This window comes from Pecten maximus, chromosome 18, assembly GCF_902652985.1.
Source record: "Pecten maximus chromosome 18, xPecMax1.1, whole genome shotgun sequence".
In the NCBI taxonomy this organism is placed as follows: Eukaryota; Metazoa; Mollusca; class Bivalvia; order Pectinida; family Pectinidae; genus Pecten; species Pecten maximus.
In genome coordinates, this window is record NC_047032.1 from 11,056,585 (window position 1) to 11,128,673 (window position 72,089).

Sequence of the window (72,089 nt, forward strand, 5' to 3'; positions counted from 1 at the left end):
AATTTCAGAATGTCTTACTTCATTCAAATATTCCTCGCAGGAATTTCTCAAGACCAGGTCATGAATGTCACCGTTACTATTTTTAGAATTTCTACGAAATTAGTTTATATGCAGCTTTCTGTGAAATGTATTGAACGGATTTTCATTAAATCTTTTAGAAATCAAGAAGAGTTTTTTTTTGTTTTTTTGTTTTGTATGAGTTCTCTAGACTAGTTGAATGTCAAGGTCATGAAAGTCACCGTTGCTATTTTTAGAACTTTCTTTATAAAATAATGAATTTTCATCTAATTGTTTCTTGTGTGAAATTAACAAGACTTAATGCTGTATTGTTTTGCATAATGTTCTTGAAATGGGGTTGAATGTCAATGTCGTAGAGGTCACTTTTACTATTTATGGAACTATCATATAAAATTAGCTTTCCGTCAGATTTTTTTGGAAGAATGTGAAAGGATATCAATCCATTTCATGTTAAAAAGTTAGTGATAAACAAGACCAGTTATCATATGGAAAATAGAATTATTTACCGAAATAATCATTATCAGTAAAAAGATGAAAACAATTATTACCGAATTAGATACTCTTTCAGCATATTAGGAGCTGAACGATTGGTTCGCGCGTTGTCAGTATGTGACTGGGTGGGGTGTCCTGCTGGGTGTCTTCGGCCGTATGCTTCAGTGAGGTAGCACTATAAATCGGCAAAAGATCCGGCCTATCACAAGGAGACTTAACACGAACATACCGCAGCCTCCCAAAACACACATACGCACTCACCACACTCATACATGTCGCACGCACGGGAGGCCGTCCTTAAATGACCTTAGATGTTAATAGGACGTTAAACAAAATAAACCAAACTTTCAGCATATTAGGAGCTGAACGATTGGTTCGCGCGTTGTCAGTATGAAAACAAACATACCACAGCCTCCCAAAACACACATACGCAATCGCCACACATATTACACGCACGGGAAGCCGTCCTTAAATGAACTTAGCTGTTGATAGGACATTACACAAATTTAAAAAAAAATCAAATTGATGTTTCGCTTAAAAAGATAAATATAGTGTCAATATAATCAATTCTATCACCTTGTTGAAAAAAATCTATAAAATGGACTTACTCTGCATTCCTTCCCTTTCTTCAGGAAAATTTAGAGTAAAGTTTTTTCTTACCAAGACAAAATTTCAAATAAATCCCTGACAACATACGTTTTCAGGACAAGAGGCCTCCCGTGCGTGCGATACGCATGCGTGTGGTGAGTAAGTATTGTTTTTGGGAGGCTGCGGTATATAAGTGGTGGAGATCCAAGGGTTATACAATGTACAATATGCATTTTTTATTTACATAGGCATATTTGCAATTTGTAATTACACACCCACTATCAAATCTCGTGTAGGTACATGTATAAGAGATATATAAAAACATCAGGTTCATCGAGCAGACAAATGAGCATAGTTTCCACCTTTCCTCTATAATTTCCCTGGAGGGAACTTATCATTCTCTAATCATAGAATAATACATAGACTGAAAGGTGCCAAATACAATACCATTTCAATAAAAGCAAGATATGCATTTAGTTTTACAAATCGTAAAGACGTTCTTACAATGTCTTTTGCACTTGATTACTTAACACGGTTTTTATTGTCGAAGTAACATACAACAAAAATCAACTGCCATATGAAAAACGTAATGCGTGCGAATTAAAAGGGTTGAGAAATATCTGATTTCAAAAATGACTAACTAAGAAGAGCAATCAGATCCAAATATTGAATTTTCGTCTGTTTTAAAGAATTCTAAATTGCATAAGCAAAATCTGTAACAAACTGACTGAAAAATATCAACGAGTGATGTCATACTTCTAAGATTAAGCCAGAAACACGATATTGTATCGCGACAACCCTATTTGGTTGGGTTTGGTTTCATTTCTTTAAAGTCCTATCAACAGCGAAGGTCATTTAAGGGCGGTCTGCATGTGTGTGGTGAGTGCGTATGTGTGTTTTTGGAGGCTGTGGTATGTTCATGTAAAGTCTCCTTGTGATAGTCATAAACTTTTGCCGATTTATAGCGCTACCTCACTGAAGCATCCTGCCGAAGACACCAGCAAGTCACCCCCCACCCGGTCACATACTGACAAAAAGCGAACCAGTCGGCCCACTCCTAATATGCTGAGCGCTAAGCAGGAGAAGCAACTACCAGTTCTGAAGACTCTGGTATGTATCGGCCAGGGGACAGAACCCAGAGCCTTCCTCACAGGGGCGAACGCTCAACATAATTCCAAAAGTGAGGCATTGTCAATTGAGACATTAGGAAAAAGAAAATAAGTTGTTCAGAAAGAAATGCCAAATTCTGAAAAATATGGCACATGTTTTAGATATGTAAACATTGCCAGTTAACCCTACATGTACATATTACCTCCAATAAAGTATATATATTTGCAATCTATACAACATTTGCAATCTTAATACAGCTTTGAAGGATACGTAAACTTATTTTTTAGGTCACCTGAGACAAAGTCTCAAGTGACCTATTCTAATCCCCTTTTGTCCGTCGTCGTGCGTCGTCCGTCGTGCGTCGTGCGTCCGTAAACAATTTACATTTTCGACTTCTTCTCCAAAACCCCTAAACCAAATTCAATGAAATTTGGCAGGAAGCTTCTATGGCTAAAGGTCAACCAAAATTGTATATTATATGGTCCCCACCCCCCAGGGGCCTGAGGGACGGGGCTAAAAAGGGTCAAATTGACTAAAACTTCAAAAATCTTCTTCTCTACTCTCAGATATGGTGGAATCAAACACTCTTCATAGTTGGAAGGGTCTTAATGTGCTTTACCAAAATTGTAAATTTCATGACCCAGGGGTCTCACGTTTGCCACTGGGGAGGGGGTAAACTTTACTATAGTTTATATAGGGAAATCACATTTTTGACTTTTATTTGTTTTATTTCTATTGGAATTCATTCTAATTTGGTTAACATTATAGGCATGGGATGACAGTTTGATGGCATACACATGTTGGCACTGACTGTCCCCCAGGGGCTGATGGGCGGGGCTAAAAAGGGCCAAATTGACTGAAATTTCAAAAATCTTCTTCTCAAGACCGAAATAAGTTGGAATCAAATACTCTTTAAAGTTAGAATGGTCTTAAGATGCTTTACTAAAATTATGAATTTCATGACCCCGGGGTCTCAAGTTTGCCCCTGGGGAGGGGGTAAGCTTTACTATAGTTTATATAGGGAAATCACATTTTTGACTTTTATTTGTTTTATTTCTATTGGAATTCATTCTAATTTGGTAAACATTGTCAGCATGGGATGACAGTTTGATGGCATGCACATGTTGGCCCTGACTGTCCCCCAGGGGCTGATGGGCGGGGCTAGAAAGGGCCAAATTGACTGAAATTTCAAAAATCTTCTTCTCAAGACCGAAATAAGTTGGAATCAAATACTCTTTAAAGTTAGAATGGTCTTAAGATGCTTTACTAAAATTATGAATTTCATGACCCCGGGGTCTCAAGTTTGCCCCTGGGGAGGGGGTAAGCTTTACTATAGTTTATATAGGGAAATCACATTTTTGACTTTTATTTGTTTTATTTCTATTGGAATTCATTCTAATTTGGTAAACATTGTCAGCATGGGATGACAGTTTGATGGCATGCACATGTTTATCCTGACTGACCCCCAGGGGCTGATAGGCTGGGCTAAAAAGGGCCAAATTGACTGAAATTTCAAAAATCTTCTTCTCAAGACCGAAATAAGTTGGAATCAAATACTCTTTATAGTTGGAAGGGTCTTAAGATGCTTTACTAACATTGTTAATTTCATGACCCCGAGGTCTCAAGTTTGCCCCTGGGGAGGGGGTAAACTTTACTATAGTTTATATCGGGACATTACATTTTTGACTTTTATTTGTTTTATTTCTATTGGAATTCATTCTAATTTGGTTAACATTATCAGCTTGGGATGGCAGTTTGAGGGTATGCACATGTTGGCCCTGATTGACCCGGAGGGGCTGATGGGCGGGGCTAAAAATGGTCAAATTGGCTGAAATTTCAAAAATCTTCTTCTCAAGACCGAAATGAGGTAGAATCAAATACTCTTCCTAGTTGAAAGGGTCTTAAGGTGCTCTTCTAAAATTTATTAATTTAATGACCCGGGGGTCATACATTTTGCCCCTGGGGAGGGGTTTAATTTTACTATAGTTTATATTGGGAAATTACATTTTTGACTGATTTGTTTGATTTCTATTGGAATTCATTCTAACTTGGTTAAAATTTTCAGCATGGGTTGAAAGTTTGATAATATGCATATGTTGGCCCTGACTGACCCCTGAGGGCTGATGGGTTGGGCCAAAAAGGGTAAATTAAATTAACTGAAATATTTCGAATCTCAGGTGACCGTTAAGGCCCATGGGCCTCTTGTTCTATGTTTTTAGAGCTGTGAGTACCATGGTAACAACTTAAAAATAGCTCAAAAATTGCAAAATATTATATTTGACCCAAAATGACAAAATTCTCTTCACAATTTTTTTTTCTGAAACCTATTTGACATTAAATATCTCTATCCGAAATCTGGTTTTGACATATGTTGTACATTAAGTTTTTTCCCGCTATTTTACCTTTATTATGAGCCTCCATTTTTCACTGTAGGCAAAACTAAATTTCCTGTGTAAACACACTTTCGGAAAATCCGGAAATTTGAGATCCGGAACCAATTTGTTTAGTTTAGTTTTAACAAATGTGAAGCCTTTGTGTTGGGTTTGGTTTGGTTTTATTTGTTTAACGTCCTATTAACAGCTAAGGTCAGTTAAGGACGGCCTCTCGTGTTTGCGATATGTATGCGTGTGTTGAGTGCGTGTGTGTGTTTTGGGAGGCTGCGGTATGTACCAATTATCGTGTACTTTTTTTCTTTTTTTTTTTATGCATATCATAATACAGGAGTTATTTGCTAAAAAAATCGCCCATGGTAAGGCTGTCCTACTGTGGTGTGCTACCAAAAGATAAGATCCCAAATTTAGTCGCCTCATACGATCTAACAATTGGGGAAGCAGGTACAATTTTTAACGCCCTACCTGCAGGACGAGACAAACCGAGATTCCGTATGAGCTAATTAGCGTGTTCAAAATATCGTGTTGTCGCCTTGTCGCGCTTTTAAATCGCAACAAGACGACAAGTTACCTTAAAATATTAGTTTAGGTATGATTTGCTTAGTCTTGATTCAATTATCGCGTGTGGCATACTTTTACACCTGAAATGGAAATGTGAGGACGGGTTAACAATATTTCGTTCAAAATGAAGAGTCTGGTATTTTCCTCGTTAATATTTATAAAATGACCATTTTAAGAGACCAGATTCGGTCTGTAGTAAACACAATCGATCCTGCTGCCCATCGTTCACCTGGCGCAAAGCTTCATGAACTCACGCAACTGACATGCATTATTAATCACAGAACTTTCGTTTACCATACACGTGAACACAGAATGCGTTTTCCAAACAAAAAGATAACAAATGCTTGAATGCGAGATACACAGACAAAAATGGATGTTTTAGGTCATAGATTTTCACATAGAAAACCCAATGAAAGTCGGATCGTTCTTTAACCGACAGGCCCTGGGGATGCCGCATTCACTTATTTTGAGCATGATGAATCGAACTCGCCACCATCTGCATATACTTTTGTTGTTAAAGGCAATGTTATATAAGTGACTTCCGGTACAGTGCGCCAACACAATAATACGGTCTTGGATATCAATGTGAAGCTAATAACACCGAGGAACGTTATCGTTTTGTAATATTATTATGAATATTATTTTTAATAATGCAACAACAAGAGGTGTGGTTTACTTGAAATTTGTTTATTCAGTTCATATAACGCATTGATCTAGACAAAAGGTTTAGCTCAATACACTTGAGTAAATATATTCCAACGAGATTGAGAAATGGAAAAATTGATTGCGGAGTAGTAATAAGCCATGGCGGCATAGTAAAGAGTTTAATTTAGCAAACAGAGATTGTTAATGGCCACACTGAACTCTTCGTTATTATCCAATTATTGTGGCCATACCGAAAAAAAAGATAATTCTAACGGAATTATTAAGCATTGTCCTATAATTTTCACAGGTTGCAGACAAATTGAATAACCAGCGTTTTTAGGTCACATCATTTTCGCGCTATCACCAGGAGACAAACACGAACACACGCCTGCAACTCGGACACAGGGGACGCCGTCCTTAAATGGCCATGGTTGTTGATAGGACGTTAAACAATATCAAACGAGCTCAAACTATTTATTCTGCGATTTTTTCCCTGTACTAGAAAGTTCAAAAGGGACCCGTCTTGACCTACTGCCGTAAAGTACACGATAAAAACTGTCTTCAACTTGCACTGGTGTAAACACTGCTAAAAACAAAAGATAAAACAAAGTCTAAAATAAATCGGTAGTGTGTCTAGTGTTGCCAGTATTATAGGTTCAGAGTAACACATACCCCATACCTTGACAGGTAAGAGATTAAACGCTATTTCTAGAGATTTTTCATTCAATCAATACTTTATGTAGATAATCTTGTATATATACATACAGAATACGTGTGGAGCCGTTATAGACTGGCAGTGGGACTAATCCGTGACCCGCAGTGTTCAATACTTACTATGGTACTGACGTCATTCCGTATGCACACCGGTATAGATATACCACCCTTCATTGGCTTTAATCAAGTGGGTATGAAGTTTATATAAAGATATTCTGTTTGGATTAATAATTTAATACGAATTATGGGCCAGGAACCAAAGTTACGGTGTTTACATTTGAAGTTATAGTGTATTTTAATATCATTTATCATATCCATACGACTTTGTCACTCTCACGACTTTGTTTTTCTAAACTACAACACTTGTGAGGTAATTCATTCAAAACGGTTGGCTACCAACATTACATGTACATAAATGGTATATTTCATTTGCGTGTGTATCTTGAAATCTCGTGTATGTTTTGTTATAAGTATCTCATATGTGCTCTAAGTACCAAAAATTCGTAGACAACAGCGAAAACTGTTGCACATCTTCCATTCGGAAATTATTCGTTTTTTCTGTTTTAGTAAATGTTGACGTAAATTCAAACAAGGCGTTTCACAAATGGTTTCCGATAGATTTTGGTTGGTTGATTTCATTTCAACACATTTTTAATTTTTCCGAATGTTCGATTCTCTTTATCTGTTATTGTCACATAGCAGTTGAAAATTGTTTATTACATTTAAAACGTTGGGACATACTAATTCTTATTTCTTATAAGTGATTGATAATCACCATTAGCTGGTTTGGTTTAGTTAATTAAACGTCCTGCTCACAGCCAGGGTCATTTAAGGACGTGTCAGGTTTTGGAGGTGGAGGAAAGCCGGAGCACCCGGAGAAAAACCACCGACCTACGGCCAGTACCTGGCAACTGCCCCACGTAGGTTTCGAACTCGCAACCCAGAGGTGGAGGGCTAGTGATAAAGTGTCGGGACACCTTAACCAATCGGCCAGCGCGGCCCCTTCCGATAGACGGTGACATTAACCACCTGATCAACACGGTAACCTTAGAAATATGGCCCGATTCCTGCAAAATGGGTTTTGGTAAAACATTATTAATGTGTTATGAATATACTGAAGCCATCAGTTACCTGAAAAAATGCTTAAACGTAAGAATTCAATTGCATCGATTGAAAATTCAATATACACCACACTTCTATTCAAATTACTACATGGTGCGCGAGCGCATGTTGAATCCAGTAGACTTTTATTGTTCTTGTGTTAGGAAGCATCAGATGTCGAGGGCCGTTTGGAAGGTAAAAGATAAATAAATAAAATAAACATGTCGAGGATGAACAAATATTCATGTTTCACCAGAGCAAGCGCAATAGCAATACATTGTTTATTACACCAAATAAAATAACACAGAATTTCAATGAAGGCTTTTCTCATTTCTAGATAGGAACAACTGGTTCGACCGTAAAATGTGGCCGGGTGGGCTATCCTACTGGGTGTCTTCGGCAGTATGCTTCAGTGAGGTTAAGCTATAAAGTTGACGCCATTTTCGCGCTATCACAAGGAGGACAAAGACATTATAATGGAGGAAGTAGATCAATTTTGGTCTATCCAGTGTTCTCTAAATAGATATGGAAGAAAATCCACCATTCTTCGAGTCCACTGTAGTCGCCTCTTACAATGAGCACGCATTGGGATGCAATGGGTCTTATTCTTGGGCACACCAATTCCCCTGAACAGACAACTACTTTCCATCCTACAAAGAGGCGAAGGTGGGGGGCTCCACAATTAGTGGTCTCTTAGGACATGCAGTGAGATACATCAGACAACCTCTTTTCCCGCTCCTAAACGTGATCCTTTACGGGATCTAACGTCCTCGTAACTAAGGTAATATACTGTATGTTAATGAGACGCCAGCATACGAAAATCAGACCATAGATATGGAGCAGATAAGAAGGTAAGGAACGAGCGAGAAACCACACTGAAAATCCGTACATGGACACCCCTTAACGATTCAAACCAAAGCGTACGTCTAAGACCATCTTTAAAGCTGATCGTTAAGCAAACAGCAGCATGTACCAATTTTATAGATTTTGGATTGGCTCGGCCAGGGAACAACGCAAAGCCTTCCTCACAGGTGTTAAGGTTCAACTAATCAAAATCCAAATAAAAGTGAGGTAGATTGAGGGGGTAATTGGAAACTGTCTGTTCAGTAGGAACAAGAATGATATTTCAAATGTAGCTACATATCTCATTAGTGGCAGCAAGTTCAGATCTTAGCCCTACCTGTTACAATGGGGTCGCGAGAGTGGTATGTTCTCTCCATTAATTAGACATCTTTCTATTTAAATAATGTCATGATCTTGCCAGGTAAATAAATCGCTTTATTTAAATATATCGTGAATAAAAATATAAATTATGTTCGTGAACTATAGATGATATCCTAAGAGAGTAATGAAGTCTGTCACGGTAATAAATGAGTTTATGTATAGAAGCTATAGCTAGCTAGAACTTTTCCCCTGAAAAACTCCCCGTGTACATATCCCATGGTGTGGTATTGCCTGCCCACCCGAGTACGAATAACAATTACACCGTATACTGTACCTAGGGTGTGTGTGTGTGTGTCAATCCAAGCCGTAAATACACCTGCCTTAACACAAAGATCTCATTTACAGGCAGCGAGGGCTACCGTTGTATGTGCTGGGAGAAATCTCGATTACACCCGATACCAGTACGTATCGTTTTCTTATATAGAGGATAATATATACCTACCTTATCCATTTAACCTCGGTGGTAACACAAGACAGGTGGGGATTTAATATCCGGTCGACAGGTAAGATATTTTACACCTGTTTAAAGTTTTATTATACCTTGTCAGTTTCATTGATATGCAATACAGTGTGGAGGCCGAGTAGATTTAAAGTATGTCTGCTATAATTAATACTGTCATTGTTACATATGTAACAAGAGCTGGTCTTCGGTAACTAGGTAGCCGAGCGTTGGGTAACAGCATCCGTCTAGAGTTGCTAGACCGGGACTCGAACCCAGGATTTCCGCACTCTTAGACGGACGCTCTAATTTGAGCTAGCTGACCACCGGTGTTCAATCAAGTCCAGTTCCTTTGTACCTTTTCTTTTCCATATACATGTACACACGTACAGTAATGGATCATTCTGACTGTAGGTAGGGCCAAACACGACAACCTGACATTGATAATGATCGACATGGTACAATTGGAATATATTCATGTAGTCAACGTGAGAAAAGTGCAGTGATCAATCTTGGGTCTAACCAAAGCATATGTCGTTCCGCTCGGCCAAGTGAATTGAAAACCGTAGAATTTTTCAATATGTATATATCAACATTCTAAAATATACTTTTGAAATATATATGATGATGTATAGCATGATATCATTTCAAACAAAATTGTGATGGCTTCGCCTTTGAATAGCTTGAAAGCGTTGAATAACATTTATTCAGCAGCATTCGTGGTATACAATGTTAAGGCACTTAACGGTACAAATGAAACTACATAATGTATAAGATGAATAGTGTCGAAGAGATGGGCCCGCGAGTATATGTAATTGGTGTGATACAAGGGTAATGTATTTCTGTATATCGATACTGATGGCTATACATGTACAGATGTTCTTATTCACACTGAATTGCGGATGTGTTTTCATGGTCCTGATTCGGGGTATGAAAGAATACTAAAAGCTAAATGTGCTGCATTAATTGCAACATTTGAGATATTTCTATAAGATTCATTTTCCCCACCAATGCTTCACTTGGCAAACCTTGCTTTCTGGTTAAAGCAAAGACTGTTAGGTGTCCGCCCAAGGAAGAAGGGTTGTTACGGTTCTGTCGTCTACGTCAACGTCAACCCAAAGGAAGAAATTACCAAACCCCTAGACATCTCGGTCAGGGAACTAATCTCTGACGGGCCCAGAAAAATTATCAATCTGATAGTTGCTGCTTTTTATTTGACGTTCAAAATTAAAATGGCATTAGTTTATGTGTAGATGATAATCTCAGTTTAATGTGATCTGGGGGGGGGGGGGGGGGGGGGGGGGGGTCATAATATTCTCAGTATGAAGTGACCTAGAGGGGTGTCGTATAATATGACCCGGAGGGGTGTCATAATATTCTCAGTATAATGCGCCCCGAAGGGGTGTCATAACATTCTCAGTCTAATATGATCCGTAGGGGTGTCATAATATTCTCAGTATGAAGGGATCTAGATGGATGTCACGTCACTGTGTCCATGTGTGGCAGTTCAGTATGATGGTACTATAAAAACGACCTTGGTCTAAACCATCAATGGTCATCGTCTTCATATCCCATTGGCTGTTGAGTGGTCCCTGGACAAAGCATCATCTACGGTTATACCAGAGGACTGTGGTCAATGTTGAGATTGTGATGAAGCAGATTTGATATTTACAACACTACGATTCTAATCAGTTTTGTGAGACAATTTTTAACTTTACGTCTATGAAATACTTATTCGATACAATTTCTGTGTCACCCACGTCTTATTATTAAGGATTTTGGTGAAGATTTAATTGATAACATTGTGATATATATATATATGTAAGTCTAAATAGACAGCTGATGGAAAAATATGTTGAATATCAAATTGACAGTACATATATTATGGTCAGACTAAATTGACAGAAGTGTGTTAAATATGAAATTGACATAACATAATTATATTGTATAATCAAACTAAATTGACAAAAATATGGTAAATATCAAATTGACAGTACATATATTGTGGTCAGACTAAATTAACAGAAGTGTATTAAATATGAAATTGACAGAACATAATTATATTGTATAATCAAACTAAATTGACAAAAATATGGTAAATATCAAATTGACAGTACATATATTGTGGTCAGACTAAATTAACAGAAGTGTATTAAATATGAAATTGACAGAACATAATTATATTGTATAATCAAACTAAATTGACAAAAAATTGGTAAATATCAAATTGACAGTACATATATTGTACATTGTATAATCAAACTAAATTGACAAATATGTGATTAACACTCCGACCATTTAAGTTGTGCTATTATTCCGTTATGTTTCCATCGATCAATTAAAAAACATAACCTGTCATTGATAGCATTGTGATATATAAAGGTAAGTCTAAATTGACAGAACTAATAGAAAGAAATATGTTAAATATTGAATCGATACTACATACATGTATATTGTGGTCAGACTAAATTGACAACTGACATATTAAAGGACGAATATCAAATTGATAGTTTATGTATTGTATTCAGACTAAAATGACAGAGTTGACAGAAATGTGGTTAATATCATATAATTGTACATATCTTGTAGTCAGACTATTTTGACCGGATTATGTTTTTGAATTGACCGATGGCAAAATGGCGGGATTATAGTACAGCTTAAATGGTCGGAGTGTTATACGGTTACAGAGGAGATGTCGGATAAAAAATAACGAGACGTATTAACCAAAACCGAATTGGTCGTGGAACAATATGTTTATTGACAGGGTGACAGCTTTTGGTTCTTGTGAATCTTCTGCGTTAATATTACACAGAGCTTGTCAGAATTCCATTGTCATAAAGTGTCGTTACTGTAGAGGATATCTCGCGGGTAGAAAGAATGACATCCACAAATATTTGTCTAGCTCTTGTTCAAACATAACTTGCCCGTCTATTTCTGCCATGTATTCGGAAGAAGCTTTATATCTAGGCGTCAATCGGGTAGATACATCTATATTATAATAGATAGCAGTCTTGGTTAGCTTGTTTTAACGCAGTGTTAATTACCATGGTAACGAGGCTTAATTACCATGGTAACGAGGCTCCACTGACAATGGCGGCTCATAACTTCAATTAAAAGAACTCGGTTTAATCACTTTTTAATATTCTCAGTATGAAGTGACCTAGAGGGGTGTCGTATAATATGACCCGGAGGGGTGTCATAATATTCTCAGTATAATGTGGCAGTTCAGTATGATGGTACTATAAAAACGACCTTGGTCTAACCCATCAATGGTCATCGTCTTCATATCCCATTGGCTGTTGAGTGGTCCCTGGACAAAGCATCATCTACGGTTATACCAGAGGACTGTGGTCAATGTTGAGATTGTGATGAAACAGATTTGATATTTACAACACTCCGATTCTAATCAGTTTTGTGAGACAATTTTTAACTTTACGTCTATGAAATACTTATTCGATACAATTTATGTGTCACCCACGTGTTATTATTTAGGATTATGGTGAAGATTTAATTGATAACATTGTGATATATATATATATGTAAGTCTAAATAGACAGCTGATGGAAAAATATGTTGAATATCAAATTGACAGTACATATATTGTGATCAGACTAAATTAACAGAAGTGTGTTAAATATGAAATTGACATAACATAATTATATTGTATAATCAAACTAAATTGACAAAAATATGGTAAATATCAAATTGACAGTACATATATTGTGGTCAGACTAAATTAACAGAAGTGTATTAAATATGAAATTGACAGAACATAATTATATTGTATAATCAAACTAAATTGACAAAATATTGGTAAATATCAAATTGACAGTACATATATTGTGGTCAGACTAAATTAACAGAAGTGTGTTAAATATGAAATTGACATAACATAATTATATTGTATAATCAAACTAAATTGACAAAAAATTGGTAAATATCAAATTGACAGTACATATATTGTACAATGTATTATCAAACTAAATTCACAAATATGTGGTTAACGCAGTTAACCCCGGCCATTAAAGTTGTGCTATTATTCCGCCATGTTGCCATCGATCAATTAAAAAACATAACCTGTCATTGATAGCATTGTGATATATAAAGGTAAGTCTAAATTGACAGAACTAATAGAAAGAAATATGTTAAATATTGAATCGATACTACATACATGTATATTGTGGTCAAACTAAATTGACAACTGATATAAAAAGGACGAATATCGAATTGATAGTTTATGTATTGTATTCAGACTAAAATGACAGAGTTGACAGAAATGTGGTTAATATCATATAATAGTACATATCTTGTAGTCAGACTATTTTGACCGGATTATGTTTTTGAATTGACCGATGGCAAAATGGCGGGATTATAGTATAGATTAAATGGTCGGAGTGTTATACGGTTACAGAGGAGATGTCGGATAAAAAATAACGAGACGTATTAACCAAAACCGAATTGGTCGTGGAACAATCTGTTTATTGACAGGGTGACAGCTTTTGGTTCTTGTGAATCTTCTGTGTTAATATTACACAGAGCTTGTCAGAATTCCATTGTCATAAAGTGTCGTTACTGTAGAGGATATCTCGCGGGTAGAAAGAATGACATCCACAAATATTTGTCTAGCTCTTGTTCAAACATAACTTGCCTGTCTATTTCTGCCATGTATTAGGAAGAAGCTTTATATCTAGGCGTCAATCGGGTAGATACACCTATATTATTATAGATAGCAGTCTTGGTTAGCTTGTTTTAACGCAGGGTTAATTACCATGGTAACGAGGCTTAATTACCACGGTAACGAGGCTCCACTGACAATGGCGGCCCATAACCTCAATTAAAACAACTCGGTTTAATCACTTTTTAATTTCTTGTCGATGTGAAGTTTGCAACTTGTCACTCACTGGACGGAAAAATACGAGCAGAAAGACTTTATATAACTCGTGTGATTTACAAACGATGTTGAATGCTTACTCGGGTTTCCATGATGATGTTACTATCGGTGACATGTCAATGCAAACATGCACATAGATTAGACGCGAAACATGGCAGTTGGCATTACATTTATGCAAATCAATATTTTTACTTTTAAAAAAACTGTTTAAGCTTTAAGGTAATGTTAGTGCCTACTTGAAATATCATCGCGTTATATTTAACAGAAAAGATTTCCATAAAATATTAGCGGTCACTGTAGGTGTCCTGTACCGGTCCGTTATAAATAATTTGATATAAATTACATATTGATATGAGTCTCGCACACAGAGACAACTTGGTAGAGAGACAATAGCGGGTTCCATGTCATATAAAAGATATACTTAATATCATATCAATGATCGATTACTTACAGATATCTCGTTACAGGTGCCCAATTAGTATCCCCCTATCTCATTACACACAAGATTGACTAGGTGATATCGCTGGGCAATACTACTTGTTTAATATCCAAATTAGCGGAATGATCGTTTTTAAATCGAAGAATAATACGATTAAATTATCTGGAGTTTCGGAAAATATCTATATTTTCATGAAATGTATTTAATATGGATATTTTGAAAAGTTTTAAGTTTTCAGTTTAATATCCTAGGTAATATGATGGATGCGTTCCTATGTCGTATTAAGATTTCAATCTTACCAGATTTTTAGCTATAGAGCTATGGAATTATAGTGTTTGATATGGAAGCGAACCTAGTCCTACATTTGTACACCTCATCCAACCTCCACTATTCGTGTACGCAATGTTATACAGATCTTTAGCGTGGTTCAAATGTACTTTATGGGATTCCAATATTGACAAATGTATCTAGGTTAACATTTTCTTTGTGATCCTTATGTAGTTTTTTTTTTTTTTGAAGCCTTGTTAACTCGCCTTTGAATCTCAATATAGTAAAATAAACCTTCTGCTTAATGGTTAATCCTTTTTTGACTGTGAGTCGGCTTTACTGCTCAACGCAATTGTTTAATCGTAAATACACGTATTTATTTTAAGTATGTAATTTTAGATATAGAAACAAGCAAACTTTGAAAAATATGAAACTTGAATATCACTCGTATAAAGTATTTTATTGCATCCTACCGCCTGCAGCCTACTATTAATACGTGAACTTTTGGTGAGCCCCACCCCCACCCAAAAAAATGATAATAAATAAATACATAAAAATAAATTTTAGTAAAAATAAGAAAAGATATTGCACTGTATTCTTACGGAAAATATTGTACGTGCTCATAATCTGAGCTGTTTCAAAAAATGAACTAGATAAATAATGGGGAAATGTTGATTTATTTCATAATTTCAGAACAGATATATGAACTTTTAAAAGTTGTCCATTACAATGAACATTTTAATAAGAATATATTATAATGTTTGCGTCAGGTTAAGAGAATAATACAATCCTGCAACAGTAATTTGTTATCAATGTCGTTAAATTAAATGTCATTTCCCATGTACCGAACTTGCATCGATAAGAAAGAGAGAAAAAAACAAAACAAAATATTTTTAAAAAATAAGATTATGCCATTTTATGAGGAGATGAGGTGTTCCAGTTCCGGACTGGTTCGCAAAAAGTGCACCTGATTGAAAAATGGCTTCTCGTTTTGTATCAATATTAAAGAGTGTATATACGAAATTAACTCTGTTGTTGACCGTAACAAGCAATCCTCTTACTAGACAATTAACTGACCACTTAACTAAAAATAGAACTACATTAGAATTTTGAATGGGATATAAATGTGTTTTGTAAGATGTTGATACATATGCAGCTTTTTTTTCTATAAAATCTACCATGATATATATATCCAATTGTCATAAATACCCGATTTAGAGCTTTATATCCCCGTCTATAAAATAAGTACAGATTATGTAGATCATAATCCGCACATTGATTATACTCCTAATACGTCGTGTGGCGATTCTACAGGGATCAAAGCTAGACCTCAAAGTCTTCAAATCACCACAAGGCACCGCGGAAAACAACGTGTACGGGAGAGGTATGTTGCGCGTGCGCATACGTACGCACACATTGTATTATGTGTTGGTACATTGTAACAACGACTATTTAGGCTGCCTTTTGAAACTGAGAGTAGTAGGTGTAATTTAAACATTATTTAGGTATTTCTACTAACATTCACTGCAACATTAATGGAAACTCTCTCTCCCATCGATGACATCACAATGAATGCGATGTAATGAAGTTATGACGTCACTGCTGAAACAACGGCACCTTGCAGACAATAACAGCTCTGCTAGGTTTTTGGACAAGTATATATTTGTACCAATTTTTTTTATAAAATTATAATGAGAGTTACGGTACTGAAAGCAGGAACGTACACGTGATAAGCTCAGATTGGGCGAGGGATGGGGTGGGAGGGGTTGGGGAGTGGTGGTGTTATCGTTACCATATGACATCACCTTTTGCAGAAGTCGAGCAAAAATATACTTTCAAATATATCAGTTCTCCTTAAAAGAGACCCCGATTCTCGATGATACGTGAAGCTCTAGAAAATGTTTTGTAAAAAGTGGCAGATTTCGACAGTGACCTGACACGAACATTTCCCTTAACATATCTGATATCTGAATGAAATAGACAGGTTGTGTTCTCGTCAATATCGATTTGTATTACACAGTAACGACAAGTCAATGTCCATGTGGCTCGTCTGACACCAGTAACGAAATCGAGTGACTGTGATTAGAGGCTCGTTTTACACTTGAAACGAGAGTCGGCGGTCCCTGTGGCTCGTCTCAATGTTGTTTCATAGAACAACACATTTTTAATGCGTTTTCGTTCGCCTCGCATGAAAAGCGTGCCCAGAAAATACTATATACACAGTAAACTCGTAACGGTTACAAGTGTATAATCAAATGGAGCAATTATCATACTTTGATAAATACAGGTACATTATGCATGAAAGTAACCTTCAGAAAATTCATTGTCATTCACCAAATGTTTTTAGCCCACCATCATCAGATGGTAAGCTATTCAAATCGCCCTGCGTCCGTGGTCCGTCGTCCGTCCCTCCGTCCCTCCGTCCCTCCGTCCCTCCGTCCCTCCGTCCGTCCGTCCGTAAACAATTCTTGTTATCGCTATTTCTCAGAAAGTACTGAAGGAATCTTTCTTAAATTTCATATATAGGTTCCCTTTGGTGCCTAGTTATGCATATTGCATTTTGAGACTAATCGGAAAACAACATGGCCGACAGGCAGCCATCTTGGATTTTGACAATTGAAGTTTGTTATCGCTAATTCTCATAATGCACTGAAGGGACCTTTCTCAAATTTCTTATATAGGTTCCCCTTGGTGCCTAGTTATGCATATTGCATTTTGAGACCAATCGGAAAACAACTTGGCCGACAGGCAGCCATCTTGGATTTTGACAATTGAAGATTGTTATCGCTAATTCTCAGAAAGTACTGAAGGGATCTTTCTCAAATTTCATATTTAGGTTCCCCTTGGTGCCTAGTTATGCATATTGCATTTTGAGACCAAACAGAAAACAACATGGCCGACAGGCAGCCATCTTGGATTTTGACAATTGAAGTTTGTTATCGCTAATTCTCAGAAAGTACTGAAGGGATCTTTCTCAAATTTGATATTGTAGGTTCCCCTTGGTGCCTAGTTATGCATATTGTATTTTGAGACCAATCGGAAAACAACATGGCCGACAGGCAGCCATCTTGGATTTTGACAATTGAAGTTTGTTATCGCTATTTCCTAGAAAGCACTGAAGGGATCTTTCTCAAATTTCATATGTAGGTTCCCCTTGGTGCCTAGTTATGCATATTGCATTTTGAGACCAAACAGAAAACAACATGGCCGACAGGCAGCCATCTTGGATTTTGACAATTGAAGTTTGTTATCGCTAATTCTCAGAAAGTAGTGAAGGGATCTTTCTCAAATTTGATATGTAGGTTCCCCTTGGTGCCTAGTTATGCATATTGCATTTTGAGACCAAACAGAAAACAACATGGCCGATAGGCAGCCATCTTGGATTTTGACAATTGAAGTTTGTTATCGCTAATTCTCAAAAAGTACTGAAGGGATCTTTCTCAAATTTCATATGTAGGTTCCTCTTGGTACCTTGTTATGCATATTGCATTTTGAGACCAATTGGAAAACAACATGGCCGACAGGCAGCCATCTTGGATTTTGATAATTGAAGTTTGTTATCGCTATTTCTCAGAAAGTAATAAAGGGATCTTTCTCAAATTTCATATTTAGGTTCCCCTTGGTGCCTAGTTATGCATATTGCATTTTGAGTCCAAACAGAAAACAACATGGCCGACAGGCAGCCATCTTGGATTTTGATAATTGAAGTTTGTTATCGCTATTTCTCAGAAAGTAATAAAGGGATCTTTCTCAAATTTCATATTTAGGTTCCCCTTGGTGCCTAGTTATGCATATTGCATTTTGAGTCCAAACAGAAAACAACATGGCCGACAGGCAGCCATCTTGGATTTTGACAATTGAAGTTTGTTATCGCTAATTCTCAGAAAGTACTGAAGGGATCTTTCTCAAATTTCATATTTAGGTTCCCCTTGGTGCCTAGTTATGCATATTGCATTTTGAGTCCAAACAGAAAACAACATGGCCGACAGGCAGCCATCTTGGATTTTGACAATTGAAGTTTGTTATCGCTAATTCTCAGAAAGTACTGAAGGGATCTTTCTCAAATTTCATTTGTAGGTTCCTCTTGGTACTTAGTTATGCATATTGCATTTTGAGACCAATCGGAAAACAACATGGCCGACAGGCAGCCTTCTTGGATTTTGACAATTGAAGTTTGTTATCGCTATTTCCTAGAAAGCACTGAAGGGATCTTTCTCAAATTTCATATATAAGTTCCCCTTGGTGCCTAGTTATGCATATTGCATTTTGATATCAATTGGAAAACAACATGGCCGACAGGCAGCCATCTTGGATTTTGACAATTGAAGTTTGTTATCGCTATTTATCAGAAATTGCTGAAAAGATCTTTCTGAAATTTCATTTGAAGGTTGCCCTCTGTGCCTAGTTATGCATATTGCATTTTGAGACCAATCGGAAAACAACATGGCCGACAGGAAGCCTTCTTGGATTTTGACAATTGAAGTTTGTTATCACTATTTCTCGGAAAGTAATGAAGGGATCTTTCTCAAATTTCATATTAAGGTTCCCCTTGGTACCTAGCTATGCATATTGCATTTTGAGACCAATCGGAAAACAACATGGCCGACTTGAAGCCATCTTGGATTTTGACAATTGAAGTTTGTTATCGCTATTTTACAGAAGGTACTGAAGGGATCTTTCTCAGATTTCATGTGTAGATTCCCTTGGGTCCCTGATGTTGCAAGGCTCACCTTGTTTGAAAAGTACTAGAGGGCTGTTTCTGAATTTACACAGATTAGTAAGACTTAGAGGAAGGGAAAAGAAGAGAAAAGATCAATCTGACATGGAACCTATGAAGATCATTCAATGGTGGGCGCCAAGATCCCTCTGGGATCTCTTGTCTATCCTTCGCTGTGGAGTTTGATTTTGATACTTTTCCGTTAGCGCACCCCGGAAGATAGCTACTGCTATTCATTGCCGCCGTGAAAATGAAAAACAGTCCATTCAATCCTATATTTACATTAGGGTGATTTGGAAAAAAACCAAAGTCATTTTAAAATTTTTAACTTTTGATAACTTTATACAAAAAGATGCTAAATTAATGGAACAGCCGGTGATCCCGCCAATGCACCATCGTTTACCGTGTCCTTCTGGTCTGCAAATTCCAGTCGATTTTTGTTTTTTTATTTTTTGTTTTTGTTTTTGTTTTTTGTTTTTTTTTGCTTTTGATTCAAAACAAAAATACATCAAATAACATTAAATAACATCAAATACAATAATTCGTGTTAAATTAGATTTATTTTATGTTAATAGATGGCGAAGAAAACACAATTTAACGTTAATTTGTCGCTATTCTCCGTTATTCTGATATGATTTACAAAAGTACTTACGCAGTAGATGTATACAGATGTATATATGTGTGTGTGTCAATAAAATGTTAGCAATGAAGCCATTTAAATATCTTTATAAGTAACTTCCTACAAGATGTGGACCGCCCGTTATCGATCAGCAAATGTCGGAGTTGACTGAAATCCAGTTTCCGTATCTGTAAAATATTTCCGTCCGTTAAGTGAAACAACTTCTCTACGATGTCTTGTCTAGTTCGACAAGTCATTATTTCAGTTATATAATTTTCTGATAATAGGAATCTACATACACATACAACAATATCAGACGATAGTTCCTCAAAAGGGGGCCCGGGTGGCCGAGTGGTTAAGGTGTCCCGACACTTTAACACTAGCCCTCCACCTCTGGGTTGCGAGTTCGACACCCACGCGGGGCAGTTGCCAGGTACTGACCGTAGGCCGGTGGTTTTTCTCCGGGTACTCCGGCTTTCCTCCACCTCCAAAACCTGGTACGTCCTTAAATGACACTGGGTGTTAATAGGACGTTAAACAAAAACAAACCAAACCAAAATTTCTCAAAAGAAGACAGTATTTTGGTAAATCACTCAAAAATTTTACTAAATTAATTATTAAGCTAAATATTTCACCACCGAAGGGTCTGTCAACGTCAGCCATCTTCGTCGTCTGCTAGTAATATGGTGACGTCACGATTGATTCACGCTCAATCTCGCGCCTTTGATAGTGCACGGAGGATCAGGAAGTAGCCAATGGAAAGTCAGTATTTTGTCATGTGATGTACTAAATGTACTTAACATTGGATTTCAAATGTTGAATAGGAAAAATATTTGAGGACAGAAGTCACACGGTTATTATTTCGCTAGTTAAAAATATTTTGATTTCGCCGAGAAAATGGCCATACATGCTAAACAGTTTCAACTTTAATATGTTATATTTAGTCGTAAGAAGTAGGGATTGTATTTGTTTAATTTCCTATTTAAATCGTTCTAGTGTTGACTTTAAAATGTACATGTCAGCTCTCATTTGAGTAAGGAAAACACTTGACAGAGAATGTCCCAATCACCAGAAGAATTTAGGGGTAATACCACCCGAGGTGGCTCTCACACTGACTCGCCAATTGTTGACACGCCACACACAAATCGACGTCACTTTTGTCATCGTCTGATTTATGAAGGAGGTTGTGAAGTTAGCTTCTGTATGAGGTTCGATAATGTCGTCACACAAAGACCGTTATTTCCTTTGCTACTGGGAATATATTGCTGGTATGAGTTGTGCTGTTACGTAATTATAACATGTGTATTATGTAGGGATGATCAATATCCATGTAAGACTGCGTCGTCATTGTCCTTGGCACGTTTGTATTGTGTCGCATTCTGTTGGTAATAGCTGTTCACCAAATATTTGTCTGAAGTTAATACCGTTTAACATTAGATTGTATGGAATTTCGAAAATAAGGACAATTGTTTGGCAAAAATTGTATTGAATTTAAATGTTTAGAAAAACGTTTGGTATTACATTGTATGAAATTTTGATGTTAAGGAAAATTGTTTGGTATAACATTGTGTGGAGTTAAGATGTTTAGGGGAATTGTTTGGATTTAATTATGTACTCTGTATCTTTGTCTTGATATAGCACCCTCATCCCAATATACAAGCATAGCTCCTTCACCCCAATATACTAGTACAGCTCCCTCACCTCAATATATAGCTCCCCCACCTCAATATATAGCTCACTCACCTCAATATATAGCTCCCTCACCTCAATATATAGCACCCTCACCCCAATATATAGCACCCTCATCCCAATATATAGCTCACTCACCCAAATATATAGCTCACTCACCTCAATATATAGCTCCCTTACCTCAATATATAGCTCCCTCACCTCAATATATAGCTCCCTCATCCCAATATATAGCTCACTCACCTCAATATACAGCTCCCTCACCCCAATATATAGCTCCCTCACCCCAATATATAGCTCACTCACCTCAATATATAGCTCCCTCACCCCAATATATAGCTCCCTCACACCAATATATAGCTCCCTCACACCAATATATGGTTCCCTCACCCCGATATAGCTTCCTCGCCCCAATATAACTCCCCCACCCCAATATATAGCTCCCTCACCCCAATCTATAGCTCCCTCACCCCAATATATAGCTCCCTCACCACAATATATAGCTCCCTCACCACAATATAGCTTTCTATACCAGATATATAGCAACCTCGCTCCAATATAACTCCCTCCTCCCAATATATAGCTACCTCGCCCCAATATATAGCTTCATTACGAATGTGTCAATAACGTTGCGTGCGTTACTTTACTTGTAAATTAGTGCATGCAAGTACTCTGTTACTGTGCCTGTATTTATCAGCTTACCAAGTTAATTTCGTCTTGTTACAAACAAATAAATTTCTTTTTACCAAGCTCCAACAGTAACATACCACAGCCTGAGATCTGGCTTACGGGGGAGGTCGTCCTTAAATGGCCATAGTTGTTAGAACGTTAAACAATATTAAACAAAACTGACACTGGATAACTGGTTATCTGGGTAAATAGTTATACTTTGGAAATTCTAAAGTTTTATATGTCATACATTTTGTATATTTTTACCATTTACCTATACAGCTTCGTCCAATGCTGTTGCCCCCTCGTCCACCTTCGGTCTCCCCGTCCATATTCGACCTCTCCCCGCACATCCTCGATCCCCCCCCCCCCCCCCCCCCCACCACCACCACCACCACCCCTACCCTCATCCCCCCACCCTCATCCCCACCCCCACCCCCGCCTCGTCAACCTCTGTCTCTCCGTCTTCATCCTCGATCTTCCCGCTGTCCATCCTCGATCTTCCCGCTGTCCATCCTCGGTCTCTCCCTCGTCCACCCTCGGTCTCCCTCGTCCACCCTCGGTCTCTCCCTCGTCCACCCTCGGTGTCTCCGTGTCCATCCTCGATTCTTCTCCATGTATCCTCGACCTTTCCCCCCGTCTATCCTCGATCTTTCCCCGTCCATCCTCGGTCCCTCCCTCATACATCATCGATCTCTCCCCCCTCGTCAACCCTTGGTTTCTCCCTCGTCAGACCCTCGTCCTCCCTCGTCAACCCTTGGTTTCTCCTTCGTCAGACCCTCGTCCTCCCTCGTCAACCCTTGGTTTCTCCCTCGTCAGACCCTCGTCCTCCCTCGTCAACCCTTGATTTCTCCCTCGTCAGACCCTCAACACTATAATTATATATGACTACCCACTGTCAATAGAAACCTACTAAACACTCCGAGTCCATTCCTTGTGTGTGCACCCTGAACTTGTTTGATCAAATAGTCCGGTATTATCAATTTTAATTATAACAAACAAAGGACAACTGGATATTTATCTTTGTTTAAAGTTTGAGCGCCTCGTGTCGTTACAGTCGATTAAATATTTCTTTATCAGGTCGGTAATCAGCGGTATTAAAGCGACCTTTGGTTTCTAATTGAAGTCCGCTAATACTTTTAATGAAATCCTCCTTATACACGTTTGAAACCTGATCGACTTAAATGTAAGCTTTCCTCTGTGTCAACCCCGAGTATTATTGATTAACCGGGTAATGGTATAATACTAGGTGCTGTGTGTATATTTATAGGATCAGGGCCAGATAATATAATCGCTATATATCTACAAAGTATACACTGTACACAACCCAGGCCTCGCGTGATAATACCGTTACCTCAACGTGTAACAGTGTATAGACCATATTAAACTCTTTTTTATCACAGTTCAATTGAGTAATGGTTTATGAGACAGACCAGGATATCCTCCGACAGTCCTCTTTCTCCTCCTCTACCTGTTCTGACAGATCAGGATATCCTCCGACAGTCCTCTTTCTCCTCCTCTACCTGTTACTCTGACAGACCAGGATATCCTCCGACAGCCCTCTTTCTCCTCCTCTGTCTGTTGTTCTGACAGACCAGGATATTCTCCCCCCAGTCTTCTTTCTCCTCCTCTACCTGTTACTCTGACAGACCAGGATATCCTCCGTCAGTCCTCTTTCTCCTCCTCTACCTGTTACTCTGACAGACCAGGATATCCTCCGACAGTCCTCTTTCTCCTCCTCTACCTGTTGTTCTGACAGACCAGGATATCCTCCGACAGTCCTCTTTCTCCTCCTCTACCTGTTACTCTGAAAGACCAGGATATCCTCCGACAGTCCTCTTTCTCCTCCTCTACCTGTTACTCTGACAGACCAGGATATCCTCCGACAGTCCTCTTTCTCCTCCTCTACCTGTTACTCTGACAGACCAGGATATCCTCCGACAGTCCTCTTTCTCCTCCTCTACCTGTTACTCTGACAGACCAGGATATCCTCCGACAGTCCTCTTTCTCCTCCTCTACCTGTTACTCTGATAGACCAGGAAATCCTCCGACAGTCCTCTTTCTCCTCCTCTACCTGTTCTCTGACAGACCAGGATATCCTCCGACAGTCCTCTTTCTCCTCCTCTACCTGTTGTTCTGATAGACCAGGATATCCTCCGACAGTCCTCTTTCTCCTCCTCTACCTGTTACTCTGACAGACCAGGATATCCTCCGACAGTCCTCTTTCTCCTCCTCTACCTGTTACTCTGACAGACCAGGATATCCTCCGACAGTCCTCTTTCTCCTCCTCTACCTGTTACTCTGACAGACCAGGATATCCTCCGACAGTCCTCTTTCTCCTCCTCTACCTGTTACTCTGATAGACCAGGATATCCTCCGACAGTCCTCTTTCTCCTCCTCTACCTGTTACTCTGATAGACCAGGATATCCTCCGTCAGTCCTCTTTCTCCTCCTCTACCTGTTACTCTGATAGACCAGGATATCCTCCGACAGTCCTCTTTCTCCTCCTCTACCTGTTACTCTGATAGACCAGGATATTCTCCGCAGTCCTCTTTCCTCCTTCTCTGTATCATTGTCCTACTAAATCATGTTCCCGTTTGTTTGTTTGATTCTTTGTTTAGTTGATTTTCTTACACTTCACGCACATATACTGTCGCTATTTTGTTATCGTTGAACTGGTCTCACGAAGTGTTAAAACTGATACGGAGAAGATATATACATGTAACATATGGGCTCGATTGATGTATTCCTATAGATGTGCTATGACGAACCGTTACCGTAGGTAATTATTGTTTTGATCGATATCCAAGGCTCGTAATAATTTCTTCATCATTCCTGACTACATATGGCTATAGTTACCGGATGTAGAACTCTTCAACCTACAATACTGCTTCCTGTATATATACATGTATGTTAAACTGAACGCGTGTCCAACCGGAAATGACCCCAGAATTTAGAGATGTTGGAGCACTTCAGATATATGTTTTAGAATCCTGTTTAAACTTCTTGTATATACAATGTATTTAATTGACGGCTTTCCTTGTAATCAAGTGAACAAAACTGCGCCTGACTCTTTTGAATACCACTTATGTAGCCTACATGTATGTGTTTGTTTTACAAAAGGAATTTAAAAATTTTATAGTTAGATTGTACTGTCTGCATCTGGTCAGCTACAGTTATGAGTATTTAGAATATGAGGACAAAACACTGTACACTATACACGTATAGAGTCGAGTCATAACGTGATATCAATACACGTAGTATTTGTACACAAATGTCAGTCTATAAAGCATAAATAAAGTGTTCGGTACTGTGGCCCGGATAGGAAATCTCATAATTCATAATCTATATCCCATCATAATCTATAGAAGAATAATTAAATATCAGAAGCTATTTGAGACGAGAGGTCGAGTTATTGTCACATTTGTAAGCAATGTTTCGGCCGTGATGTACCAGACATACAATTTGTACTTTCCCTGATGTATTCCACTGGTTATTTAAGTAATATAAAGGTTTTCGGATTTACTATGTCTTTTTGTATAGCCCAGGAGGTGACCGTGTGTTTATAAAGCTGAAATGTCAATATACCATTTGTGTAGCGGATATGATTACTTATAAGTATACACAACATCCCATCACAGAATGATATTATACATTTATTCATTCAATAGCTTAAGGTAATTGGACTCGGATGAAGCGTTACGACGATTGCATTTGGGTAAGATGCGATCGTATGCATTTATAATAAAGTTTGTGTAAATAAAAATAAATACATTTAAGCACTTTAATTATCATTTCCATTTGAATGTGGAGGTTTAAAATATCTTCGTTTTTGGAAAGCTCATAAATATCGTATCTACTGCACATATAGGACGACAGTAAAAACTGTCTAATCCGGCCGAGTCATGGTCATAATCTGTAAAAACCCGTTGAATCTCCAGCACCGGCACGTGGACATCAACTTGTCTGAATCGAATTACGTAGATATAATGATAACCGCAATAAAATATGACTTGGGCGAATTACTCATGGACAAAAATAGTATAATCTTTAACACCGACATTAGCATTTAAACCTGTATACACCGACCGAACCATTGACATAGACAGGAAAACACTGTCTAATTCGACAAAGACATGGACATCAACAGCAAAGCCCTGTCTAAACCGAACGACTCAAGGACATAGACAGGAAAATCCTGTCTAAACCGACCGACTCGTAGACATCAACAGCAAAATACTGTCTTAACCGACCGACTCATGGATATAAACAGCAAAACCCTGTCTGAACCGATCAAATCATTGACATAAACAGCAACACTCTTTCTAAACCGACCGACTCATGGACATAAACAGCAAAGCCCTGTCTAAACCGATCGACTCGTGGTCATTAACTTTAAGACTTGTCACCTGCAAGGAACATAAAAGACATTAAACATAAGGATATGTTTATGAAGCATGTTGGATGCAGTCTGGCCTTGTTTGTGTACTGTATGAATTAACGACGTACAGTACGTGTATGCAAATTTCTACCGAGTTTAGTAAAACCTTTTAACACCACCCGACTCATGGACATAACGATCAGCAGTTGTATAAGGCTATGTTTCGTTTGTTTTTGTTTAACGTCCTATTAACATCCCGGGTCATTTAAGGACGTGCCAGGTTTTGGAGGTGGAGGAAAGCCGGAGTACCCGGAGAAAAACCACCGGTCTACGGTCAGTACCTGGTAACTGCCCCACGTAGGTTTCGAACTCGCAACCCAGTGGTGGAGGGCTAGTGTTAAAGTGTCGGTACACCTTAACCACTCGGCCACCGCGGCCCCTATAAGGCTATATGTACGAGTTAATGACATATAATCAGACTATTATATGTATATTAACGACGATAACAACCGTAACAGGACTCTATATAACTCATCACATCTGCTCCATCTAGTGTTGGCGGTCGTTGTTACTTTTTACATGATCATTACGTGTGTACCAATTTTATCCTAATTATAGAGTACAACTGTGTATCGGAATATTGAGTACCGCTGTACGTAATATTGATTTACCAACATACAAAATGTACATACATAAGTATATATAATACAGGGAACACACGTGTTCTTGTTCCCGCAATCACTGCTGTTCTTTAGACGTTGTAGACTTATGTACTTTTCTATCAGTCGTAGACGTCGATAAATGGTCGGTTATGAATATTAATTACATTGATCAGCTGTTGTGTATAACTTTAAATACCGTCCTACCTGAATAATGTACTGTGCACTTTATATGTAAATCACATATACCTGGACCATTCTGTCTACACGTGTGTTAAATCACATATACCTGGACCCTCTGTCTACACGTGTGTTAAGTCACATTTACCTGGACCCTCTGTCTACACGTGTGTTAAGTCACATATACCTGGACCTCTCTGTCTACACTTGTGTTAAATCACACATACCTGGACCTCTCTATCTACACTTGTTAAATCACACATACCTGGACCTCTCTGTCTACACGTGTAAAAACACCTATACTGGACCCCTCTGTCTACACGTGTGTTAAAACATTTATACCTGGACCCCTCTGTCTACTCGTGTGTTAAATCACACATACCTGGACCCTTCTGTCTACACGTGTGTTAAATCACAAAAACCCGGACCCCTCTGTCTACACGTGTGTTAAATCACATATACCTGGACCCTTCTGTCTACACGTGTGTTAAATCACAAAAACCCGGACCCCTCTGTCTACACGTGTTAAAACACCTATACCCGGACCTCTTTGTCTACACGTGTGTTAAATAACTTATACCTGGACCTCTCTTTCTACACGTGTGTTAAGTCACATATACCTGAACACCTCTGTCTACACGTGTGTTAAATCACATATACCTGGACCTCTCTGTCTACACGTGTGTTAAATCACATATACCTGGACCAATCTGTCTACACGTGTGTTAAATCACACATACATAGACCTCTTTGTCTACACTTGTGTTAAAACACCTATGCATCGACCCCTCTGTCTACACGTGTGTTAAAACAACTATGCCCGGACCCCTCTGTCTACACGTGTGTTAAAACACATATACCTGGACCCCTCTGTCTACACGTGTGTTAAATCACATATACCTGGACCCTCTGTCTACACGTGTGTTAAAACAACTATACCTGGAACCCTCTGTTTACACATATGTTAAACATCATACACATGTTTACGGTATTATCCCAGCTAGACCCCTGTGTCTACACGTGTGTTACATAGAGGTTACACAACGAGTTGTTGCTGTATATGGTACAGTACTGTATCAATTTCATTCGATTGAGTTATTTTACTAAGTTACAGAAAACACGAGCTTTAGCGGGGAAAATAACTAACGAGATTGTGTGACTTGTTTCTACTACAATGAAAAAGCTATTTTGAGGATGAATTGACCTATATTGTGCATGTGTCAACGTGTTCTTTTCACAATATCAGGTGCAGTGTATGGATATGACCTTACGTGAAATGCCGCTAATTAATATGCAAAACTGACAATTTCGGAAATCTAAGGAAATACTACAATTAATTGCAAATCATATCAAACAATAAGCATTTTTCTTATTTTCAAACAATATCTTTTTTAAAAAATATGTTAGAAATAACTGCGAACTACTTTTTGAACGTTATCATTTCCGGGACACGGAGAATCGGCCTGTAAGTGTTAGCCAATAGAAATGCATTGAACAACGTGATTGAAAAATAGTTCTGGTCAAAGTTCACAATGTTAACCGATCAAAACGCATTTAGAGTTTATTCCACGTATGGTATAAACTGAATGTTATTCAACAGTTGTAATGCTTATTTCATGCCGTTGGAGTTAAATAACAACCACGTAATGTGGTAAATTTCAGCCTACACATGAACTACCTTGACCCCTCTGTCTACACGTGTATTAGAATACCTTACATATGTAGGTGTGTTAAAACACCCAATACATGTACACTGCCCTATCTTACCTGGACCCCTTTGTCTACACGCGTGTTAAAATCATACCTTTATGTACATCCCTCTGTCAAAATCAAATTCCAACCCCCACTTCTTTTACAACGTCTTCACACCCGCAACCAATCAAAACTCAGCTTCTTTGTCTCCAAGGAAGCTCTTAACCTCCACTATCTTATTACACTTGTGTGTTGAACAGCACCCCAATCTGCAGCAGGGAGACCTAGAAATGCGCTTCCCGCGCTGAGTTTCGAACTGACGGTCTCTCGTTCTCCGAACGCAAATCTCACTACCAAGGTATAGGGAGATCCCCCCCGGTCAGGCCTATAGAGTTGACGTGTACTCTCTAATCTGACAGATACCCCGAGCTTTCCTCTGACTGTTAACCCCGTACACTCGGTTTCCTTTCACAATGGAAACTATAGTTCACAGTTGCACCTCTAAGCGCCAGGTCTCTTAAATGGACAATTCGGTGGAAATTAAAACCCTAAATCTAACCTCAACTATTGAAAGTTTGCTTGGATTCTATACCAGGGTGTTTTAAAAGGATGTTTTCTTGGTGTATCGATTCAAATGAAGGATCGAATGACGTAATATCTGGGTAGAAATCTAATCAGCTGTTTTACAGGTAAACAGCTTACCTAATCAGGTATGAACATATTTCACTTACCTCTCAGTTGATGGGATTTGTTTGAAATTCGATGTTTATATATACTTGATACTGAGATGTTTAATTGGTGTTTAGGGTGAGCCAGTCAATCAAGAAATGCAATATGACTCTCCAATAAAAAAACGTCAACTCGTGGCTATTTCCCTACCTACACATGGAAACCGGTACGAAAAAAAAAATTTTTACTTTCCGTACGGGTCTTAATTGTATTTCGGTCCCCTGTACTTGACGCGCCTAAATTGACCAAGACTGCATATAATGCTTCTGTACACGGAAGATGTTCACGTAAGAGCGATGTAGTACAACACAATTTAAATGACAGACGTCATAGCACGCGCTGCTTAGCTTGTTGAACCGTGTAATGGTATTTTGATATCGATATACGTTTAAATGCCGATTTGATTAACTGACACATGTTACATGTACACGTATCGCAATATCGTGAAAGAAAAAACATAATAGACTGTAATTTCGATGGAAGTACATAAATACATGTTAATCGTGTCCTTTCCATATGTTCTATGTACATGTATTGTTCTTTGAGATGCAGTATAGCATACAGTAACTAGATCAATGTGACATAGATTTCTGGTATCCGTAATTTCAATTGATTTTATATTAGTCCATGTCACGTGGTTATGTTGATATGCACATGTAATACGGCTTAAGAAGCTCAAATACATGTATGTTGGAAAATACCGCTGCCTGTACAGTTGGATTGAATTCCCGTGATCTCCCATGGAACACTTATTTTCAAAAGTGGACACTTCCTGATGGTACAGCCGTGCATTCTGGGAGAAAATGGTCGTAATTGCTGTAATTAATTTCAGTGAATTTCATATTGATTAATTTCAATCCGTAAACTTGTTCCGTGCCGTACATGTACAAATTATATGTGGTAATTTTGAATATAATGTAATAGAACTCGTTAGGTCATCTGTGTCCGAATTGTCTTGTGAAATAGTGCTGTAAACTTATCACTCCTTATTACTCGGTGAGTGAAAGCACAGGGGCTTGGCACGATTTTCCAAATGATGGTCCATATATATATGTATTATAGTGACACTATAATACATATATATATGGACCATCATTTGGAAAATCGTGCCAAGCCCCTGTGAGTGAAAGGGTCGGTAACTCTAGGAGGAGGTTGGGGCCAGCAGGCTCCTCTCGTGTCGGGCATCTTCTGCCAAGACTCGATTAAATTTATTGATTGTAGGTCTTACGACTAATGAGTACATATTACATGTACATTTTACATTTTACACAATACGTATTACATACACAATAGTACATATAAAATAATACGTATAACATATTACAAAGAACATATTACACAATACGTATTACATATTACATACAGTGGTACATATTACATATAACATATTACATAATACATGTTCGTATAACATATTACATACAGTAGTACATATTACATGTACATATAACATATTACATAATACGTATTACATACACAATAGTACATATAACATATTACGTATAACATATTACATAGAACATATTACACAATACGTATTACATATTACATATAGTAGTACATATTACATAATACATGTTCGTATAACATATTACATAATACGTATTAATATTACATAGTTCATATGAAATAGTACATGCAATAAACAATAAGAATGTTAAATACGACACACGCGTTGAGAACGAATGGTAGAAATACAGCACTTATTTTATTTGCTTCAAAAATGAATTTGTCCAGTCTGTTCAATTCCTTGTAGATATCAGCGCATAGTTACTGTATACAATTAATCACTGAAGGTTTCTGCCAAAAGTATTTTGACATATTACATATTACATTTACTTATTCATAAAAATAATATTGGTCTTCTATTTCAGCAGCCGACTTACAAAACCTGGCTAGCGTGATTTGATTATTTTTTAACGATACGGGATTACCCTATTAACTCCTTTATAGGGGGTCTGTCCATACTTCATATTGACCCCCCACACTACCCTAACGATCACGTGACATGTATTCAATGATCGACCCCCTACAGAGAATAACGTCCACACGTGAGGACCTCGGGGAAATATGTTTTAAAAATCCCTCATGTCAAATATCACTCAGACCTTGTCATGTAATATGATCGGGGGAGTATGGGGCTGGTATTTAAATGGGGGTTGGTTTTATCAGAGTCCTACATGTACCTTTTATAGGTCGCTGGTCCCTGGTTTTCTGATTTTTACTTTTATGTTATTATTTTTGGTTTGATTAATTGTGGTTAAAACTGTTCAAAACCAAAGATTCAAACTATCCAGAATTAATTTAGTCTTTTTAACTAGAGACCTTTCATAGAAGATTAATCAATCAATCTTAATATACAATATCATACGACAAATTTTAAAATATTAACATATATATATATATATCTTTTATGTATCATATGCACTATGTGTTGTTAATTCGAAGGTAAATATAGAATTTCCTGTCGTACTACAGAATATACGTGAAATGAGTATGATTCGCATCCATGTATATATGTATACATTGCGATCCACATATTCATATAATTATAATAAATACTTTGTCACTATGATCATGTCAGGGTATCGGGCCGACCATCACTGCGTCCTTAGCGTGTTCTTAAGGCTGGTCGATTAAAGGTGCCGTAGATCATGAGTTTGTAGCCTGGTCAGGTTCACTTCTTTCATGCGAACCGTTACCCGTAACTATGACATCAAAATAACAAATTTCATATTTCAATTTTCCTTTTAAAATTTGTTGACAATGGATTCTTAAATGAATAAACCCAAATGTGTCTATACACGTATATATACCCACATATATACCTGTGCAGGTAAGTATTATGTACAAAGTGTCTATTGAATACCTTGGTCTATTGTTTGTAATTAAATTATTAAAACAGGGTCAGTAATTAAGGAGAACCACTACCTGTATGAGATTATTCATTCGCACAGTGTGTTCCGCTTGACTGACAACAGCACTGTGCCACATACAGCAGGGCCAGAAGACAATGCTCTCGTTAGACAATAACCACCCTGAATAATCCCTTTGCTTCTTAAGAACTAAAACGGATCTCGCCGCCAACACTACCAAAAGGATATAGGAGAGCTGTGTTGATTTTACAACTTTAAATGTACGCGTACTTTTAAACGAAAGAGAAAACATTTTAATGGGACCGACAAACAATTAGCACGTCTCTTGATAATACGTGGATTTGACAGCAATTGTTATTCAAAGGTTTGTGTGAAAAAATCTTCTTGGTCGCTTCATTAGCTTTGTATAGCACTCACCCTACATAGGCCCACATATTCATGTACGGATATACACAGTCATGGGAGGGGAACTTGACAGAGGAACTGACTTATAATTATACTCCTGTTGTGTTTCAGATGTGTACAACAGATTGGGACAGCTAGGAGCGAAGATGACACCACACCCGGGACTTGTGGCCCCGACCCCCGGGATTCAATCAGGTAAGGCTATGAATGTCAAGTTACAACAAGGCGTCACATGTTTGACGTAAATTGGCAGGTAGTGCTTTGTAACAACACAATAGTCACAATGTATATTAACAAAACTGCACTCGGCGACATTTAATCGGAAAACTGAGTTTTGTTAGAAGGACGTACAGACCAGAGAGTTATATTCATACGTACTTTTGTACTTGTATTGTGGTAACAGAAGTTAGCCTAGATCTTAAGTTCGTCTACTGTATGAATACAATGTATAACGAGTAACTTCGAAACCTCTCTCTTATAAACAATATGAGATCTTCTGTCTGCAGACTTGTGACACCTTATTGAAACGACCATAGTAATTCTGACAAATTTTCTCCACATACTTCTTGTAACCAACCCTGAATACGATACGTAAACGTTCATACGCTATGAATAAAATGACCTACGGTGTTCACACGACATATATTCATCATTTGTTACTGTTTCCGGTGTCGTGTCAAATGAAATGGTAAGTGCATTCGATCATACCGCAAAGAGATATGGTCGAAATATATTGATATAACATGACAGCCATTTCGCCATATGGTAAGCTGTAGAAGCCATCATAATGAAATGGTAAACACTTTCGTTACCATAGAGATATATGGTCGAAATCTATTGTCATGACATGACATTTGCCAGATCAACTCTTTCAATCGCGAATTAATACAGAGTACATTTCTCTTCGCGGTATTATTTGTGCGAATATAATACATTGATATGTTTTTCATTAAACATGTATCCGTCAGGGCGACACAGACACTAGGCATGTTCGTTTTTTTTTGTATTTAAGCAGCTGGCATTCACACCTGTCAGAAAATCACCTGTCAAGTAGATACTGTTCACACCTAATTGGTCCAATATTACGTCACTTATCGGTAATTTACCATCTCACTTCGTATGTGTAATCCTTTTAAACAACACAAATGACCTTTTTGTCGGAACCAATATTTCTCGCAATTGTATGATGTCACAATGCAAATTAGTATTAATATTTGTCACATATATGTTTTGTCACAATACATACAATTGTAATTTTATTAGTAATTTAGTAAATTAGTAATATTTGACACAAATGTATTTCCACAATGTTTATAAGTATTAATATTTGTCACATATATGTATTGTCATAATACATATCATTATTTGTCACATATATGTATTGTCACAATACATATCATTATTTGTCACATATATGTATTGTCATAATACATATTATTAGTTGTCACATATATGTATTGTCACACATATCATTATTTGTCACATATATGTATTGTCACAATACATATCATTATTTGTCACATATATGTATTGTCACAATACATATTATTATTTGTCACATATATGTATTGTCACACATATCATTATTTGTCACATATATGTATTGTCACAATACATATTATTATTTGTCACATATATGTTTTGTCATAATACATATTATTTGTCACATATATGTATTGTCACAATACATATAATTAGTTGTCACATATATGTATTGTCATAATACATATCATTATTTGTCACATATATGTATTGTCACAATGCACATAAGCATTAATATTTGTCACGTATGTATGTTGTCACAATACATATTATTATAAACTCATACTTTTACTCTCTGATTGGCTAAAATAGTGTCACGTGATCCGTATAAAAATAATATTGACCTGCCGTGCAAAAAAAGGTAAACATTTCTTGTTGACTGGGTGTTTCTTAAAATAGAATGATTGTGAATTATCCCCTCTTGGATTGGTCCAACAGTGTGAAATATCTTGCACGCTTGTGAAACATGACAACATAGCAATAACTGATTATTTGAACATTTAATTATCGTACGAATCAGTGTATTTAATGCTGCATTTTAATGTATCTGTTTACTTTTGATTGTGTAGTGTTTTAAAGATACAATGAAATATTTACAATTGCCGCACAAATCAGTCTCTATCATTACAGGTACTTGTGTTACTTGCATTTATTGTGTGATTATCAATTAGCAAAACGGTCATTTTATAATAAAACTATTATAACCTTTTGATTTCGGTCAATACATGGAATATTGAACTGAAAAAATGCCAATCTCTGATTTCGTCCTCGGTCGATATTTTTTTTCCAGGTTAATAAACCATGTATCAACATTATCAAAAGGCTATAATTGTAAAGTATTTATATTTGTCACATATGTATCTTGTCACAACACATATTAACATGAATATTTGTCACATATGAATGTTGTCACAATGTTTATTAGTATTTGTTAAATATTTATATTTTCACAATACGTATTAACATTGATATGTGTTATATATGTACTGTATATTGTCACAATGCATATTGTTGATATCATGATATACATGCGTGTAAATCATAGTTCTTTATGTATTTTCAGACGTGGAGGATTGTTTCTATATTTCGATTTGAATATTCCACCAACCCGGCCTAACGATGGCATCCATCGCGCGTGTTTACTTTGTACTGGATTGATGCTGTGGCGAGCCTACCAAGTTCACCTTTGAGTTACCGTGACGTCACTACCGGTTCAGATGTACCTGAATCAGCAGCCGTCCGCTACTATGTTAAAATACACGATAGCAAGTGATGAGGGGTCATTTTCCCCCGCACACCGGCCAGACAACCCGGATACATATAATATCAAGGAGTCGCTGGAAACAAGTGCCAATCCAAGAACTCGAGCTAAAATGGTTATGAAAAAGCGTGCTAAACATGTTCAGAAACGCGCGAGTGAGTACGCCATGCTTCCGCCAATCAACGGACCTCATAATTACCGGAAGGAAATAGCGACGCCATATATCAATAACGCCACCTCGACACACGAGGCTCTCGAGACGCCGTACACGAACGCGCTGGGGATTTCCCGTCTCCACGACGTATCAACCCCATACATAATGAACACACACATATCCAAGATGGACGGCATGTCTCCACTTCCTGGCCGGGAATACACCTTAGCTGGGAAGGAACATTTCTCAAAAATGGGGGGTCTAGCTCATGGGGGGACAAATATTGTTGAGGTCTCGCACATGCGGCAGGACTCGTATGCGCACGAGACTATCACAAAACTACAGTCCTCTTCGCCATATATAGAACGAAAGTCGAGGTATGATAGGAAACCTAACAGGTACGTGACGGAAAAATCGGACTTGGAACGAAATAATTCCAAATTACATGTACAAAGTAATCAAATTGGATTGGTAGACCGGACGGAGAGACACCGGTCACGAGTTATCCACGGTAACGAACCTTTTTCCATTCGGAAGAAAATTGAACAGTTCCGACGTTGGCATGAGGAACAATATAAAGAAAAAATTAAAAAGTTAAAAGACGAGATTGACAATCAGTTTGAGGCTGAACAGCGGAAAATGACAAAATCTACAATGAAGTCAAACAAGTCAAAGCACAGAGAGGACAGTGTAAATAAAAACAAACCCGAGCAGAAGGTTGAGGACGGATCCGAGGATAGAGGCAAGGAAAATAAAACAACAACCAAGGAAAGCACTAAAAGCCCAGACGACGGACATACATCAGCTCATGCGCACAATGACAAACAACGGATGGAAGTTGAGGATGTTGGCAGCGGAGATGTCAATGACAACGCCGGGTCGGAACACACTTGGCATACTTGGCGTGACGTCAACGAATCGTACGCTTATAATGACGTCACCAAGTATATCGAAGACAACGAACTCATGACTGTCGAAAAGTTAGACTGGATTAAAGACTGGATAATCGATGTCGAGAAGAAGCTTGGCGAATCAGACGATGACGATATTTTGTGATGTTTATTGTGTTTATTTTGTTCCGAGTGGATTATCTGTTCAAAGTTCGTTGTGATAGCGTATTTCGGATGTATTGAAATATCTGTGATCAACTGCACGCAAACAACTAAGTTTGGGTGCTCATGCTCTTGTGGAAATTCTGTAGGGAATATAAAGCGACCAGTTGCAAGGTGATCATTCACTAGGCAAGTGGCGATCTGGACTGAACAATCTACAGTTCTAGTCCATTGACCTCGTTTTGGATTTCCTAAACCGAACCTTTCATTTCAGCCAAATACTGTGATAATTTGAATTATGGGTGATTAACAACCGTCCAGGATTCATCTAAAACCGTCTTTCATTCATGTATGTTCCATGCTAGAGATGTTGCCTATGTAGGGTTGTTTCTTTCAAAACGACCAGAGAGTGAATTCGTTCTATATGTCCGTTTTTATTTCGTTTTTCGAATATAAATTAAATATATGTTACTGTAAAGTCTTGGTTTGCGAGTTTTGAAAATGTGATCAACAGTCTGATTTGTCAAACATGCCTATTAGAGACCAACCAACCAATTGTTTTCCCATGGACTTTAGTGTTAACGTTTTGGAGTATTTCATTCAAATTCTTGAATTCAATATGACAATTATGGTTTATAACAAAAGTTTAGGGTCTGATATAACACCTAATCAAAAAAAAAGTTGGGTCCTTCAGCTCAAATTTTCTCCAGGGTAGCCATTTTGAAAATGGGTGAATTTCGCAGTAAAAATTCTCAAAAATCTCAAATGTTTACCTGTTAATTATTATTACCTGAACTTTTGGTAAAAAAATAAATCGGATATACGAAATTTATATCAACATTTCTTATTGATAGTTACCTATCAGGATACATATCTATTTTCTCCCTTCATAACATACTGGCCAATAAGTGGCTGCCAGACATTTTATCCTTGGCTCAACTTTCTATTCACAGGGGCTGTTTCTTTCAAACAGTGTTTTTTTCAATTGGTTGGTTGTTCCCTATTAAGGAGGAAACATACACAGATGAGCAGAACTGGACTGGCCTGGTCGGCGGTGGCCAGATAGTAGAGAATACGTCCAGAGGTTAATAGTCCCGGGTTCGAATCCTACTTTGTCTTTTCATTGCATTATTTTATTCTTGTACGACACTACGTGCCTTTAAATGAACACACTGGACGTATGTTTATCCTAATTCACACGAAATTGATATAACCTCTTCACATAGGCGACAGACTATTATTCACACGAGCAGGTCTTATCGGCTCCTTGGTTACGCACACTGGAACATGTACGTACATTGCATGTAGTTTACCCACTTCAAAATGTCAGCGTACGTATATAGAGGGGACAACCAACGAATGCTGATTAATTGTGATTTCAGAGATTTGAAATCAAGTATAACACACTTGACTTTTACCTGACAACATTTACGTTGATTTACTGCTATATATACATGTAGTGAAGACATAAAAAAATGACAGATAGGGGTCCGCGGTGGCCGAGTGGTTAAGGTGTCCCGACACTTTATCACTAGCCCTCCACCTCTGGGTTGCGAGTTCGAAACCTACGTGGGGCAGTTGCCAGGTACTGACCGTAGGCCGGTTGTTTTTTCTCCGGGTACTCCGGCTTTCCTCCACCTCCAAAACCTGGCACGTCCTTAAATGACCCTGGCTGTTAATAGGTCGTTAAACACAAACAAACAAACAAACAAACAAACAAAGCCTAACCCGCCATTTTATAACTACATGTACTTACAGTGTTGACAGTGGTGACATCAACACTGTTTTCATCAAGTCACTGTAAGTATAAATGGTCTGTAAGAGACAACCAATGGGTATATTTCATATATTCGGACTTGAATTGTCTTAATCATTGGACCTTTGTGTTACAACATTGGTATCTCATTTCATCGAATTCCTGTGGTAATACTAGTGCCATGTTTTGAATATTGTGTCCGTGTGTTAATTTTGATGAAGTGTCTTAATTCTCGAGCTCATGTGGCAATAGCTATTGTGTTTGAATTCTCGAGTGCCTGTGATTCCAAAGTGGTTTGTCTTATGTATAGTGTAATTCCAGAGTCTCCGTGGTAATAAATTTGCAGTGTCTGATTTCTCGAGTCCCTGTGGTACCACGGTGGTGTGGTAATATTGCCGTGTCTGAATTCTCGAGTCCAATGACAATGACAATATTTTATTCTCATAAAGATATAAAGTGTAGAGAATTACATAAATACAAAATTGTACAGGACATATGATATAATACGTGGAGTCCCTATGGTACCACAGTGGTGTCTTATGTATAGTGTAATTCCAGAGTTTCCATGGTAATAAATTTACCGTGTCTGAATTCTCGAATCCCTGTGGTACCACGGTGGTGTGTCTTATACAGTGTAATTCCCGAGTCCTGTGATAATACTGGCGCCGTACATATCAACATATACGCTAAATATTAACGTTTATATGGCAGTGGAGAGGAACGGTTCAGTGGTGATCATAGCCTCTATTAACTATAAGGCATTGATCTTTATTTATATGTGTATTACAATGCATTGATTTATGTACATGTATTGTATTGCATGAAAAAAAAAATTTAATCAGTATACCTATATTGTTCTGAGAGTCTAGATATTACACAGACGAAAACTCTGTATACTTGACTACAAAATAGTAGATCTGTATTAGGTTAACGGTATTCCATGGCGGGTCACTGTTGGAGAACGTTTGACCAACTGGCTACCAAGAGTTGTCGTTCTTTCCCACAGACCCGACCACGAGAACCAGAGACCTCGCAACAGGCCTTATTGTGGCTTCCGGGAGAATTTTCTATAAACTCAATTGGTAAAACGTCAGACTTGTAAGCTTGATGTCACAGGTTCGATCCCCAACGGAGACATTGAAACAGTAATGCATCCTGTTACCTTTGTGCTAATAAAGAAAAATATCGACACATATTCAGTCATGCTCCACAAAATCGTTGTTGCTCCTGGAAAACACGAAGACAAGTTATTTTCTGTAGGGGAGTATGTCAGACTGATAGTAGCCGCTTCATACCGACTCGGTTAGGGAGAATTGATCTTTAGCTAAAGCGGTAGAGCGTCAGACAATCAAGAGGTCCCGAGTTCGATTCCCAGCGAAAGAATTGAATTAAGTATTGTTACAGTTCCTTAAACCCAATTATAGTCAGGGATTACGGGTTTGGGTAGAGATTTCCCTCGGACCACAAAACATTGTCATAGTCACAATGTGTGTACAAACAATCTGGTAGCTTGGAGATAATGCCTACAATGTGTCTTCTCCGCTCATCCTGGTCCGCCATCTTGAAAGACCATTCCGTCCCGCGTTGTCGACAGTGTTCGTCAGAATTATCTAATACACGGGAGAAATATGAATTCATTCATTCTGGCGAATCGTTAGGTTTATTATTATTTTACAGAGACCTATGATAATTACAACTAAAAACGGGCATTTCTAGAAAAAACCGTACCTCTTGATAAAATGTGCATATAAGTAACAATAATAAATGCTAGGACTTCTACACGTAGAAAATTATCCGATAAATGTAATTATTGGTGGTATCTTAAGTGTCGGCCAATCTACAACGGAGCGCAATTTATACTGTTGGCAAAAGAGATATGTTGCTTTTCATTTCAATAATTACGAAAGGATCAAAGATTCTAGTTTTAACCATACAGTACTGGGAGGGTGATTTGGTACTCAAACCCCGCTACTCCTCTAGTTTGTCAAAGCTTGTATCGTATGGTAATGATAGTATATATTCAGTGTATTGACAGACGAAGCGCGTACCTGTCGTTTTACATGTAGGTCTTTTTATATCAAAGTTGATATTTCTGTCTGTGACACAGGGTACGAGATGACTCAGCCGTTTTAATAATGTTGAAACATTAGGTTTTATGATGCTAATCAAGGGATAGGTATGAAGTGAGTGTTTATTTTAATATCGTAATGGTCTCTTATCTGTTTCTCAAATGTATATTGTTTTACGATTTAAACAACCAAATGAAAATATGCACACTCATGTCAAATTTCTTTGGGTGATATTTCACTCGTAGAATCTTATTGAAATTTTCAGACTTTACTAAATCGAATCTCCGTCACAACTTAAATTTTCCATTACATCCTCGATCCAGAATTATGACAGCAAACTTGTATTTTATAAAAGACTAGATGTCCTTAAAATGGCGGACGATATCCAATATGGCGGAAAATTATTTACAACGAAAAGAAAACATCTCCTTGAAAAAGCATCGACAAACTCGATTTGAACATATAACTTTATTTGTTACCGTCCAAAGGGACATGGTTTCGAAGTAATCCGTTATAACATTGTAATGCTGTTTGGTGCGCAAAGAAGGAGCCTATTCAAACATGTATCTTGATTGCACGTGCACCTGGAAACCCAGCAGAGCAGGCGTACACGTGTATTGTTTAGGCAGACACAAACTATTTGTTAAATTAATATATACCAAGGGAGATAACTCATAAACTCAGACGCGAGCACTTTAGATTTAATATTTTATTGTTAATAATGAATAGAAACAGAAGAGAGATAACTCATTATTATAATTTGCCCAAAATAGTGTTTTATTTTGCCAACAAAAATGGAAATGAAATAAAATAACGTACACACTCCATGTACGTATCGCGGCCTTGTTAGGGTAAACCGATAAATATCTAGTGTTGGTTGTTATATTGTTCTTTGAACAGATAAGAAATCGATATTTCTGTTTGCATACCGATTTCGGATCAGAGCGATGAAAGGACAGAATGTCCTACATATCGATACTACATAAAAATGTTTATATAGGTATTTATCCTGAAACTGGCATCCGTATTGTCGGAATATCCCCACCACATATATTTTTGCTGTATTCGACAGTGACGGAAAACAGGTGTAATTTGGAATCTTGGCATGTGCGTAAGTTCGACTGACCTAATTCGAACATCCGGAACTCACGAGGAATCTACATTACCCTCGGATGTGATCGTATGGATATGCGCAGATATGATGCTACCTCGAAATGACAAAACGTTTAAAAGACGAATATATTTGGAACATTGTGGATACCGTTTCATTTTAAAATGGGTTTTTTTTTATAACTGTAGCATGATAAATAGAATACATGTATTTTTGGCTCGGGACAGAAAGACAAAAGTGCCTCGCCAAGCTCGAAGCTAGCCACTTTTGTCTTTATTTACCCTCGCTAAAAGTACAGCTTATCTTTTGAAACAGTAACCATGTATTCTCTATATATATCAACCACAAACAATATTTGTCTAGTAGGGGTTAAATTTGGCCCAACCTTGGATATGGTTAATATTATATCATATACATATCTGGATATCCTATTTTTATAAAACATCCAGTTTAAAAGAATTTAGGCATTTCATTGCCTAGCAACCACAGGGGCTTGGCACGATTTTCCAAATGATAGTCTATATATATATGTATATAGTATCAAGGGTAGTAACTACAAAGAGGAGGAAGACCAACGTATTTAAAAAAAAAAAATTGTCGTATTCTGCGGGTCAAAAATCTTAGTGACACATACATTACCTTAAAGAGAAATGTTTTATCTTTCCAATGAGTGTTCGATGAACAAAATTGGCCAAGTATTATCCAAGTTATGACCTGACGAATTCGGAAATAGATGCTGAAATGGCTAGGTCGGAATCTCCCTGTCCGGTTGAATAGTCGCCTCGCCTCTAATGGGTACCTCAATAACCATTCAGAAATCGAAAAATCGACGCTTGCAGCGGTATACAGTAACCATAACTATGTCAATATAGGATGTCGGTTGGTTATGTTATCCGTCATGTGCCGTAGCCAATTCCATATTACATCACCGAGCTTACCGTCTTCAAAAAGAACGGCCATCTTTCCCTAACCTTTCGTGACTTTGTTTATGTCGTTACAGTGGTCGTACAGTCAAGAAGCGTTCCGAATGAAGGGAAAGATGGCCGTTCTTTTTGAAGACGGTAAGCTCGGTGATGTAATATGGAATTGGCTACGGCACATGACGGATAACATAACCAACCGACATCCTATATTGACATAGTTATGGTTACTGTATACCGCTGCAAGCGTCGATTTTTCGATTTCTGAATGGTTATTGAGGTACCCATTAGAGGCGAGGCGACTATTCAACCGGACAGGGAGATTCCGACCTAGCCATTTCAGCATCTATTTCCGAATTCGTCAGGTCATAACTTGGATAATACTTGGCCAATTTTGTTCATCGAACACTCATTGGAAAGATAATACATTTCTCTTTAAGGTAATGTATGTGTCACTAAGATTTTTGACCCGCAGAATACGACAAATTTTTTTTTTTTTAAATACGTTCGTCTTCCCCCTCTTTGTAGTTACTACCCTTGATACTATATACATATATATATGGACTATCATTTGGAAAATCGTGCCAAGCCCCTGTGCTAGCAACGACCATGAATACCACCTTATGTAAAAAAAAAAAAAAAAAAAACAACCCAAACCCCACGTTACCTTTATATCCTTACTTTATCATTAAACTCTTCACCTGCACTTAATTTACTTGCGCGACATTAAAACCACTCACTTACGTTTGGATATTAATACTGGCACGAGGAAACTAAAGGTTTCGGAGTCACCAGTGTAATTCTACAGTTTTCTTGAATATGACACTTTGATTAATTAAGAGACATCAATTGGCATCTATCCAACCATAAGTTCAGGGCCTCTCGTGTGTTGTTCAATGAGGTAGTCACCAACTACTACAAGGAGACCCAACCTCAAAATGATCCTGACTGAACCAAATGCACGTAGCGATAAAACCAGCAAACAAACCAAACCAATCTAAGTTAAGCTTAGTTACAGATGTACTCGAAGTATTCTAATCCATAAATAGCGACATGTCCTCCAAGTTTTTTTTAAATTGTCATGGCATGCATATCATTTGTGCATGGATAAGTTTGGGTTACCAAATGGATGGGTCATTTTCAAGAAAAAGAACTATTCTGTAATATAATTTATGGGCCATTTATGGAAATTTTAAGGATTTTTTTTAATCATGTGGGTCATTCAGGAAAATTGTGAGCCAATGGCACCCTCTAAAATGATCCATGTGACATCAAAATCAGGGCCTCTAGTGTGTTGTTCAATGAGGTAGTCACTAACTACTACCAGGAGACCCAGCCTCAAAATGATCCTGACTGAACAATATACACGTGGTGAGGAAACCAACGTAAGTTCAGCTTAGTAACAGATGCACTTGCGGTATTCTAATAGTTTCTTTATTTGTTTCCATGGATACCGTTACGGGTTAACACAGCGGGTAAAATAAACCATGATGCAGTCTATAGGAATTGTGCGATACCCAATTAGTTATTTCCGGTTTGTTATAAAAGATTGAATAATTATTCAATTATCACAACATTATAATATATCCAATATCATGACCAGATATTAGTGAATCATCAATCTTTATTTATCCCAAATGACAAATTTAAAGTTTAGCAAGTTTTGAATTGTTTTTATGTGATTTTGAGCAATAGTTAATGTTAATGAAGCTTAATCAAGCATAACAATCAATCAATTTTTCAACCTATTATAATCAAGGAAGCAGGGTATACCATTTTGGCCTGTTTCTGAAAAGCAAGTGGCATGCCTAACTCCTACAAATGTTTGTTTTGTTATGTTTGCTTGGTTTATCACCCCGTGAACAAACATGGTCATTTTGAAGCAGAGTCTCCTTGTAGTAGTTTGTGATTACCTCACTGAACAACATACAAGAGGCCATCCAGAGCAGTAAAGTGTTCTTGCCCAAAGACACAACCACAACCGCACATACCGGCCTACTTGTCAGCTTCCCTTTTCCCCTGCAGGTTAATTGTTCAAACCTTTCAATACTTCTTCTTTTATATATATATCAATAAACTCACAGCTGCAATTGTACCAAAGAAGTGAAAATTACGGAAAAAAGTGTTTCTTAATGTCTAAATTGCTTGAATTTGAGAGAATACTTCTACAATATGAAATGGAAACCATATTTTGTGCAAAGCCTAAAAATATATTAATTTAGTTTTTCTTAAGTAGAACAGAGGGTAGTTACTTGCGATATGAGGCCTGGAATTTCAATAATTGTTTAAACATTTTAATTATTCTTATTTGTCAGAGTTGCAATTGTAAAAGATGTGAAAATTGAATAAAAATGTGTTTTCCCAATATCAATATAGTTTGAAATTGAGAGAATAGTTTTAAGTATGAAACTAAAGCCAGACTTTCAAAATTTTGAATTTATGTTTCTTCAGTAGAACATAGAGGGAAATTAACTGCGGCCTTTGGCCAGCAATTTAGAACAAGCTTCCTAATGTAAATATTTGCCTATGGCGGTGTGTGCCTTAAAATAGAAAAAAAACAAACAATGTGAACTATTTACACTAGTCCCTTTGCAAGTTATGTATTGTACCTTTATGCAGTATAGATGACATTTCAAAGACTTTTTTTGTAGAATTGTTATCATTAAATCCTTGTCCTTGCTCGAATTTGTCAAATAATTTTCTTAAACACCTTTAGCAATAAGTTGAAATAAGTTTAATTTCAAAAGATAAAAAAAAATCCAGCTACATGGATCTCCACCCTAAAATAATTGAATTTAACTGAGTGCGACACAATAAATATATAATAGTTCAAAAACGTTTAGTATAAATTTGTCAGAATTGGTGTCTTGCACATAGTTTTCTTCTATGTAAGCAAAAGGTTGAAATATGTTGGTATGGTATTTAAAGAAAAGATTTTTCAAAATTTACTAATTGCTACCTGTGTGCAGATGACATTTTTAAGGAAAACGTTTTTTGTAAAATACCGAACTTCAACTATTAGTACCAAAAGACTTAAATTCGAGATTATGAAGCGTTGTCACAATCTAAGTATACTGTTCATCGGGGTGTTCAACGTACCATGGACAAATTACGGGAACATTTCTATTGGTAGAAGATGATCGATGATGTCAAGGCTCATATATACATTGATGTGAAAGCTGTAATTGATGGAAATCTAAAGTCTCGCCATCTAAAGCTACACCCAGCGACTACAGAGTGGGTCATCCCTTGGACCGAGTTGGCATTGATGTAATTGGACCACTCCTGAGGACAAAGAATCAGAATCAATATATTCTTTTTATTGGAGATCATTTTACAAGATGGATGGAAGCGTATCCCCTTCCTAACCAATCAGCTGAGAAAGTAGCGGATAAGTTGGTCAAAGAATTCATCGCCAATTTCGAGATTCCATTGGAAATACATTCTGAACAAGGAACCAATTTTGAAAGTCAAATATTCCAGGAAGTCTGTAAACTTCTACAAATTACCAAGACCAGAACCACCCCTTATCATCCGGAATAAAATGGACTAATCGAAAGATTCAACAAGGCGTTGGGAACAATGATAAAGTGCTTACTGAAAGAAAATCCTAAGAAATGGGACCGGCACTTAGAAATACTTTTGGCAGCTAATAGAAGTACCAAGCATTCTGCCACAGGATTGAGCCCCAACGTGATGATGTTTGGACGCGAAGTAAATACACCAATCAACATTTTGTTTCCGGCAGAGAAAGCAAATGAATCCACTTCAACAGAGTATATGAAAAGTTTACGCGAGACCCTGGAGACCATGTACAACACGGCTAGAAAAACCTTAGGGGGGAAAAGCAAGCTACGCAGAAAGCGATACTCGTATCCGCGAGAAACCAGCCTCTAGAACGTGTTCATATTACATGCACTCTTTGTGCATATAGAGTCCTTACTTCCGCGACCTTAAGATCCCACACGAAAGGGTACCGACCGCATATCCAAAAGAGACAGACAACATCTATTGCGGATGAGGATTTCCTTCAAAAAAGTCTACGGCCATATCAAGTATCCTTTGGAGACAGGAAGGACATGTGCGTGTAAGAGGAAGAGAATGGATGAAAGGGCGAGTGCAAGACGAAGAAAACAGAGGAAAAGGAGATAGAGACGGAGCTAAATCGAGAAGAATTAATGGAAGACGTATTAGAATTGTGTGACGAAGAGACAGAAAAATTCAAGAAAGAAGAGGAAAAAAAGAAGTGGACAGAATCATCAAGGAGTTAGAGAAAAGCGAGAGAAAAAACTGACTGAGAATGCTAAGTTTGGCAAGTATGTAGGGAGACTTGAGCGGAAGTTAGATGAGTGAAGAGGGCGAAAAAGAGATTCTGGTAGCTTAAAAATGTTGTACGGTTTTGAAGAGATGTGGGAGGAATATGAGATTGAAAGTAAGAGAATGATACATAGCCTTCCTTTTCTCCAACAAAGACATTTTGAAAAAAAGTTGGCTAGTTTGCTTGCTTTCTCTTTATCGTCACTAGTCTTTTGTGAACTTTTGTCTTATAGGTTAATATAGACATCTCAAATTCCTGATTTTGTTTTAGATTTTGATTTAGTGTATTTCCAAATAGCTTTTGGACTTATCTTAGCCTTTGCTGTGAGGTAATTTTCATTTCCCCCCTCATTTTCCTGGTCTCTCTCTTTATTCTTGTTCGTTTAACAAGTCATATGGGTGACACGCATCAAAGCCAACAAAATCAACGCTTTGCTCAAATGGTAAAGTTTTGATTTATTGGCAGGATTGATCAAGTTAGAAAAATTTCTGTAGCTACAAAATTTTGAATGGATTGAATACGTCATTTGTTTACACCAATATAACTTTTTTCACAAAATGCTTACAAAATGAATACATGTAATATCGGCGGCATATACATGTAGTTTATGATTCAAACTTTCCTATCTCGTTAACATAAATATTAATTTTTTATATATCTTTTGTAACAATCTGTGTTTCTAATTTAGTAATCAATATTGAAATTACGTAATTTGTGGAAGCAATGTATCGGTGAATGGTCTCTAAGCAGCAAAAATCTTCAAGCCGACCACTATGGGAATTTAATATTGCTTGAAAGCACACCTTTGTTTTCATTGAAATAAAAAATTTATGAAACTCGAAGTTTTCCTTTTCTCATGTCATATTCGCGAATGAAAACTTCTAAGACACGTTTTATAAAATATCATATGACATTTAAACTCATTTAATACCCTACGTATGTATCTGTCCAATGTATTTATTTTGAATTGGGTAGGAATTCGTGCCAGGTCTCTGTGGGCAGTACAATTGTCCATTATTTTCAAAAGAAATCTGTTGATGCATTTTGTCTTTGTTTGGTTCGTCATTACACTTGTCGGTATTTCCCAAATCGATAAATAAACCTGTGATAAAAACTAAACGCGAAGGCTGAAGTGCTGACAATTGGCAGTCAACCCGACGTACGAACTAAGACCTTTGATTTCTGTGTGACCGGATTTACATAATGGAGGACAATTAAGGCCAACCCGTGTGATGGGTGATATAGGGTTACATGTATTTTTGTCTTAATTAGTTTTTATAATTGTGGTAACTTTCAAATCCTACCATTGACGTGACGAGATAACCGATAGTCTGCCTACAATGACAGCTGTTTGCGCACTACCTTTGGTTCCAACTGCCACTTAAAAGTGTTAGAAATTGATTTTCTTGGACTTTGATTGGGAAATGTGATATCCACTGTACCATGTCCCCGAGATCATATTGTTCCTTTACATGACGTGCATGTAACACTAATAACGCGACATTTTCAGTAAAATAACACAATTCCAGAGAAATAAAGCACGCCTCCATATCAGTTCAAAACAAGAAATATCTTTAAAAACGATAAACGGCATAGTTTTAATGCTGGTGGTTTATAATGTAAAACTGCTGGCGAAATAAATCAACGAACTAATGCGTTTCAGCACGGATAACAAAATTAGACCAGTTTGAATCATTTTTGGTGATAATAAGACTGCATTTGAATCAGGAATATAATTTTATTAATGTGTCATTTGAAAAGATACATCCACTTATTCAGCCTGCATTCTTAACTTTGTTTCGTTTTTAACTGCATATCTGCATTTTGCATTTACCGCTACATTGACCAATCACATACTTCATCTTGACCAGCGAAATTACGGGGGGTCCGGGGTTACTCCCCCGGGAAAATTTTAGCAGGTAAATGCAAAATCCTGGGTTCTAGTGTATTTCACGATAGATTCATACAATTTTAGGGTAATTTTTTCAACTAAAAGCAGAAAGTGAGGCTGTGACAAGGGAGACATTAGGAAGAAGAAAATTGTTACGAAAGAAGAGAAACGATAAGTTCCCATTTAGTCGCCTCTTACAATGATACAATTGGGGCAGGAGGTACAATCCAATGCAAACACGGATACAACATGCATGACCTATCAAAAGTATACAAAGCACGGATATTGCAAGTGGGACACATCCTACATGTATCTAAAATACGGGTATTACATTTTGTATATGTATGTCATCTCACCTGTAAGTAAATCATATATTCAATGTATGACATCTCCAAGGTACACTCACAGGGGCATGTCTAGTCTTATATTAAAAAATAGCCAGAAATACCTATATATATTGACAATATATAGGTATGTCTGGCTATTTTTTAATATAAGACTAGACATGCCCCTGTGGTATACCAATTTAGAAACGGATACTACAGATTGAAATCAGGACAAGGAATGCCATTTGTACATAAGTACCGATGGAATTCGGTGCCAAAGACAGCTGCAGTCTATACGTATATACCTAATTTAATACATCTCCACCTTGGGTCATACTCGTTACAAAAGTGGAAACATAAGAGCGATATAGAGGATATCTAACAGTGTCTTCAGTAATACCAAATATATTTCACGAGTGGAGCTAATATTTTGATATTTTTCACGAGTGCGCAGCACGAGTGAAAAATATCAAAATATTAGCCACACGAGTGAAATATATTTGGTATTACTGAAGACACTGTTAGATATTCTGTTTATTACATTTTTTATCAACGAAAAACCTACCCCGTATGCTAACTAGGCCTACAGCGATAATTTCTGAACAAAAAAGTAGTTTCCCCTGTCCAGGTGCTGACATATATGTCGGGCTTTCTGATTGGTCAATTATTTTGGTATTTTCTAATCATAAATTTGATTGAAAAATATCACTTTTATAGAATGAATAATTTTTGATATTTCACTGGTAAAAATGTAATAAATATATGATATGTCCCTACATGGGCGCCAATGTAACAGAGCGCAGGATTAATTAAATGTAAATCACTGCCTCCGCTAGGGATCAAACCCGAGACCTCTGGCTTACTAGCCTTGCGCTCAACCGATCGAGCTAAAGAGAAGATCTCTAGCCGAGCGATATATTGCGGCTAGTATTTACCAGGGTTACATATATATACATGTATAAAGTAGGCTTTTGTTTATCATTAATGGTGTATGTTCAGTTGTAGTCCCTACTAAAGAGGATGGTTCACAAGCAGGTGCTTCTGGACTTAGTTTCCTCAGATTTTATTTACACTCAGACACATGACAATGTGTTACATGAGGTACATTTATAACGAAATTCTTTGACATGACAGGATGGACAGATATAATATATAAATTATTACACTTTTATAGTTACAAATAGCAGTGAAATGCTGCAGAAACTTATATTGCAATACACATGATGTATATGTTTCCTTAATTACCAGTAACAACTTATTAATATGATAGAGAGGACACATATAATATACATGTTGTATAAATCTTCCATAGTCCAAGTCAACACTTTATGATAGATACATATATTACAGCAAAATAATACAATCATTTATACACATACGGTTTGTTAAAGCTTCATAATAAAAGAGATAATGTTTTAAGAAAAATGGACAATCCGTTTAGAACTTGTTTGTTACATACTGACAATAGGCCTTTCATTTTCATCTCATTTGGATTTGTACGAAAATAATTTGGAATATATTTATTTTGCAAATTTTTAACTAGCTCATTTTTACAAGAAAACAGATAGTGATATTCATCTCCAATACTTTCTAAACATAGGTTACATATTCTTTCTTCTTTCGGGATTCTTTGCCATCTACCCGTTTCAATAGGGAATTTAAAATTGCATGTACGTATTTTAGTTATATATAGTCTATTATTTTCTGACAATGCTGTCAAATATTTTTCAAGACCAAATTGAGATTTACACATTGAGTAAAAATCGCCTCTTGAAGAGTTATCTATTTCTGAGAACCACTTTTGGATAAATTGATCTTGGAGTCTCTGTTTCAGTTGATTTTTAAAGAACAATTTATTCATACTAAATCTATTTTCAAAAATAAATGAAAAGCCAGATTCATCATATATGTTTTTAACTTTGTTGATCCATTTAAAAGAAAGAGTTCCGGCGTCATGCAGTTTAATTGCTAATTTTAGTAGAATACTACTAAGTTTATTTTCATTACAAAGAAGACTGTTCCAAAAACGAGCCATTCTAAGTTTAATATTCAGTTCTAGTGGGAAACGACCCAGTTCACCATATACCATAAATGATGGAGTACTTGATCTCACTTTTAGCACTCTTTTGCAAAATTTGAGATGGATTTGTTCCAATGCACGCAAGTTTTCAAATCCCCATACTTCGGATCCGTATAACAAGATTGGTTCAATTACAGTGTCAAAAATATGAAGTTGTATATCAATAGGAATAGCATGATTACGATTTTTTTTATACAATGCATACAATGACTTTTGTGCTTGTTCAATTAATTTATCCCTTGCTTTTGCAAAATTTTCATTATAATTAACTACTACACCAAGATATGAAAAACCATCTACAATTTCAAGTGTTGCATCCTTCAGACGAAATTCAAGGTTTTGGTTACATTTGCGTTTACTGAAAATCATGACTTTTGTTTTGTCAACATTTACTTTCAGTTTCCAAATTTCACAATATCTCTGGAAAATATCCAGTGCTTTTTGTAGCCCTTCTGGTGTTTCTGCAAAGATAATGGTATCATCAGCGTATAGGAGTACAAAAATTTCAACAAAAAGATGCAATTCATTTGAAATTTCATCTGCGATTTTGTGTAACGGATCACTTTTCATAGATTTAAAAAACATTTCTAAATCATTTATAAACATAGAAAATAATATGGGGGAAAGATTTTCCCCTTGTCGTACCCCAATTAAACAAGGGAAATAATCTGATATTTTTCCATTGTATTTAACACAAGACTTGATATTTTGATACATATTTTTTATAACTTTAAAGCATTTGCCTTTAATATGACATTTTTGCAATTTCGTCCATAGCCCAGCTCTCCAAATTGTGTCAAACGCTTTTCTGAGATCAATAAAAGCACAGTAGAGTTTCTTACCACTATTCAGGTATAATGTAATTAACATATTTAAAATAAAAAATATTGTCAATTGTTGAATGATTTTTCCGGAATCCAGCTTGGCTAATTGAGAGTACATGATTATGCTTAACAAAATTATTTAACCGATTATTTATAATAGATGTAAATAGTTTCCCTAAAGAACTTATAAGGGTAATTGCTCTATAGTTATCGGGATCTTTTGGATTCCCCTTTTTTTGTAAATTGGTTTGATTATACCAATTGTCCAGTTTTCTGGGATAATTCCCGTATCCATGACAATATTAAAAAGTTTACAATATATAGAAATCAACTCTGGGGATGAGTGTTTCAAGTATTCATTTAATATATTATCTATTCCTGGCGCTTTACCATTTTTCAGTTGTTTAATTGTTTTTCTAACTTCATCTTCTGTAATTTCGCTATTTAATAAATCATCATCATCATCATCATCATCATCATCAATAACAACGACGTCATTAATATTGATGACGTCGTCGTCATCATCATCATCATCATCATCATCACCGTTTAAATCATCATCATCATCATCATCATCATTCAGAGCCTTGAAATACTGGTACAGTGAATCTAATGGTATATATCAACCGTCTTTTTCTTCACTGATGAGAATTTGTTAATAGTTTTCCAAAATTCTTTCGAGTTGTTTTTTGACAAAGAACGAAGTTTCTTACAACACTTTTCTTGGAATTTCCTATAGCATATTCGAAGCTGTTTTCTGTACTCGCTACCTTTTTTATTCATATCAGTTTTATTAATGGCTGACTTGTTAATCTTATATTTATTCCTACTTTTGTTAAAAGCAGTTCGTGTCAATCCACATTCTTTATCAAACCAGGGTTTACTCCTGTTTGTTTTTTAGTAATACAACACAATCATGTCATCATGCCGCTGTATTATCCTCATGAAAACAGTTCTAAATGATTTGAATAATCGTTTAAGCATCTCAAATTGATATTATTAATCGAATAAATTTCTTAATGCAGTTTGCTGTTCGCACACAAATAATTGTCCTGATCACTGCTGATTGTGTGGACACTGCTTATGACGAATCGTCTAAAACCCAAAGTAATGTTTTATCAATATGCACTTAATACTGTTATATCAGAGCAATAAAGCCGTCGTAGTTCAAAAAATATTATCAAAAGTTATTTAGTAACATACCGAATTCCTTTGTAAACTCACTGGTGAGCATACTTTTTTGACTTGAATTAATCGTGAACGAACTATCACTGCGGGTCAAATTCAAATTAGAATGTTTGCTATTGAATGAATTCCGTAATCATTCCTTGTTTATTTGAACCAATCAGTATACAAAGCTCGACAATTCATCTATTAAAAGGAACTTGAAACCACCCAGAAGAATAAAATGTTATGTTAATACTAGTGTTTTGATTGGTCAGCAACTTACCTAATATAGATTTTGATCCCAATGTAGGGTAGGATTGCTGTTAAAAAGTTGCTACTGGTTGACTTTTAGAAATGTCTTGGTCACTTCTAAAATATTTCCATCAAAACTGACAATAGGTAAAATTAGGTCACTGTGATCTACATGTACTTTTTTCAGTTTCGTTACATTTTTGTCAACTTCTGTGTTTCTAAACCTGACACCTATTTCACAGAAACTTCAAAAATATCAGTTTTACTCCACTATTGAATTTGTGTTAGCCAGAAAAAATGAAACTTGCATTTCACAACCGATCGGGAAATGAAACAGCGGTCACCTAGCTATAGGTGAAAGCCAAGAGAATTAGCCCCTGTGTCACCAGCACCATCACGGACCCCACTGTATGATCCTAGCTAGTAATTTAGGGGAAAGTTCACGGCTAACTATGCAGGACATCTATTAAGAAAACTGTTCTCATAGATACTTGCGAAAAATTATGTTCTATGTTTGTTTTGTGTAGCTTCCAATATGATGTCATTCTTAAATTATCACTTAACCAATTTACAAGAAAAATAAAAGATCGAAATGGTGAATACTTTGATTAATAGTGCTATTGGTGAGTCCTTGTATTGTAAACGTCTGAAGAAACATACTGCCTCATAGAGCCAGCCATATGATCCCAAAGGAAACTCACTAGGATGAGAAGTGAAACTTGCAGATCAGGTCAGATAACAAATGCAAACACATTAACCCTATTATCACAGTATTTATTTAAAGTTTACATTCCACATTAAATCATTAAGCAAAAAATTCATGAACAGCATATAAATTCATGAACAGCATATACAATGTAATATGATGTACTGAAATCGTATACATACAACTGTAACTTTGTTAAATCATAGAGGCTTATATTAAATAACATGACAGCATATGTGAAAGACGAGTTAATACTGTAATCATAAAAAGTTGTAAAGGAGTGTTAGGGTGCTGAGATGGGAAGACATGCATCATTTTTTTTTTCCGTTTTCATTTACTTAGCACCACATACTGTTCCCACAAAATTACAAATCCTATTATTTTGCATAAAAAAGGTTCCCCCCCAAATTAATTTTACCTTCAGAATGATAAATATGGAAAATCGTAGGGACACATATACTGTACACCTACGTCGGTTAACATTTTCATAATCTATAGATCTCCTGACAATCTGTTGTTCCTACTCTGGGTATTATTTTACTGTTTGTACCACGACGGCTGTCGTCGATGAAGGAGAAGACGTTTACCATTCCACAACACCTGGTTTTACCCCCCCCCCACCCCCCTTGTGTTGTTAAAGTTTGTAAATGTGTCTGGTTCACATCTTCAGCGCCTTAATATCTAATTAACATTTACTCGTCTTTCTAGTTAAATCAACAAAAAAATTTTAATGAAAAAAAGTAAATTTGGCGATAAATACTCAAAATCATGTCTTTTTTCCCCATTTAAATCTGAAATTGGCAGATCTTCCATTACTGTGAGTCTTTCTGTAGTACATTAATTATGGAAGTAATGCATTAAAGAACAAATAACCAATCATTTCAATTATTTAAATTTTGTTTGAGGTATTTTGGAACCACGGAAGCTCTGTCATTACAGTCAAACCTGCTCTAACGACCGCCTGTCTATAACGACCGATTTTCAGATTCCCCGTGATATTTTACTATACATGTATAACGACCCTCTGTATAGCGACCACTTGAACTATAAATCTTCCATGATTTATTTATTATTTATTATTATTTATTATTTATGATTTATTTAAATGTGTTAATATTGCTCAAATAATTATAAGAGAACAGTTTTCAACCTGCGTTCGAACAGATACAACACAATCCATTACGTATTCGTCAACACAACCATTATATAACAGCTGTCAGTTTTTTTTTTTAAATATTCATTTCATGATCTGCTATTATAAAACGTTAAGCTTGTATTGATTTGATCTCACTTATTAGCTATTTCGAGTAAATCAAACATGCAAAAACAGCTGAAAATGAAGATGGACAATTGATTGTCAGAATTGTTAGCAATTTGAACTTAAAAATATCAATATTAAGGACTTTTTGATATATTTTTTGTATATATTGTAAATACTCTCAAATGTAGGTTTTATAAGAATACATCTTTATGTAATTCTCTTCCTTAAAATACATACTTTAACAATGTCTTTTATATAGTATAATACATACGAGAAGCTAATAGAAGGCAGATTTGGTTTAATGATTAATTTTGTTATCAGTTTTTAATATTGAGAGTTACGGTTACAATGTATATACTACATTCAAATGGCATTTTCTTTTCAGTCTACTCCACCATTATTGACCCTAAACATCATTTTCCTGTCAGTCCTACCTAGCAACATCACTTTCCTGTCAGTCCTATACCTAGCAACATCATTTTCCTGTCAGTCTTACATAGCAACATCATTTTCCTGTCAGTCCTACCTAGCCACATCATTTTCCTGTCAGTCCTATACCTAGCAACATCATTTTCCTGTCAGTCCTACCTAACAACATCATTTCCCTGTCAGTCCTACCTAACAACATCATTTTCCTGTCAGTCCTACCTAGCCACATCATTTTCCTGTCAGTCCTACCTAGCAACATCATTTTCCTGTCAGTCCTACCTAGCCACATCATTTTCCTGTCACTTTAACCTAACAACATCATTTCCCTGTCAGTCCTACCTAACAACATCATTTTCCTGTCAGTCCTACCTAGCAACATCATTTTCCTGTCAGTCCTACCTAGCCACATCATTTTCCTGTCAGTCCTACCTAGCAACATCACTTCCCTGTCAGTCCTACCTAGCAACATCATTTTCCTGTCAGTCTTACATAGAAACATCATTTTCCTGTCAGTCCTACCTAACAACATCATTTTCCTGTCACTTTAACCTAACAACATCATTTTCCTCTCAGTCTTACCTAGCAACATCATTTTCCTGTCAGTCCTACCTAGCCACATCATTTTCCTGTCAGTCCTACCTAGCAACATCACTTCCCTGTCAGTCCTACCTAGCAACATCATTTTCCTGTCAGTCTTACATAGCAACATCATTTTCCTGTCAGTCCTACCTAGCCACATCATTTTCCTGTCAGTCCTACCTAGCAACATCACTTCCCTGTCAGTCCTACCTAGCAACATCACTTTCCTGTCACTTTAACCTAACAACATCATTTTCCTGTCAGTCCTACCTAGCCACATCATTTTCCTGTCAGTCCTACCTAGCAACATCATTTTCCTGTCAGTCCTACCTAGCAACATCATTTTCCTGTCAGTCCTACCTAACAACATCATTTTCCTGTCAGTCCTACCTAGCAACATCACTTTCCTGTCAGTCCTACCTAGCAACATCATTTTCCTGTCAGTCCTACCTAGCCACATCATTTTCCTGTCAGTCCTACCTAGCAACATCACTTCCCTGTCAGTCCTACCTAGCAACATCATTTTCCTGTCAGTCCTACCTAACAACATCATTTTCCTGTCAGTCCTACCTAGCCACATCATTTTCCTGTCAGTCCTACCTAGCCACATCATTTTCCTGTCAGTCCTACCTAACAACATCATTTTCCTGTCAGTCCTACCTAGCAACATCACTTTCCTGTCACTTTAACCTAACAACATCATTTTCCTGTCAGTCCTACCTAGCCACATCATTTTCCTGTCAGTCCTACCTAGCAACATCATTTTCCTGTCAGTCCTACCTAGCAACATCACTTTCCTGTCAGTCCTACCTAGCAACATCACTTTCCTGTCAGTCTTACCTAACAACATCATTTTCCTGTCACTTTAACCTAACAACATCACTTTCCTGTCAGTCCTACCTAACAACATCATTTTCCTGTCAGTCCTACCTAACAACATCACTTTCCTGTCAGTCCTACCTAACAACATCACTTTCCTGTCAGTCCTACCTAGCAACATCATTTTCCTGTCAGTCTTACCTAGCAACATCATTTTCCTGTCAGTCCTACCTAACAACATCATTTTCCTGTCAGTCCTACCTAACAACATCATTTTCCTGTCAGTCCTACCTAGCAACATCACTTTCCTGTCAGTCCTACCTAGCCACATCATTTTCCTGTCAGTCTTACCTAGCAACATCATTTTCATGTCAGTCCTACCTAGCAACATCATTTTCCTGTCAGTCCTACCTAGCAACATTACTTCCCTATCAGTCTTACCTAGCAACATCACTTTCATGACTGTCTATGCCATCGTTGTAGCATCAAACTGCAAATTGTATCAACCAATATTTATGCAACAGATTAATACATAGCCTTAACCATCTACCAGCTATAACGAAAATCAAACTTTTCAGAAATTTTAACAAAACACTTTCATTTATACAGTCTTGGTCTTATTTTTTCTGCGTTTGCCTCCAGTTACTCAAAATGATATTTCCATTCAAATCTGATAAATTATAATTCAACACTAACATTTCTAAGTTAGAAGTAGTTCAAAAACTACAATATCAGAATCTGCATTTATACCTATGTGTACCTACTGCAAAAAGTAATTATATACATTAACGACACAAATATCAAATGAGATCCCCATCAATTAATATTGATATACAGCTTCCTAATCGTCTGTCCTACATCAATTAAACAATGCTACATGTATCTTTTATACTAATAATATATTCAATTTTAATGTCAAGAATAAAAAAAACAAAATCGCACAATAAACGAGTTCTAAGTGGAAAAAGAGAAAAAGTGAAAGTATACACACACTCCTAGCAAAACCTTAAGTCCGATCAGATCTGAGATTTCCGGGGTTTTATGAGGGATGACTGCTCAAATCCGGGATAAATTTAACCCCGATTCGGGAAATGTACCAAATCTGGATTTAGGGGAAATTTTAATGATTTTCCGGGCACTTCCCACGTAATCCGGGATGGTTGACACCTATGTAATCTGTATGTGTCCTGTACTGGGACAGTAGGTTTGTGATAACATAGCAATGGTAATGTCATCAACGCACAGATAAATTATACATTAAAATGGAATCAAGTACTGAGAATGTACATACTTTAGTGGAAATCTTATTTTAGTGGTAACCTTCTTTTAGTGGTAACGTTATTTTAGCGACAATCAAGCGATAATCTTATTACAGCGGTAATCTTATTTTACCTGTAACGTTATCTTAGCGGCAATCTTAAGCAGTTATCTTTTTTGTTTTTGTTACGCTTATTTTAGCAGTTATCTTATTTAAGTGGTTATCAAATTTTAGCGGTAATCACAGTGCTGCAAGTATTGCGTTACATTATGGTAGCGCTATTTACACTTTCTATACAATTCACTGTATCTCTATAAAAATGATGAGGGTAGGCCATTTTTTCATTATACTGTTCTGATGAGTAACAGGCTAAAATTTGAACCTACTAATAGGAATACTTTACAGTACTTTTGATGTCAAATATGGTACAAAAGAAAGCCAAAAACACCAGACACCTTTCATACAATGATGAAATAAGGCCGTTTTACAGGCCAAGGGAAACATCAATTACATGAACGATTCAAATGTTAATTTACCTGAAATTAACTTTTGTTTCATTAACTATGGTAGAGTCATAGGATCTATGATATTCAAGTGAAAAAATATATGTCCAATTTTCAAGAAATTAATAAAAAAAAAAAATAAAAAAAAAAACACACATCTTATATTATTTTGTTTACACTATCATGATCGTAATAAGGAGCTAATATAGACAAACTCATTACTTTCGTACCGATAATAATCACCTATCGATTTTCAACTTTCAAAAATCGCATTTCCCGAATAATACTTGAGGTAAAATAAAGTTTAACACATTTTTTTTCATTACACAATTTATAGTTTTATCAATTAAAACATGATTTTTTTTTTGAGGAAATATCGTAAATCCTATGCTTTAAAAACATTTCTATTAATGAACATATCACAACCAATTAATCGCCATTCACGAAAAGTCTACTTTGGAAGTAGATTTAGACAAAGTGAGATATCTCAACGATAAAGTAAAGCACAGAGCCAATCAAATGAATTGAATGACTGATAACAATCGTACATAACATTCTAGAAAACGATATTGAGAATTATGTATTAAACGTTTACAAACTCGACGCAGACAGAAATTTAAGAAAACCTAAAACACTAACACCAAATTGCCAAACCCAGACCAAAGTAGAATCACCAGATTTTATACAGCTAACATTTGATAAGCAATAAACATGTATCTACGATTCATATCTGCGGCAAGAGTTCCAATTATAAAATGCCGCAAAATAATTCACATGAGAAACCTAATCATATCAGTCATAGAAAAATATATTTCATAAAATTAACTTCATGTGCTTTATCATATCTCGCAAAGACATAAATGTACAAGAAACAAAATAGAAAAATATTGTTAACAAGAATGAGGACTGTTACCTTAACCATTAAAAATAAAAAATAAGCCTTAGGTTTCTTTTAGATAAACTGCAATTTTATAAATCTTTAAATGAGCAGTGTCAGTTCTGGCAAATCTGTAATTACATGGCGATTAACATAATGTTCCCAAGGTGATACTTTAACCATTGATGAATTACGAGGTTATTAATTGTTTAAAATACCATCTTTAATTATTAATGCTTCAGATCTTGTGTTTATTTTACTCCAGCACTGATTTGTAAGAAATTTAACAATGAAACTTTTTTTTTACGAAGCCGACCTAACCCTCCCTCAATTTGACCTCAATATTTTTCTGTGAGCCGATACGAAATCTGATTTAAACTTATATTTTGCACTAAACGTTTTTTTAAACCCATTATTGAAAAATATAAAATACACTAAAATATGGGTTTTTGCAGTTCCCAATCCATATTTTGGCATTTCTTCTGACCTATTCAGTTACCTCCTAGAAATCGAATTTCAGGTACTTGTAGCTCTTTTTGGACGGAGCAGAACATATATGCAGCATATACAGTATTGGCTTACATTGTACAAGAGGTGTCGCAGAATGCACAAATTGGCGTCCCCTCCTCAACATAACTTATTGTACATGTACATATTAGAATGTCTTTCAAAATATAACTATATGTCAAAAACAAAATAAAAAGAAGAGTGCCAACTCCTGAATCCAGGTATCTTTGTTTGGTTTGTTTTTGTTTAACGTCCTATTAACAGCCAGGGTCATTTAAGGACGTGCCAGGTTTTGGAGGTGGAGGAAATCCGGAGTGCCCGGAGAAAAACTACCGGCCTACGGTCAGTACCTGACAACTGCCCCACGTAGGTTTCGAACTTGCAACCCAGAGGTGGAGGGCTAGTGTTAAAGTGTCGGGACACCTTATAACCACTCGGCCAACACATGTTGTAATGAAAAGGAATGCTGGTTGCCATAACATGTCGGCAACCAGCATTCCTTTTCAATACAACATTTAGATACCTGGATTCAGGAGTTGGCACTCTTCTTTTTATTTTGTTATTTACCTGGATTGTTTAAGAGGCCTCTGTATCTACTATGGATCCTCCTCGAACCAAGCGATGAAACAAAGCATCTTTTTGAACTCTGTAGGGACGTTGGTTCTTTGATTATATGTCAAAAAGGAGCCTTATTCAGATTTAGATATCTCTGTAATAAAGTCATTAACGGAAGAAAAAATATCAAAAGATAGGTTGGAAACCATCTTTGATTTTCTTGTTATTTACCTATGAATAGTTTACATTTCGAATTCAATGTAACAATGTTTGTAGTTTATACAATTTTCTGTCACCCTTTGAACATGCCATGATAAAATTAAACATTCAGGGTTATCTTGAAAAGCTCCAGAAATATCATACAAAACACCAAAGTGATACCTGTCTTGTGTTAGTGTATAATTCATTTCAAACTTTCTTTTAAAAAATTAGCACTATTATGATTACAAATGTAATTTCATGGGTAAACATGGCCAACATGGAAATAATCAGATAACGTATAGATAATAATAAAACTTTTTAATACTTTGTTTTAGATGACAAGATATTTGTAAAATTTAGAGGAGCTACACGTGTGTCCAATTTAATGCTTGACAATTTTGCTAATTAAGTGACACTTGTAATATTACCATCTACAAACATCTCATGCAAGACAAGTTTCCACTGACCAAATTAAGATTATGAGTCAGTTAAGTAAATATTTTTTTCACATTTTTAGTCAACAATTTTTCCACATTTCAGTCAACAATTTTTCACATTTTAGTCAACAATTTTTCACACTTTAGTCAACAATTTTTCACATTTTAGTTAACATTTTTTTCACATTTTAGTCAGTAATTTTTCACATTTCAATCAACATTAATTTCACATTTTAGTCAACAATTTTTTCCCGTTTTAATCAACATTTTTTTCACATTTTAGTCAACAATTTTCTAATCAACAAGCTGAACCATGTGACTAGCTTTTCAAAGTCAAGTGACACCAACATGAAGTATACAGTAATTCCAAAAAATATTCCCATAGCAAACTCTTGCTGATAACAAAGTATTTATATATAAGGGTTAATTGTGTGTTCTAAAGATCAACATCAATATCGCACAAAGCTTGTAGACACATATCAGATACCAAAAAACAAGTAGGATCTTCAATGTTTATTCATAATGTGCTTTTATTTTGCTATACCTTTAATTATGTTGAAAATAATAAAATCTGCCTATTTATATATTCATCTTTAAAATCAGTGAAAATATAATAAAACTTCAAGCAACACAAATGACCAGCTTTTCAAAGTTATTCCTTTAAAACCTCACTTGACTTAATTGGCACAGTATGATTAAGTTTAATTGTTAGATCAATCAATCTGTAATACCTGTAATGTTTCTTGATAAACCACATCGTGATATTTCTTAAATGACCCTGGCTGTTAATAGGACGTTAAACAAAAACAAACCAAACAAAGATACCTGGATTCAGGAGTTGGCACTCTTCTTTTTATTTTGTTTTTGACATATAGTTATTCCTATTAATTACTTTCCCAGTGTATTTTGACTCCTAAGTTTTTAAATTGTACTCAATTTACTGCTTTTGTTTCTCTATATACATCAATTGATCTGTATAATAAAAAAAATATTTGACATTTGACATTAGAAGAAACATGTTGGTAATTTATTGCTATAAGAATGGGCCTACTGTCCTTTTTCAGCTCTGGTGACTTGGTGAATCACACATTCATTTTATTTACATTATACATGCATTTCACTATCAACTGATACAAAACATGGAACCTCTATTGCTCTCAGAATTTGTTATGTAAACAAACTAACGTTAGGTTCTCCTCATAATCAATTCAACCAGCACAGCCGTTTTTGCAGGACAATTTCTTGGAAATGATGTATTTCTTGGAAATGATGCAAGAACCAATCAGAAGTATTCTACTTTCATTTTAAGTATAAAATGTAGTAACAATCGGAGATTTGACTTATCGATTGCAAATTTGAAAATTTGAGACTAAAACCAGTATTCAAAGGGCAAGTGCCATTTTTATGAACCCAAGATCTAGAGATCGAGATGACTTTCTAATATCGCATCAACTAGAGTGTGTGTACTCGTTACTTTTCCTCGCAAAAACCAGGCAGCAAGCGTAATAAATCGCACAGAAAATAGTTCGGAACACTCAGGGATAAGGCAGGTGATTGTGTATGATTTTCTATAATTTATTCATCTTAAGCAGATGTCTTCAAACAGATAAAAGCGTAAATTACATTACTAAATAACAAACAAATACTTCGTGCCAGGAGATAGATTGTCTAGCGGGTTGTTAGTGGGTTTTTTTTGGAAAAATTATTACCATTCCTATCCTGAACTCGTCAGGATTTATCATAGAAATTAGTGATATTTTTATTCCCTAAAAGTTCCGAATGAAATTGTTCTCGAAGAAAAGTTCCCTAGCATAGCAATAGGTGGCTGTGTTTCCACAGCACCTTAAAAAGTAAATATAAAAAAAATCATTTTTTGTTGTCTATGGTCATTTAAAATATTTGTAAAATATGCAGTTTACAAACCAGTAAACAAAAAAATAAACCCAAGATAGATTATTCCTTAATACAAAGCACCATGATATCATGAAGGGACAACCTGTATATCAGCTATATATTCCGAGGAACATGAACACACTGAATCTTACCCTCTCCATCTCATGGACATGTAACGATTCACAATCATAAGGAATTAAAATTAAAGTCATTGTCAATTTACATCCACAGGCCAAAGACTATACATTTATGAACGGGATTCAGTGGTATTGTTTCTCATCATTTCTGCTGTATTTGCTTTGCCTACCACAATGAGGACTTTTGAATACTGTACAGGTGTCTAGCCTAAAGTCCCTATCAACACCATAGAATTAACTACAAAACCCCCCCCCCCCCCCACCTACTGGTGGCTCTCCGTGTTACAGACAGCCTATACAGCACCAGGCCTCAAGATTCATTAATGCTTAATTAGGAAATTCTTAAGTTCAAATTTCCAAAAGCAAAGCATTATAACTGAAAATTCTTAACTTAAAATTTTCCATAGGAAAGTATCATTGGATTTTAACGAAAAGTTTCAGAAAAATTAAATTAAGAAAAACTGATGAAAGTTTGGCCATGTCTGAAGTCCAATAGCTTAAATCATGTTCCTGATGGCGTATACAACACTATGTAGACAGTCTGCCAGCTTGAATCCGGATACAGATGATCTACACAACTGCAGCGCCACAGCCTGCCCGACTCACAATCATGTTACTGAGGAAGGCCCATCGGTCCAATTCAATATCATACACCTCAGCGCTACGTAACCGACTTGTGCCATCAAAGCCTCCCATCAGATAAATTTTTCCATCAAATGCAGCAATTCCAGGCCATGCTCTAGGTGTATTCATGGAGGATATAGTCGTCCATTGATTGGTCAAGGTGTTGAATCTAAAATTAAACAAAGACATAGCCGTCAAGATCCCCCGCCCATGCAAATATTGTATTACATGAAATTAAAGTGGGCAACATGCATAAAAACATGAAACACATGACATATCATTTAGAATCATTAAATGTATTTGTGTTCAGTCATCAAGTTTCTGTGAAAGTTTTTGTGAAAGTTTTTCAACATAGCAAGTCTCATCAAAATCCAATCACTCCTTCAAAATATATCTCACGGAAAGCAATCAGCCAATCAGGTCACAGCAGCCTCATAAAATTTGCATGGAATATGGCGATGATCGAACTTGAGCGAGGGGTTTAGGTAATAAGTCTACCTAGCAAGTTTCATCAAAATCCAATCATTTCTTCAAAAGATATCATGTGGAAAGCAATCAGCCAATCAGGTCACAGCTGCCTCATTAAATATGCGCGGAATATGACGATATTCGAACTTGAGCGAGGGGTTCAGGTTATTAGTCTATAAAGCAAGTTTCATCAAAATCCAATCATTCCTTCGAAAGATATTGTGCGGAAAACAATCAGCAAATGAGGTCCCAACAGCCTCATTAAATATGCGCTGTATATGCCGATAATCGAACTTGAGCGAGGGGTTCAGGTTATAAGTCTACCAAGCAAGTTTCATCAAAATCCAATCATTCCTTCAAAAGATATCATGCAGAAAGCGAATCCGGACGGACGGAACCATGATTTGTAAACAAGAGGCCCAATATCACTCATCTGCTTCTAGAACAACTTTGAAGTTGATCTAGCTAGATCATTTATGTACATACTAAGCTGATTACCACTTTTTTCCAATATTATTATATATTGTTGTTTTTTTTAATTTAAAAGCAGTGAAAAAAAACCCAAAAATCCCCATGATAATTAATAATAATAATAATATGTTATAAACAATAATAATTATACCTATATTTATTATATGTATTAAAATAACCAAATAGAACTTTCTACTTTAAGTAAGTTATTAATAGTGATCTACCACCTACATGACTTTGTCAAATCACTATACTGGATATAACCACTTTTTCCAAACATCAGAGTAGGCTATAGCTAGTTTCATGAATGTCAATAAAGTTTCTAGTCCTTCATTCCAGCACACTATTGGCCTAATTTCAGGTTTTGGAGTCTCTTGGCGATTGAAAATCATTGTTTAAAGATTTTAGCCTATTTTACCCTGTGACCTTGAATGAAGGTTAAGGTCATTCATTTGTACAAACTTTGTAGAACTTCACCAAAGTATGCTACAGGCCTTAAATTCAGTCCCTGTGCCTCTTGGTGATTGAGAAGTCGTTTGAATATTTTAGCCTATTTGACCGATGTGACCTTGAATGAAGGTCAAGTTCATTAATTTGAACAAACATGGTAGCCCTTCATCCATGTATGACACATGACCAATATCAGGTCTCTGGGCCTCTTGGTTATTAAGAAGTTGTTTAAAGATTTGAGCATATTTGACCCCTGTGACCTTGAATGTAGATCAAGGTCATTCAGTTGAAGACCCTTTGTAGCCCTTCACACCAGCAAGCCACAGGTCCGATAGCAAGTCTCTGGCCTCTTGGTTATTAAGATGAAGCTGTTTAAAGATTTCAGCATATTTGAACCCTTTGACCTTGAATGAGGATCAAGGTCATTCATTTGAATAAACTTGACAGCCTTTCATCCACGCATGATACAATATTAGGCCTCTTGGATTTTCACAAGAAGTTGCAACTGTTTAAAGGAAAAAGTTGACGATGGACGGCCAGATGACGGACTCCGAACCACGGCATAAGCTCATTTACCCTTTGGGCAGGTGAGCCAACAACAAAAGGCTAACTTAATATCACATAACCAGATTAAGCATGATACATTTAATTAAATATTCAATTAATATATGTTTACCTTTCTACCATATCTGTGTACTGATCCGTGTGTTTGTAGCGCCCACCAAAGGCATATATGTAGTGTTCAACACTGACGAGGGCCAGTCCAGACCGTGCCTTCTCCATCTCTGACACAAACGTCCATTCCTCAGTTGCAGGATCAAAACACTCAACACTGGCGCGGTCAAGATGTAAGATCTTGTCATAGCCACCTATAAAATGGAAGTGAAGTTGGCAGTTAATTTTATGTAGTTATAATTGTATGAGACTTGTAGAATCTATCACACCTGTGTGATGTAGACAGAGAAATAGAATCTATCACTCCTGTGTGATGTTGGGAGAGAAATAGAATCTATCACTCCTGTGTGATGTTGGGAGAGAAATAGAATCTATCACTCCTGTGTGATGTAGACAGAGAAATAGAATCTATCACATCACTCCTGTGTGATGTTGGGAGAGAAATAGAATCTATCACTCCTGTTTGATGTAGACAGAGAAATAGAATCTATCACTCCTGTGTGATGTTGGGAGAGAAATAGAATATATCAATCCTGTGTGATGTAGACAGAGAAATAGAATATATCACTCCTGTGTGATATTGGGAGAGAAATAGAATCTATCACTCCTGTGTGATGTAGACAGAGAAATAGAATCTATCACTCCTGTGTGTAGATAGAGAAATAGAATCTATCACTCCGGTGTGTCGACAGAGAAATAGAATCTATCACTCCTGTGTGATGTTGGGAGAGAAATAGAATCTATCACTCCTGTGTGATGTAGACAGGGAAATAGAATCTATCACTCCTGTGTGATGTAGACAGAGAAATAGAATCTATCACTCCTGTGTGATGTAGCTATATATATAGACAGAGAAATAGAATCTATCACTCCTGTGTGATGTTGAGAGAGAAATAGAATCTATCACTCGTGTGTGATGTAGACAGAGAAATAGAATATATCACTCCTGTGTGATGTAGACAGATAAATAGAATCTATCACTCCTGTGTGTAGACAGAGAAATAGAATCTATCTCTCCTGTGTGATGTAGACAGAGAAATAGAATCTATCACTCCTGTGTGATGTTGAGAGAGAAATAGAATCTATCACTCCTGTGTGATGTAGACAGAGAAATAGAATATATCACTCCTGTGTGATGTAGACAGATAAATAGAATCTATCACTCCTGTGTGTAGACAGAGAAATAGAATCTATCTCTCCTGTGTGATGTAGACAGAGAAATAGAATCTATCACTCCTGTGTGATGTAGACAGAGAAATAGAATCTATCACTCCTGTGTGATGTAGACAGATAAATAGAATCTATCACTCCTGTGTGTAGACAGAGAAATAGAATCTATCTCTCCTGTGTGATGTAGACAGAGAAATAGAATCTATCACTCCTGTGTGATGTAGACAGAGAAATAGAATATATCACTCCTGTGTGATGTAGACAGATAAATAGAATCTATCACTCCTGTGTGTAGACAGAGAAATAGAATCTATCTCTCCTGTGTGATGTAGACAGAGAAATAGAATCTATCACTCCTGTGTGATGTAGACAGAGAAATAGAATCTATCACTCTTGTTTGATGCTGAGAGAGAGAAATAAATCTATCACTACTGTGTGATGTAGAAAGAGAAATAGAATATATCACTCCTGTGTGATGCTGAGAGAGAAATATAATCTATCACTCATGTGTGATGTTGAGAGAGAAATAGAATCTATCACTCCTGTGTGATGTAGACAGAGAAATAGAATATATCACTCCTGTGTGATGTAGACAGATAAATAGAATCTATCACTCCTGTGTGTAGACAGAGAAATAGAATCTATCTCTCCTGTGTGATGTAGACAGAGAAATAGAATCTATCACTCCTGTGTGATGTAGACAGAGAAATAGAATCTATCACTCTTGTTTGATGCTGAGAGAGAAATAAATCTATCACTACTGTGTGATGTAGAAAGAGAAATAGAATATATCACTCCTGTGTGATGCTGAGCATGAGAGAGAAATAGAATCTATCACTCATGTGTGATGTTGAGAGAGAAATAGAATCTATCACTCCTGTGTGATGTAGACATAGAAATATAATCTATCACTCCGGTGTGTAGACAGAGAAATAGAATCTATCACTCCTGTGTGATGTAGACAGAGAAATAGAATATATCACTCCTGTGTGATGCTGAGAGAGAAATAGAATCTATCTCTCCTGTGTGATGTAGACAGAGAAATAGAATACATGTGTATATCATTCCTGTGTGACATAGAAAGGGAAATAGAATATATCACTCTTGTGTGATGTAGACAGAGAAATAGAATCTATCACTCCTGTGTGATGTAGACAAAATATTGGCTATTTACATGTATATTTGTACAGTTAAAATTTATTGATTTTGTCAAGTAATTTTTTCAACAGTTTATAAACAGGTACTGTTTCGATAATTCCTAACACTATTTTCAGGGCATTTGCAGTAAAGTAGGTTTACATACAGTGGACCCCATAATTAAACAGAAAAACTTAAACTGATTATAGCACAAAGGATTGTTAGTTGTTCAGCTGATTGGGATTTATCAAGGTGAGACAATATGGACGAGAGGAAATTATCTCTAATGCTATACCTGCGACATAGATCTTGCCATCACAGACACAAGTGCCAGCACCAGCTCTCTTCCTCTTCATACTTGCAGCAAAACTCCAAACTTCCTGTCGCTGATCGTATTTCTCAACAATACAATAACTACACGATCCGTCCTCCCCTCCTACAATACAACAAGTATGGTCAGTATATCATACAATGTAGTTGTATCACTGCACTCCTTACAATACCAGTTACAGAAACAATGTTAACTTACATCATACAACAATGTTTTATCCCCTCCTACAACTTCACAAGACTATTGTCCCCTGACCTACAACCCTACAAGACTATTGTCCCCTGACCTACGTCCACCCCTACAAGACTAGTGTCTCCTCATTCAACACTAAAAGACTATGTTCCCTCCTACAATCCAGCAAGACTATTGTCCCCTCCTACAGCCCTAAAAGACTATTGTCCCCTCCTACCAACCTCTGAGACTATTGCCCCCTCATACAACGCTACAAGACTATTGTCCTCTCCTACAGCCCTACAAGACTATTGCCCTCTCCTACAGCCCTACAAGACTATTGTCCCCTCCTACAGTTCTACAAGACTATTGTCCTCTCATACAACCCTACAAGACTATTGTCCCCTGACCTACAACCCTACAAGACTACATGTAGTGTCTCCTCGTACAACACTAAAAGACTATGTTCCCTCCTACAACCCTACAAGACTATTGTCCTCTCCTACAGCCCTACAAGACTATTGTCCTCTCATACATCCCTACAAGACTATTGTTCTCTCATACAACCCTACAAGACTATTGTCCCCTGACCTACAACCTTACAAGACTAGTGACCCCTCATACAACCCTACAAGACTAGTGTCCCCTCATAAAACCCTACAAGACTATTGTCCTCTCATACAACCCTACAAGACTAGTGTCCTCTCCTACAACCCTACAAGACTATCGTTCCCTTTTACAACCCTTTAAGACTATTGTCCCCTCCTACAACCCTACAAGACTATTGTCCTCTAATACAACCCTATAAGACTATTGTCCCCTCTTACAACCATTTAAGACTATTGTCCCCTCCTACACACCTACAAGACTATTGTCCCCTCATACAAGCTACAAGACTATTGTCTCCTCCTACAACTGTTTAAGACTACCGTTCCCTTTTACAACCCTTTAAGACTATCGTTCCCTTTTACAACCGTTTAAGATTATTGTCCTCTCCTACAGACCTACAAGACTATTGTCCCCTCCTACACACATACAAGACTATTGTCCCCTCCTACACACATACAAGACTATTGTCCCCTCCTACACACATACAAAACTATTGTCCCCTCCTACAACCCTTTAAGACTAGTGTCCCCTCCTACAACCCTTTAAGACGATTGTCCCCTCCTACAACCCTTTAAGACTATTGTCCCCTCCTACAACCCTTTAAGACTATTGTCCCCTCCTACAACCCTTTAAGACTACCGTTCCCTTTTACAACCCTACAAGACTATTGTCCCCTCCTACACACATACAAGACTATTGTCCCCTCCTACAACCCTACAAGACTATTGTCCCCTCCTACACACATACAAGACTATTGTCCCCTCCTACACACATACAAGACTATTGTCCCCTCCTACACACATACAAGACTATTGTCTCCTCCTACACACATACAAGACTATTGTCCCCTCCTACACACATACAAGACTATTGTCTCCTCCTACACACATACAAGACTACCTCTTACAACCGTTTAAGATTATTGTCCCCTCTTACAACCCTTTAAGACTATTATCTCCTGCTACAAGAATATGTAACTATTAGATCATTAATTACTAAATCATGCATTATGTCATACAGAACAGGATCTGTGCCATTATACAACTTTACAACAATTCTCCCTTATATTACTTAGAATAAAAGTTTGATATGGTACAGTTTTGGGAGGGCTGATTTGGGAACCTCTTTTACCTTACTGCTTCATAGAATTGATGATTCAGTGAAAATGAACAAGGGGGCTTTTTTCTGGTTAAATACAGTAATATCCATATCATTTAGAATACTGATAATATAGTTTAAAGGTTTATACCCAAAGAACCTTTATACTATAACTGTTACAGTACAGTACCTTCATAATATAACAGTACCTTCATGCTATAACAGTATATAGTACAAGAGGCCTAATGTGACTGCATTGCTCCCCTGCATACATACAAGTTTGAAGTTGATCTATGCAATGTATGTCAGTTATATATATATATGCTGATGCTGATGCTAAGCTGATCAAAGTTTTATTCAAATATATGAGAAGGCTACATTTATTCATTTAAATGAACTTTGTAGCCCTTCATTTCAGCATACTACAGGCCAAATAAGAGATCACTGAACCTCTTGGTTATCGAGAAGTCATCATTTAAATACTTCAACACATTTAACTCCTATG

The 72,089-nt window shown here is 36.7% G+C and overlaps 2 protein-coding genes across 4 annotated transcripts in view; one reads left to right on the forward strand and one right to left on the reverse strand.

Moving 5' to 3' along the window:
• The first annotated feature begins 9,185 nt into the window (after window positions 1-9,185).
• Window positions 9,186-37,982, forward strand: LOC117316834. 3 transcript variants are annotated; one of them, XM_033871615.1, is made up of 3 exons: window positions 9,186-9,346; window positions 33,607-33,690; window positions 36,101-37,982. In XM_033871615.1, the coding sequence occupies exon 3, from the start codon at window positions 36,255-36,257 to the stop codon at window positions 37,506-37,508; it is 1,254 nt and encodes a 417-aa protein (XP_033727506.1). In that variant the 5' UTR covers window positions 9,186-9,346; window positions 33,607-33,690; window positions 36,101-36,254; the 3' UTR covers window positions 37,509-37,982. The 3 variants fall into 3 exon arrangements, with proteins under 3 accessions (XP_033727506.1, XP_033727508.1, XP_033727507.1); XM_033871617.1 differs by having other exon boundaries at window positions 9,201-9,244; XM_033871616.1 differs by lacking the exon at window positions 9,186-9,346 and adding an exon at window positions 33,278-33,454.
• Window positions 37,983-62,216: 24,234 nt separating this feature from the next.
• LOC117316782 (kelch-like protein 3) overlaps window positions 62,217-72,089 on the reverse strand; it is a 15,521-nt gene continuing 5,648 nt past the window's right edge. Inside the window, exons 5-7 of the mRNA XM_033871550.1 lie at window positions 69,671-69,811; window positions 67,070-67,262; window positions 62,217-65,173 (exon numbers count right to left, since the gene is read on the reverse strand). Of these exons, the coding sequence (XP_033727441.1) occupies window positions 64,951-65,173; window positions 67,070-67,262; window positions 69,671-69,811 (557 nt within the window). The 3' untranslated portion in view covers window positions 62,217-64,950. The remainder of the gene's footprint in view (window positions 65,174-67,069; window positions 67,263-69,670; window positions 69,812-72,089) is intronic.

Bases quoted from the DNA above. Each gene is read 5' to 3' on its own strand.
- LOC117316834 (XM_033871615.1), top strand. From the start codon at position 36,255: ATGTACCTGAATCAGCAGCCGTCCGCTACTATGTTAAAATACACGATA.